The following is a 72,089-nucleotide window of genomic DNA, read 5'->3' on the forward strand; positions in this document are numbered from 1 at the left end:
TGGTGAGTGGTTGTATTCTCTTCACTTGTTATTTCCCTGATAATTATTATTTTTGGTGGTAGCAGTACTGGTTTTGTATTATGCCTGAGTTACTGGACTGTTCTAATTTCAACCCATGGGAGTTACATTCTTTCAGTTCTCCTCCCCATCCTTCTGGGTGCCGAGAGGAGGAAGGTGGGAGTGAGTGAACAGCTGCGTGGTTCTGGGTTGCCAACTGGGCTTAAACCACGACAGTTTGTTGCTAGTTACCAGGAAGTAGGAAATAAGTAATATTGTTTTACATGAGTGCAACTTCATTTCTTTTTTCACCCATTTAGTCATTCTTATTAAGGTCATAAATATTTCTTTCAGAATTTCAATTCCAGGGACTGAAATAGCCATATTTTAGTTACTACTTCATCAAGTTTAAACTTGGAAATCATAGAATAAGTAATTCCAAGTACTCTTAAAAATAAGAAGAATAATTAAGCTCCAAAATCTGAGTTTTGCTATTACATGTTTTCTGTGTATATTCTGACAGCTCAATCATTGCCTTTCTCCATTTGACTTTGTGCTAAACAAAACATGTATCTACCTCATTCCATACTTCCTTGGCACTTCACTTGTGAGTTTAAAGAGATTCTGATATATCAAGAAGGTTCATTCTTTGGATATAATTTCACTCTCTGCTGGCCAAAAATCACAAGTTGTATAGCACCATCCTTCCAACTGAAATTCATAGAATCCCAGATTGTGTTGGGTTGGAAGGCACCTTAAAGCTCATCCAGTTCCAACCTCCTGCCACAGGCAGGGACACTTCACACTAGAGAACGTTGCTCCAAGCCCTGTACAACCTGGCCTTCAACATGGAATTAGGCATCTGCAATTCTCTAATGACATGGAAGTTGAGGAGTAAAAAAAGGAGTTTAAGAATCATTGTAAGGCAATGATAATCTTCAGAAAGGGAGATACAGTTTGTAAATTGAAAATCAGTAAAATTAAACATTTTCATAGCAACACAGAGAGGCTTGCAAAATTAAATTATTAGAGACTGTAATAGTAGATGATCCAGAAAGTACAGTGCAAAAAAAACTGTATAAGTGTGATCAATTGCAAAACAAAATCAGAATGAGACTTGGCATGAGACTTGAACTGGCTTTTCAGTAAGGAAAATGTGGATAAAAGCTGCTGACAGGAGAGAAAACTGATGAAGGAGCTGTGAGAATATGACAGTGTCCTGGTTTGAGCAGTAGCAGTCATTTTTCTCCTTGGTAGCTGGTGCAGTGCTGTGTTTTGACTTTCAGGCTGGGAACGGGTGCTGATAGCGAGCATCTTTTGAGTTACTGCTCAAATGTTTGGTTTGTCCAAGGCCTTTTCTGAGCTCATGCTCTGCCAGGGAGGAGGAAGGCCGGGAGGAAGCAGAGACAGGACACCTGACCCAGGCTAGCCAAAGAGGTATTCCATACCATAGCACGTGATGCCCAGGATGCAACTGGGGGAGACCTGGAAGGGCTGGAGCTCTGGGGGGTTGGAGGAGTATCGGTCGGTGCTCCGTCGGGCACGGTGGAGTGAGTTATGGGTTGGTGGCTGGTGAGATGTATTCTCTTCACTTGTTATTGGCTTTATCATTATTATTTGTAGTAGTAATGGCAGTAGTGATTTGTGTTGTGCCTTAGCTATTAAACTGTGCTTATCTCAATCCGTGGGGGCTACATTCTTTGGATTCTCCTTCCTAACTCTCTGGGGGAGCGAAGGGGGGGAGTTTATGAGCGAGCTGTGTGTGGACTTGATTTAAACCACGACAGACAGAAAGCTATCTAAGACTACAGAGAAAAAGATTGTGACAGAAGATGATATTTTTCACTCAGTGCCATTGAAGCATCTGTTGCTCCTGGTTTTGTTCTTGTTTAAACTTTTGGCATTAGGGCATGTTGTTGCATCCTGTTCTAGAGCAGTAAAAAGAAGGCTAATGTGTAATTCCTTAGTTAAAGGACTGGAGTTAAAAAATACTAGGTATTAAGTCATTCTTTTTGCATGTTATTGGTAATTCATGCCTCAGATTCCTCATCTGAATGAAAGACCATGAGGGTGTTTCTGTAAGAGACTGAGTTGAGTTTTGAAATGTTCAGAGATACTTAAAGTCAGAGTCTTTCTATATCTTAATTAGTAGTATAATGATTAAAATCATATATAACCTTTGAGATGTTTCACCATTGTGTATTTTTTCAATGTAATTAATTTTTACAGAGGAGGATCGGGGGAAAATCCATCTTTTATTGGATAAACTTCATTAAAGACATGCACATAGTCCATCAATAATGAGATTCTCCATCTCGGTGAGCTTCCTTGTCTATTCATTTTTCTTTCCCACCTGCACTCACAATGGTGGCTGTTTGTTCCCATTATATTCAACAATGCAGCATTTGTAAACTGGCCCTCATTCATTTAATTCCTGTTTGAAAGGCCTGACAGAAAACCCTGTGAAAAGCCTTTCAATGCAAATGCCAGTTTAATGACTTTGTTCATTCAACAGAGGGGACTCTGAGATAACTTGACTTCTCCCTGCAAATACAAGAAAATGTTTTCATGAAGCCTTAGACGTGTCATGCTTTTTAAGAAGACACTCAGTTTGCAAACAGAATCTGGTGGCTTTAATTTTGAGTTAGCTAAAATTCCAGGAGTTTTCTGCAGTGTCAACCTCCCACACCTCTCCCTTCAGGCAAGGAAGAGAGAGAGAGGGTGAAAGCTATCATTGCTTTGCAGCCTCAGAAATGCATCTGCTTTGGAAAGCTTTGATTTGCTTCATTTCCTCAGCAGAGCAGCAGTTCTCCTTAAGGTTAAAGACTTGTTTGATTGGTTTCAAACATGTTTAAATATCATATTAATGGGAAATTACTAGTGTAGTTACTCTTGTTAAAGCCAAAGGACAAACACGTTTAGTCTGTTTCACCAGCTTGCATTGTGGGTTGTTCTTTGGATACATACTCTTTTTATATTGATTCTCTTTAGAAATTATTTGTTTACTGGATTTTCTCAGAGAAAGGTAAAATCAAAGTTAGGATAATAAAATAATGGGGATCTCTAGGCATCTTTGTGTATTTGGAAATTAGCAGTGGTTGTAGCATTGCTTTGTAAAAGAAATTAGTGAGTTGGTTTTCTATTTGAGAAGCCCATGTTAGAGTTATTGGAAAGCTGTGAGGAACTGACCAAGGATAGAACCAACAGAGCTTATGCAGACCATAATAAAGTTTTAGCAAAATTAATTTTGACAGAGAAATTAAGAGAGTTAATTCCTTTTCAGGGGTTGTCTATCAACGACTTTGAATGTAGCAGAGGGATGACTTTTATGTGATAAACTTCTATGAAGTGAGAATATAAACGTTTAATCTTAAATCTGATGAGTTTCTGTTGCACAAGCAGTTCCACTATAATACCCCAGCTGCCACATCTGCTTGCACATTAGCCTTCCGCAAACAGTTTGAAAATATTTTGAAGGGTATTCTGGTTTAATAATATGTTTAACAAGAGATACTTTGCTGATGCTTTGGATTTGATGGATGCTCACGCATCAATTAATGGAATATGCCATAGAAGTAAAATGTTCCCATATTTCCAAATAAAAATACCTTAAGATTTTACTATTTCTGGTGTATGAATCTAGAATTAAGCTAACTTTCTATGAGAAGCTAGTGAGTTTATTTATCTTTACTAGTGTACAAGCGCTAAATCATAACTTCTGTGTGGTCCTGCAAAAGCTGCCAGACCCAACGTTTCCTTGTTCTTGCTGACCAATATTGGACAAAAGCAACTGGCAGTATCTCCTCTGGCTAAGTGCTTGGAAATCATATTGGGAAAGTAGGATTAAAACTGTGTATTCTAGAAAGGAGGAGAAATTGGAAGAAAAAGAAACTACTCTTGTGTCTCAAGTTCCAAGTAACTGTTTGACAACTCATTTCCTATTGATAGCTCTTGAAATCACAAACCCCACTATATTTTAGGTGGCATTCAACTAGGAATATATCATAGCATCATAATACATTGTTGCCGTGGAATGGACTTAGTCAGAGATCAATATGATCAGACAAAAAGCCATTTATTGCAAAGCATTAACTCTTTATATACTATTGCTTACATACACGTACAGCAATTTGGCATATCATGATTGGATACTTGTCTTGAAGACTCTTAGTGCCTAATATATAATTGGTTAAACACAGGTGTGAGAACTTGACCTTGAACACTTGCCAACAGTCCACAGTGCTCATAACTCAGTGAATTACAGCTTCTTCTTATCTTGCTTGCTTAAGCTTTCTTGGGATTCCCACGACCTTGCTGTATCCCTCGGCATTATTCAGAGCTCATGTACCAAATATCAATTTTTCTGTGAGAACACTGTCTCCACACATTGTAATTAGGTAATCAGGCTTTTCATCCTCGTAGTGCTTAGCAAATATGTGCCGGTTACAAAATCCTCATAATAAGCTGATGTTCAGTTTCATCCCTCTTTGACAGAACAGGAAGATTGAATCAAAAAGGTTAAACCATTAGCCTAAATCTCTAGAAAGAGTTGTGTTTGGAACCAGTAATAGTTTGTGCTTCTGTGACTAGGAAAAACCTCCTATCCAATGAGACTTCCTGTCTTTAAAAACTTGGTGTCTTGTAGATTTAAATATGAACCTCTTGAACAAACTATTCACTGTTCATAAAACCGTTTTAAAATGAGTACACAGTGACATCTCAGCTCAGTTACCCCAACCTTGTTAATTTTGTTCTGTGCTGTACTAATTTTATTAGGATAAATTGCAGAGCATGTACCACCATAAACACTCATGGATCATGTTGTGCTTTTGTGCATTGTATTTGATTGCCATTGACACACACATGCAAATGAAAAATGAAACAGTATATAGTCTCTGCTATAAGAAAATGTGGAGAAGAGGTATGTTAGGTGGCAACATCCATATGATTAATAGTAGAAGCATTTTGCAAAATATAGTACATATAATAGAAAAAATACTAATATCAAAGTGACAGAGTGTGTTAATTGCTCTTTGAATCTAAACTGAATCACTCCAATGTGAACATATCTTCTGTTTGTGGGTGGTTTGAATTTTTTTGTGTTGTATGTGCTGAAGTTTATCTTTTAAAATCACTCACAATGTTTAATTGGTTTTCCACTGGACCAAAGGAGGCCTCTTGGGACTTTTATTAACAAGTGATCTGATTATTTAATGGGGTTTTTGTCTAGTTTAATTTGCACTGCCGAACTACCTTGAGTAATATACAAAAATCAGGATCTTTTTACAACTGGAATTGTGCTGCTGTGTGTGGGAGGAGAAATAGCTGCCTCAAATATCCCATTGACTGAACAGATCAATTTGTACTGACTTGTCCAAAGCAGGAAAGCAGTCTACAGTGATAGGGCCATAAATACTGACTCTAAGGCTTATAGCTTTAACTTGGTGTTGGAATTTAATCTCTTATTCTGTGCAGACCACAGAGATTGCTCTAGTGGAAAAGGATGACTCCCATGACTGAGCTACTGCTGATGTGAAATGTAATGGATCTGCACCCCTGAAGTCAGTCTGACCTTCCCTAAAGCACATCTCATGTGATTGGGATAGGCAGCAAGCTGCTACCAGGGCAAGTATAATTTTTGTCATTTTGCTGCCTCCTCATTGCTGACTCTAATGCAAGGCAGGTTTGAGTTGGATAGTTCATGGTTTATCCAGGACTGTGTGGCTGTATGTATCATTGCATTTGTGAGAAGGAAATATGTGTTAAAATGAAAGCTGAACTGGAAGACTGCGTTTTTTTCCTTCTTTGGTACAAATGAGAAACACCTGGAGTAGGCATCACTGTCCTTGAGGCTGGGGTTTTTTTTTGTCTTTGGCACAACATCTGCTCCTAAGAACAAAACAAACCCGGATATTAATCTAAATAAGATGATGGCAAAGCTATAAGATTTACTTTTTTTTTAATTAATTTTATTTTTTAGTTCCTCTCTTGTGAATATTTAGCTCTGAAAAGCCTAATGGAAAAGCCCTCTTCAGATCTCACACCTTTCTTTGTAATACAGACTAAAATGTGGTAGTATAAGAGACCTTACCTTTAATAAATTTATAACCCGTTGCACTTTTGCCTTTAATTCTAAAAGGCTTCCTTGCTACAGAATTGTTTCAATTATAAGATTTGTTGATCTCATGAGCCACCAGCAAAAGGCTTGGAACAGTAATCGCAACAAGGAAGCAGTCTGAAAATCACATAAAATGAATGAAACAGAATAAAGAACAGTCTGTTGAGTGATGAAACTGAGTGGAGGGGAACATGCATGTTAGATATCTCAATAGATCAGAAAGGGAAGGGGGGAAATTTTGTTACCTAATGAGGCAACAGAAGCAAATCATCAATAAAAACATAATCCTGCCATTTGTTATATGCAGTTGCTTTAGCAATGTCTTAAACTACAGAATGAAAATGAATGTTGGAGTGTAACTTCATTTCTGAAAGATGTCTGAGTGGCCATTACCTGCTGTCTTAATGATGAAAGGTACCATAAGGAAGCCAGAAAGCTGCTTCTGAGTTTTCCTTTCCCAAATCTTGATTTCTGCCAGAAATTTCTTTACAGCAAGCTAATCTTATGTTTAATACCTCATGAGATTGCTATACATTTTATTGCATAAGGCTTTAAGAAATCGTTTGCACTACAGTAGAAAAATTTGAGCTTTTATATGTTTTCCAATGAGAGTGATAATGTTTGATAAGGTGCCAAAAATTATTTAGGGTGTTTGGATATGCTGGACACAAGATTTCTTCTCACATGATTTAGTTTCCAGATATTAGTGTGGCTGACTCTTGAGCCATACAATGAGTCTGAGCATATTTAATCAAATCTACCTACCCAGAACTGGTTCTTTGTTTTGGGGTAGGTGATTCAATGTCCTTGGGTCAATCTTGGGTTTGATTCCTGCTCCAACAGGGTTGATGGGAAATTCATCAAAGCTATATAATAACTTCAAGGAAAATGTATAGAATGCTTTCTGATACCATGTTTTAGAATTGTTGTGATGCTTCAAGATTAGTGAAACTAACTGCGCCAGTCATGAATTTGAGTACTGGGTATGAATACCGGTCCTTAGTTGGGAGGTAGAACCAAATTGGATCTTGAAAATTTGGATCTCTGGAGTCCAGACAAATGAAAATTTTCAGAAAAAGTTAAGTTTAGGTGAACCAATCTGATTTCTGTTTAACGCCATCAATTCCAAATTAGCACAAAACCACTGAATTCATAGAATGGTTTGGGTTGAAGGGGACCTTTAAGCTCATCCAGTTCCAACCCCCAGCCACGGGCAGGGACACCTTTGATTAGATCTTCATTGGAAAGCTCTGTAAGATTTTTATGATGACTTCTCCCTCTCCAACATTAAATGCCTTCTAACAGCATTTTTTGAAGTCAGATCTTTATCCTGTTTATCACAGCTTAATGGTGGCTTTTAAGATACACAACCAGACTTCTTCACATTGTCCATCATTATTCAACAGAGGATTATATATATATATATATATATATATATATATCTGTCTTACCACATATGAATTTGTAACTTCGTAGGATATGATCCTGTGAAGTGTGAAGCAGCTGTTAAGATTAGTAATGGTAATTGCATTTCCTGTGGGAGAAGAGATCACTAAGTGTAAGTTATTTTGGGATGAATGCTGAAGTGGTTTTCTCCTTTCATATTTCTGGAAAAGTCATGCAGTTCATTTCCAAGATTTAAATGAACCATTCTTTATTTTAATCTTACTGACACATGAAGTGTATAATTTTCAAAACTTGTCAGTAGGACTGATCCTACATCATGTGATCATGTGATCCTTTCCTCACTAAGGAAAGCTGCATGATCTGTTTTCAGATCTGATGTGTTTATAATTTGTCTGCATCTTTGTAGAGAGGGGTGAGACAAATGAAACTAGTGAATCAGAGAGGACACTGTGCAATGATAACAGAAATTTATTACCCAATTTTTACTTCAGGCCTGATGTCTTAGAGGAGGAGGCAGTCCATATCCCCTTCAGTCAGTTCTTTAATGCTCTGCAACACCGGATTTTTAAGTTTTAGCAATTTGTGGAGTCCTTTTGGTTTATTCTCAAGACAGTGTATTAAAACCATTAGAATACTGCCCCTCAGGCTGTAAATTGCAGTATTTCCAGAAGTATTTTTATTTTGGATCTGTCTGGTACAGTTCATCTTCATATAGGACTTTCTAGACTGTAGTCCAGTAAAGACCAAATGATGTGTCTAGCTCAGTAATTGTATCATTAGAATGAATGTGAATACCCCATCCCTGGCAGTGTTCAAGGCCAGGTTGGATGGGGCTTGGAGAAACCTGGTCTAGTGAAAGGTGTCCCTGCCTGTAATAGGGGGTTGGAACTGAATGAACTTTAAGGTCTCTTCCAGCACAAATCATTCTAGGATTCTATGAATTCAAACTCTTATCCTCATTCTCCCTTCCCCGTATTAGTCTAGCTTTGATTCCATTTTCTTTTTCTCCACTTTTGCTCTACTGCAGGGACTCATTGTGTCTTGCCTAGTGCACCCTGAACCTTAAAACTTGATGCCAAATTGATTTATCCTGCATTTCTAAAAGCTTGGTTTTGACGGTTAGTCAATAGAAGGAAGGCTAAAGAAAAAAATTAACAATTGAGAACAGTTTTGCATGAGCATTATTGTCTTTGCAAATCACCTTGCCATTGTGTCTTTGCTCTTTCTGTTCCTGTCTTGTTCTCTTTTCTTAATGATGCTCTGTTGTGTAATGTCAGATCAAGATATGTGATAATGTATCTTTGCTTTTATTAGCTTCTTGGAACATTTTGCCTCATTATGAAAGTGCTGATGAATAGCTTATATTAAAAATGTTGGGAGATCCCATAGCTGTAGGAAAGTTACTCTGATAATGTTGAGACTGAAATTAAAATATAATAAAGAAAACATTTTGAAGATAATGTTGCATGTAAAAAGCAAACAGGGTCAGCATTCAGCATTTCCCCATGCTGTGAAATGGCAATGTGAAGATACACAGCTAAAGTACTGCATGAGAAAGCCTTTGATTTAGGTCAGATTGTGTCTTTTATGTTGATCTAGTGAATGAAAACCACTGAAAGAAGTAAAGTCAACCATGACCTTAACCATTAATGGATCAGAAGCAAAGATATTGAATAGAATTTAACTGTTTAATTGACTCAAGTAGAACATTATATTTACCTTGGATATTACTTTATTGAACAGTATATGCTATGTCCAGCTAGCATATTCAAGAACAGTGTTTTTATATGCCGTCTGTTTCAATGTTACCCTTTGTTGCTTGCACAGACTGAAAAACATGTTTGATGTTTTCAAATTACTGTATCACATTGAAGATTTTAGAAAACCTATTCACAAAGTTCTTGTACTTTCTCTGATTTCTCCTGAAGACAAACAGTTTCATGGTGAGAAGACGCAGATCTTCAGCAGTTGGACTGGGACTCCTATATGTTACTACCAGTAGCCATTTAGAGGGCTTTTTTGTTGTTTTTTTTTTTTTTCTGGTTGGTTGTTTGGTTTTGGTTTTTGTTTTTTTTTTTTTTTTTTTTACTGTCCCCATTTGTAGCTTTCTATTATTGTGGATTTAGCAGGGGGTGTTTACTAGTATGCAGGCAAATAGCTCCTCTGGCAAATAAGCTATGCTGACTTTTATGACCTAAATCTGCAGAATTGAGTCTGGTTTTGTTTAGCTGTGGGTGTTTCTTATGTGTTTTGTACTATCACATCTGAGAGCTAATGATCAGTAATGGGGAAAAATATACTGTTGTTAATTTAGGCCCAAGGAGAGTTCAAAGAAGCTCACCTTATTTTCATGAAAAGAGACATCTTTTAAAATCTTAAAAATTACCAGAATTAGATGAGTTAGAACATCAGCATTTTTTTTCCAAGGTAAGCAGCCTGTGTAGTTGCTGTAAGATTAGCTCATTGCTCCCCTTTGTCTCTAGTCATTGTAATCTAAATGACTTTTGAAGATCCCTTCCAACCCAAACTATTCTATGATTCTATTCTATGATTCTGTCTGCTTTATGAGCTTATAATAATATAATAAAATTCAGTGGCAGATTGGGTAAGTTCATGGAAGATAGTTAAAAGAAGGCTACTCAATATATTGTTATCACATTCATTTTAGGAGTTGTTTCAGGTGAAAATAGTTGGAAGTTGAGAGGGTATTGGCTAGGAATATGACCTATGCATTCACTGAACTTGTTGGGATTTTTTTCCCTTGGGTAAGTGTGCAACCACTGCTGGAGGTTGCTACTTTCAGTAGACTAAAGCCTTGTTGACTTTGTATGCTACCATTGTAGTCAATTATCTGAGATAAGGAAGAGTAGTTGCTCAAGATAGTAAAGTTAGCAAAAATGTCTGAAATTATGAAATCTGTGAAATTCTGACTGTTAAGACTAAGTGAATAAATTTAATGAGATCTTACATTTGTAAATGTCTTGATACCTTTCACTGTCTGAACTCATTAACTGGAATATTCATGTTACACTTGAGATCATAGAATCACAGACTGTTTTGGGTTGGAAGGGACCTTAAAGCTCTAGTTCCCAGCCACAGGCAGGGACACCTTCCACTAGACCAGGTTGCTTCAAGCCCTACCCAACCTGGCGTTGAACACTGCCAGTGATGGGGCAACCATGGCTTCTCTGAGCAACCTGTGCCACTGCCTCAGCACCCTCACAGGGAAGAACTTCTGCCTAAGCTCCTACAAACTAAGAGCATTTGGAGCAGACATTTTTGGGTGTCTTGAAAATTCAAACTTCTGGGCCGGGCAGGAGTTATTTAAGAATGGGAAATTCTGTGGAGGTAGGTTTCAGGACTGCTCAGACAGTGGGACACTATTGAAAATCCCTGCAATATCAAAAGTCATTAAATATGACTAGAGGAATGACTGACATTGCAGGGCCTTTTGTCTTGCTTAAGACTTTGGAATTTATGTTCTTATTTCTATGCCAGTAGTGAAAGGAGAAATAAAGGCTTAATGACAAATTTAATTCCGATGAAGCAAAAGTAGGCAATCGTAGCATTGTGAATTCAGGAAGACCAAACTTGGGTTTCATGTAATAGTCAAGAACTGAATATATATGCTTTCAAGGGTTTCTTCAATGGGCTTTAGTCTTTGGCCCAATTTGTTACGCTTACTTTATAGATACATATATGTATATATATATGTGCGTGTGTGTATGCATGTGTGTAGAACAAAGAAAAAAACAAGTGATCCTACCATTTATTCAAGAGATGGTAAAGTATAAATCAACATCCATACTTCATTAGAGGGATGTCTTATGATGATGAGCTCCTATGTGTTCCTTGCAATAGGCGATCAATCACTCCTATTAAAACCTTTTCTGGCTAATGTCTTATGGAACTTTTCACTCTCAATATGTTCCTATTCCTTCACTGGCCAAGGATTCATCAGTAGGATTGGGGCAGGAGACCCATTTTCTACTTTTTTTTTGATGCACAGGAATTGCTATGGCTTTAGAGAATCTTTTCCCTTTACAGAAAATGCAACTTTTCTGAGCATATTCAAATTTCACATTCAAATGGCACAATCTGAGAGGAGTGTGAACATACCTCTAGGTTGGCTTTTATGTATCAGCCAGCACAAGGCACATGCAATGGCTTTTCAGCACAAGTTTAAGTTCATGTCACAGCTGGTTAGGAAACACCTAGAATTTCAGAGAAACAGAGCTCTTTTTCCTTGTGGCCTGTGATAGAGCAGTAAGTTTTGTATCTATAATTAGAATCACTAACAATATAAAGCAGATAGGGAGGTTCTGTACGAAGTTCCTTTCATGGGAGGAATAAAAGGTGACACACAGTGTCGATACAAGTATAAGCAGTACCTGCTGTAGACAGATATCTTTTGTCTTGTGGGTAGAATATCCTGAAACTCAGCTGCTTAGAGAAAAGCAAATAGAGAAGACCAAGGAAGTTGTGTAGTCTTCCTTTCTTCAGACATTTAGACTTCATTAGGTCATGTTCCTGTGTAACCTGCTCTAGGTGGCCATGCCTTGGCAGGGGGTTGGACTAGATGATCTCCAGAGGTGCCTTCCAACCCTAATGATTCTGCGATTCATGGTGGTATAAAATGCAAAGTAGTGCACTTAAAAAAGGCCATTTTCTCAGCTTTCAGCTTGCAACAGCTCTTTTAAACTTCAAGCAGTAACAAGCAACATAACATTCCCAAGGTATCTAATGGGTACTGTAGTTGGCTCCAGACTTCGTGTAGGTTGCAATTCTGTAGCTTGGCTTTACTTCTAGTCTTGATGGTTTTACCCATTACCTTGGACCATATGTCTGTTTACCGAATAGAAACATAGAGCTGTTTGGAGGATATGGTTCATATTACAGTTGTGTAATTTTTACCAAGGGTGAAGGTGGGGAGTAATGGAGCTCTGCCACCCACAGCACTAATTAAATTTATCCATGTGAAACAAAAACCTCCTCATAAGCTACTTAAGGCTAATGGACTGCTATTTTTTTCTATTTGTTTTGGTTTCAGTAGAGTGATGGGTGATGAATGCTCCTAATGTTTTGAGGGTGCTTGGTGTAGAATAAGCTGACACAAATCTTACTCAAAGACCCTTCTCTGCTAGAACAAACCTCTGAAAAGCCTATTTTTACACTGAAGCTTGGAGGAAATTGTTTAATACCCTTAATGCAAGAATTAGCTGTGAGATATCTAGTGTATCTGAATGTCAGTCATATCATCTGAATTGATCTTATGTTGAAATTCCTTATGGGAAAATGTTTTATCAGATATCAGGAAGTGGGATAGGGGTAATGCCAGCCCTGGGGCATCAGGCACCTTGATGGGACAAGTCAAGATCATGCTGGGATGTTGCCCATAGGTGTGGGTCAAGATCATGCTTTGTGAGGGAAACTGGAATCAGATGCAGGGCTGTGTGAAGGTGATGAGACATCATCCCTCTTGCTGTTTTGATTTGTGGAGTTTGAATGCAACGGTTGGTATCATCTCCAACCCTGGTCCTGCAATCAGATATAAATGACTGTTTTCTGTCTCTTCCATTTCACAGAAATAAACACTTGTTTATCCTTTCAAATTGCTATTGTTAGTGGTCTTTGCAATTTAATGGACAGCACTGATCCTTTGCTCTATCTGCCAGGTAATTGAGCACATATCACTGCTATTTACTGACAAAAGTGCCTGGTTTGAATGACTGGACTAGGAGATTTGTTCTTAGTCAATGTGTTGCTTATGCCAAAAGGAAGAAAACACTACATGATGTCAACCATGTGTAAATTCTCAATTTCAATAAGAAAGGAAAAAGTCCTTGTTTTCATAGATAGATAGAACTGTTCATAATTTCATAGACCCATTTTTACACTCTTGCTATGTCAGCATGAACTTCATGTGTATGCTCCTACCTTTAGCCATTAAATATGTTCTTAATGCTATTGTTGAATTTTAGACTATAATTTCATGCATTAATATTGGTAATTGGACATAAAAACAAACAACTTTTATCTCAACGTAGCATTTTGTAATATATAGATAATTTGAAATGAAGAATTGTATGGGCTGAGCCTATCAATCTAGACATAGAGAAAGCACTCCTCTTACAGAGACAGGCTGAGAGGGCTGGGCTTGTCCAGCCTGGAGAAAAGAAAACTCCAGGGGGACCTTAGAGCAGCTTTGAGGGCCTAATGGGACTAGAAGAAACCTGGAAAGGGGCTTTGGACAAGGGCCTGTAGAGGAAGAACAAGGGGGAATGGATTTAACCTGAAAGAGGGGAGACTGAAATGAGACCCTCTTAGGCAGAAGTTCTTCCCTGTGAGGGTGCTGAGGTGCTGGCACAGGTTGCCCAGAGAAGCTGTGGCTGCTCCATCCTGGCAGTGTTCAAGGCCAGGTTGGATGGGGCTTGGAGCAATCTGGTCTGGTGGAAGGTGTCCCTGTCCATGGCAGGGGATTGGAACTGGATGAGTTTTAAGGTTCTTTCCAACCCAAAGCAGTCTATGATATAACCAAGACAGCTTACATTCAAAACTATTCCATTACCAGTAGCAAGACACTTTTTACTTTTTTCCTCCTGTTTAAGGCATACTTTTGCTGAGAGAAGTCAAAGGCAAAATTAGCATCTGTAAATTGAGAACACTGGCATTAAATCAAGCTAGCAGAATACAAAGAAAGATTTTATTTTGAAAATCTAACAAAAAGCATTTTTCTATGATTACTGCAGCTGAGAAGCAGCAGCTGCACTGACTTACTGTATGAATTTAAAGAATTGCACTTAACTGCTCTCAGCGTGTTCTCATAAAACCAAAAGCACTCAGTGAATGTTGACTTTGTCCTGTACTTATAAAGTGCTTTGTTAATTCTGATAGATCTATATTTGTTGCATCAAGACCTGTGGAATGGAGCAATGACTTGGAGCAATTGCCCTTTATTCATGTTTTCAAGATTAATGGATACTCCTAAATTATTATTAGAGCTGCGAATTAAAGAGTCTATAGTAATGAGCTTTTATTATATGAAAGAGCTATTGAAGTGCTAGAGGTAAATAGGACTACCAAGGAAATGTCTGAATGTCATTGTACAAACAGATGACAGTGATTACTGTTCTTGTCTTTCTATAACTCAGTTCAGCTCCATAAGGAATAAGCCTGGAGTCTGCCTGCTCAGGAATTTTCAAGAACAGTAAACCTATCTTATAGTATATCAGTCTCGATTAAAAGGTAATGATAGTTACTACAAATCACCGTTACAGACTGGGATGCAATACCTTTGAATGGGCACCTAAGAATAGGTGAAAAGAGTACAGAAAGGAGAGGTTTACCATTTTCTGGGACAAATAATTAAAATATAACTGTCTCATTTGATGACTTTTTCCAAGGAGCTTAGATCCAAGATATTGGGAAGATGTGACCTGTGAGGCTATTTACTTGTGATGATGCTTAAACTAACCCTAACCCTCTGAAACCCTTCTGAAAGTTTTCTTTGCTGCTGCCTGCAAGTGTGCAGAGACCTGGAGCACTTAAGCTGAACTCCAGACTCTTTTCCTAAGGCCTTTTTCTTTTCCCTTTGAACTGAATGCTTCCAAATACTGCTGTGTGAAATGTGAGTTAATAGACATACCTGGAATTAGGTGCTACTGATTTCAAGTATAAAGCTACTCATACTAAGACCTTGTTTGCTTTTATGCCTGAATTGTATTTGAATTTCAGTCTACTCATGATAGCTTTTTTGATTTTGTGTACATGCAACAGGTATCATTGCTTTTATTCATTTTATGAACGCTGAGATCAAAGAAATGTCAGCTGTCTTCCAGAGATCAAATGCTCAGACCTTGTTAATCACACTTTAAATGAGAAAATGAATGGTGAGAAATGTCATGCTTTAAACTCAAGGACTTCAGCATTTAGCTGCTGAAGAGTTTAAATGGTTTTCCTACTATAATATCTTTTTTCTTCATATTTTCTTACTGCAGTCTTTTATTTGGATGCCTAATAGAAAAGTTTTGTAAAGCTGTCTTATACTGAGGATGGTATTCATTGATGTCCTCTGGAGGGTAACCAGTGACAGCAGCTTGTATGGGCATATCCATGTGGCCTTTAAAATGTTTGTGTATTCTGTTGTAACCTCCTCCCTGTTCATATCAGTCTTGTTCAGATACATTTTACCATCATGAAAAGGGCAAGATATATAAAATGTCTGCAGATTTGTATTGGCTAATGTGAACAGTAAATAAGTAGAATTATTAGATTTATTGATGGGAAAGCTGGTAAGTCTCTACTAGCCAACAGTCCTCAGTAATGTGAAGAATTCAGCCTATATTTTTTCTTGAAACGGGCCAATCTTCTATGTATCTCTATATATTCTTAGCTTTTTATGTTAGTGTTTTTACTATTAAATCTTCAAGCTGATAAGGATCTCTGTATCAAATAGTACATTGTCGCTGTACTAATTACACCAAAACAGCTTTGGTATTCCTAGGTGGAGCTACAAATGCATACTTTGATGGTTAGAAGCCATTAGTAAAATGTGAACATCATTCTGAAAAAAACAGTTAAAAATTGAATGCCTTAACAAAGGATAAACAGTTTGAATAAAGTAATTCAAGTGATATTTCATGAAGATCAGATGTGTTTCTATTATTAAAAATATCACTTGTAAATTGCAAAGGACTAAAATTATAAAATCATAGAATAGTTAGGGTTGGAAAAGAACCCTAGTTCTACTCCCCTGCCATGGGCTGGGACGCCACACACTAAGACATGTCACCCAAGACTCCATCCATCCTGACCTTGAGCACTGCCAGGATAGGGCAGCCACATCCTCTTTTGCCCCTTTGGGGGCAAACACACAAACATGTAGTGCTTTCTTCCTTTAGGCATAAGCAACACATTGACTAAGAACAAATCTCCTAGTCCAATCATTCAATCATTTTGCCCTCTTTGGGCAGTTCCTCACTGCCCTCACAGTAAACCTCACCATGTTCACAGTAAATAAAATTATGGTTTCATTGATGTAATTTACAGTATTTAAGGCTGTTTTTATTTCTTCTGAAAACTGTATCTAGGAATTAACATTTGACTTCAGCTAGTCACTGATAGCAAAAGGCACTGATTTTCATTTTTTTTTCATATCATTATGGTTGCTAAGGTAAAGCTTATGAGTATTTATGAAGCATTTCTGCAAAATAAATTGTTTAGGCTTAATGGTCTAAGTTCTGAACACTAAATGACAAGTAAAATGCTTCTGTCTATTAGATCTGATTGCTTAGAGCAAAGTTCTGGGCTATTAACTGTGTGTAATGAGTCACTGAACCCAATGAAATCGGCTGTCTTAGGTCAACACAGAGGTTAGGTCATTCTTATAACAACAAATATTTCATGGTGTCCATTAAAATTAGAACATTTTTAGTGTAGTATTCTCTCCTTCATTTCTTTGTTGATGAGCAGGATAATGTTTGTCGTAATATTCCATGGAATTTTGTGCTTTAGGTTTTCTTTGCAAATTCTGCTTTAGACTGACATCTTAGTGTGAGGAGAAAAAATTATGTTTATGAAAATGGGATGGGAGAGTTTAGTTTCATGTATGTTGTGCAGCAGAAATAAGGGTTTTGCTTTTTTTAAACTATTTTTTTTCTCTCTGGTATCAGTAAATCAAGTATTAAAAATGGAGAGTAGTTCAAAAACACTCAATTTATTAATTTTAAGTGAATTTTCCTGTAAACAGGAAGTATATATTAAGCAGACCTACCCTAAATGCTTCTATACTTTGTCATAACAAGTCACTTGTATACAGTACTTACATCTGGGAATAATGTGTTTATAATTTCATATTTATATCTTAATATCATTGCTTGTATGTATAAGCTATATTATTTACTGTATTATTTTCTCAAAGCCAACCTGACCTTGAACACTGCCAGGGATGGGGCAGCCACAGCTTCTCTGGGAAACCTGTGCCAGGGCTTCACCACCCTCACAGGGAGGAACTTTTTCCTAATGTCTAATCTAAATCTCCCCTCTATCAGGTTGAAGTATCATGTAGTATGAAGAGAAACATCTCTGACATCAGTGCTAACTCCCACTCAGGTAGTTGTAAACTAATATTAAATTTCCTCTCTGCTTCCCTTTAGCCTGACAAAACAGTTCAGCTCAGGTTTACACTCAAGGCATAATAAACTCTCATGATAGTGTTTATCAACAGCAAAGCATCCTTTTGACAGAATAGATATTTTGTCTGTAAGTTTTCAAAATACCCATTCTGTCATTACGATGGTTTGTGTTTGATTAGGATATGGTAATGTAATACCAAATATTTAGAGGGTTATGGGAGTATTGCGAGCTATTTTAAATGTTTTAAATTACCATAGTTTGCTACTAACAGGCATATCTAATGAATTTGCAGATAAACAGCATCTAAATGGTTTTTTGGTGTTCTTTTGAAAACCTTCCTTATAAATGTCATAAAGATTTTCACAAATTGTCTCCAGTGCACTGGCATATTTGTTATGCAGAGTCAGCAGCTGTCAGTTTGCTTTCTTCCAACACTCCCTTTTCACTGGTTGGGCATGAGATATCCTGGGAGATAAAATATTCTTTACAAAAAAATATCTCTTGTCACTTTCGTGTTTGCTATGAGATAATGCAGTGAAAAATTGCAACATACAGTTCTTGAGCCTATGCTTCGGGTATTAATGGGAAAGCCATGTTTCATTTGACCTCTATATGAATATAACACTTGGTTCATGAAAAATGCCAGTGAAAGGAAGAAGAAGTATGTCAGGAGGAGCTGAGAATATACAGCAAATAAGCTCACAAGAGCTTAGATTGTGTCTGTAATGAATATGTTTACAAGCTCAGTTGCAGTGATTAAGAATTTTCTGTTCTAGTCAAACTGTTTAGTACGCATTAAGCAGTGGCATAACAACAACTGGCTGACCTTGGTGCCTCCCACTTCCTGTGCTCTCATAAGCCACTATGTATCATTAGCAAACAGTTTAAAAAGTGTCCCTAAAGATTAGTACTGTATGTTTAGATAATGGGATCAAAAGCAGTCAGAGCAGAAAACTAGTGATGGGGTGCACATGGTGGCAATGTTCCAGAGGGAATGGTGGAAGTTCTGCAAAATCACAATGTGTTTTTGCTGTGCATGTTGTCCAAAATTTCTTTGCACTATCTGTTACGTCTGAGTGAATACATAGAGCAAAATCTTTGCAGGGATACATGGCAAGTGTTAAAATAGTCCATGAATTATCCTGATAAACTTGACATTTCTCTTCCTACTGTGCATCTTTTACAGAACTCCATTTGAAATGAATTACTACTGTTGTACAAAAATGCAGTTCACTATAGGCTTAGTAGTAGAGTTAGCACTAAAACCAGTCTGTGCTTTTTGATTCACTCCAACATTTATTGTATTATCCATTCTAATGTTTTTCTAGTAGGGTATCACTAAGGTAACTTTCTGCACTTTGATGAGATTTTTAGTTATTAGATAGCTGTTAGAACAAAATTTTACATGTACTATTTAATCTATTGCATTTGTGATAAAAATGATGTTTAGGCTGTTTTATGTGCTTAGAGTGATTCGGAAAAAATTAAAACCCATGGCTTTAGAATTTCAAGATTGACAACACAACTAGAGATAATTGCTTGGCATTTAAACATCATTAATCAAGTTTTCCTTGTGCAAGATAGGGATGTTTTTTAATGACACTACTGAGGTACTCAATTTGAACTACTCTCCACTTATTTACTTCCAAATAAATATTCATTTGTGTGCATTAGATAAAAGACCTACTTTAGAAATGTATTTTCCTGGAGAAAAAAATAGGATGCCCAAAAACTTAGGCAGCACTTCACTAATTTGAATGTTTGCATGTTATTCAGTTTACTCTTTTGCCTCCTATTCCAATCACACCTATTTTGACTAAAATGCATATTTCAGAAAGGATCCAGCTTTGATTTCAGCATACTTATGTATCAGATGCTGCAAAGGATTCTTGTTGTATTGAATTAAAATGTTAAATTATTATTGAATAAAGGTGTTGAATTGCTTATTAGTTTTTTCTGTCTGAAAGCTTCAGTAGATTATTTGGTATGTTCTGTCTCCATATATGTTAGATATAATGCAATAGACTTTCTTTCCTCCTCCTTCTCCTCACCACTGAGAAAAAGTGAAAGCAATTATGGGTGCTGTAGACCTGGATCATAACATTGATATTTAATTGAATTGAATCAGCTGGGTCAGTTTACTGATCTGTTCCCTCTAATCTCTTATGATGCTTTAAAGAAATACATGTATGGGCTAGACTTTCTGAGAAGTCTACACTGAAAACTACATGTGCTGGTTTAACCTTTGGGTGAACTACTTTCTCATGTTATAGGAGAAACAGCATAAAGGTAGGATGTCCAGCAAAGGACACTAAGTCCTGGGACATTAAACACAAGGAAACTCCATATAATCCAGTATCAGGCTTACACAGGTGGTGTCGCTTGGGAATGGTAAACTCTTCATTTTGATCCAAATATCCTTGTACCTGTATTTCTGGTCTTTTTCTTAATTGTTATAGGATCCAGATGGATTTGGGTTGGAAGGAACCTTAATACTTATTTCCAATCCCTGACCCCATTAGAAAATGGCAGTTACTCTACGGTTTCCCGTGAGTCTTCTCTTCTCCAGGCTGAACAAGCCCAGCTCTCTCAGCCTGTCTCCAGAGCAGAGCTGCTCCAGCACTTGCAGCATCTCTGTGGCCACCTCTGTACTCTCTCCAAGAGCTCCACATCCCTTTTGTGTTGTTGCCCCAGAGCTGGACACAGGATTGCAGTGGGGGTCTCCCCAGAGTGCAGGAGAAGGGTAGAATCCCCTCCCTCGATCTTCTGGCCACACTCCTTTTGATATAGCCCAGCATATGAATGCATTTGGAGCAATTGTTTAGGTGTGGAAATGTGGCCACACCACGTGTTTGCCATGTAAAGTCTTGGTAAAATCAGGATTAATTTCACACAGGAGAAGTACTTTGTTAACATGTTAGAGGCTGCAGACTTATGGAAATATAATATGGTTGTAATTGGTAGTGGCAGCTTTTATACAATTTTGCTGGTGGGGATCCATAGATGGGTCTCTGGGATTGCTGCAGGGCCCTGTTTGGTGCTTATATCTGTCTTATCCACACCGTGAAATAAAAGATAGCAAGAGTTGAAGGCATAAAAGCTTTGGTGAAAGTAGACTCACATGTCCCTACTGTAAGAACCATCCTGGTTATCCATGGTTCATGATCAACTGTCTCATGAAAAAGTTTTAACAAAACTGAGCTCCCTACATACAAGAAAATGTCATTCAAATGGGAAGAAACAATGTCAGTTTGTGCTTTCTTGGCACACAAGCTTCATTTTTTTTCTCAGTGCTCAGGTTTAAAACACTTGAAAGTTTTTTTTAATAAGGCCATGACAGAATATGTTTAATATTTATTCACCATAATAATAAAGTTATTGCCCATCTGTACTCCATCATTAGATGCATGTAGTGACAACTTCACAGAGTATTCATGGGGAGTTATTGTTAGAGGTCATTTTCCAAACCTGTAAACTCCAAATGAATAAATAGATGAGGGGAGAACTCGACTAAAAAAGTTTTATCTCCAAAACAGTCTCTGAATTCTATACAAATGATGAAAGTGGTGAACGGTGTTTCTTTTGTTTTATATGTGACTCATAGTTACTTATACTTCTTTACACCTGTCCAAGGTAGACATCAGACACTTCTAGTTCTTATACACTGGCTCTTACAGACACTGTTTATTTGTGAGGTGTGATTTTAAAATAATCTGTTTGCTGCTTGCTTACACTAGGCATCGAGTCCTCCTTCATGCTAACCTTATTTAGTATAGTCTGCTCTTTTATTACTTGATGCAGCAAAGTTAAATCTCTCTGCTTGTCTTTCAGCAAAAGTAAAATTAATTAAATGAATTGAACACTTCTGTTTCTGAATAAGTTGTCTCTATATGTTGCAAGGGTTAAAGTGCTCTCGTGTGGCTGAATCTAGAAACATCTTTTCTCTAATGAGGAGCTGCTTACTTTCTCATAGGGGTTATCAACATTTTAGTGGGGTAGGGTATTAATTTCCCTTACCAATACCTGTATTTGTATGTCTGTCTGAATTTGTTTGACTCTTAGTTCTTATGACAGCATCTCTAAAATGCAGTATTTGGTTTATGTGACTCACTACCTTTGAATAATTAATTACTTCATTGTTTATGTATATTCTTGTAGTAATTTAAAAAGATTTTTTTTTCCTAACATTGACTAATTCATTATCTTGGTTGTATTGATGGAGTGAAAAATTAGTGAAGTTATTCTATGGATGAGGTTTTACCTACTCAGTTAATGAAGAGAAAGAGGAAGATGGTGTAATTCACGGTGCCTCAGTTCCTAGATGGGAAGCAAATATACAGAGCAGTTGATATATGGGGACTTTAAAATGTAGGTACTTGGTTGTATCTAGTATGCATACAGGTAACTCCATGTGATGTTTGTGGAGTAAAATGTTCTCCATGAGGGTTGTGCATGATGTCTTCTGTGGGCTGCTCCGAATACAATGATTAGTGTATGTCAACCTTCGGAATAGGAGCTTCTTGTGAAGCCAATGTGGATAACTTCATGTAACTTTTGGATCAGCATGGCTGTGGGTGGTAGGAGCAAGGATATAGACTGAAAAAAGATCTATAGAAAACCTGTCAGCTGAGGTAATATAGACAAGTCCTGTAACATTTAAAAGAACTTACTGAACGGTGAAGACTGACATTTGCATCATAAAATTAGGCTCTGTTTAATGCATTTTAAGCTTGCTTTGTCTTTTGGTTTTATAAAATAGAAGCAACAAATGATTTCAGAATTTAAAACAGATTGGCTCCAATTTTTAACTGCATCAGGTTTAATTTAGAAGATATATTAATTCTAACTTTTTAATGGTTGAAAGCAGTAGAAGGTTTTCATGATTAGCTGGAGTTTCATGGTGGGTATGGACAGCACCAAGTTTGGCCTTCAAATGCAAGTAATTTGAATTGTGCATTTCCTACAAAGCAGTTCTGGGATGCCGAATAGAGTGTCTCTGCCTTTCCACCTCTTTTTCTTCTCTAAAACTAAGTTAGGAAAGCTAAGGCCCAATTGGAGCTAAACTTGGCAAGGGATAATAAAGATAACACGAAGGGATTTTATACGTATGTAGTGGCTAAAAAACATACTAAGGACAATGTAGCCCCCCCCCCCAGAAACTTTCAGGAGAACTGGCTACACAGGAATTGGAGAAGGCTGAGGTTCTGAATGGCTTCTTTGCCTCCGGCTTCACTAGCAAAGGCTCTGACCGCAGCACCCGAGTCTTGGAAGGCGGATGCAGGGACTGTGAAAACCTAGACCTTGTGCCCACTGTACGAGAGGATCTGGTTCGAGACCATCTTAAGAACATGAATGTACACAAGTCCATGGGACCTGTTGAAATCCATCCGTGGGTCCTGAAGGAGCTGGCGAATGAACTTGCAAAGCCACTGTCCATCATATTTGAAAAATCATGGCAGTCAGGTGGAGTTCCTGATGACTGGAAAAAAGGAAAATATAACCCCCATTTTCAATAAGGGGAAAATGGATGACCCGGGGAACTACAGACCAGTCAGTCTCACCTCTGTGCCTGGCAAAATCTGGGAGCAGATTCTTTTGGAAGGTATGCTAGGGCACATGAAAAACAACAAGGTGCTTGGTGACAGCAAGGGAAAATCCTGCCTGACCAATTTGGTGGCCTTCTATGACGGGGCTACAGAAGTGATGGATGGGGTGGAGCAGTTGACGTCATCTACCTGGATTTGTGCAAAGCGTTCGACACTGTCCCACATCACATCCTTGTCCGTAAATTGGAGAGACATCAATTTGATAGGTGGACCACTCGGTGGATAAAGAACAGGCTGGATGGTCGCACTCAAAGAGTTGTGCTCAATGGCTCTATGTCCAGCTGGAGACCAGTAACGAGTGGTGTCCCTCAGGGATCAGTGTTGGGACCGGTCTTGTTTAATATTTTTGTCGCTGACATGGACAATAGAATTGAGTGTGCCCTCAGCAAGTTTGCCGATGACACCAAGCTGTGTGGTTCTGTTGATAGGCTAGAGGGAAGGAATGCCATCCAGAGGGACCTTGACAGGCTTGTGAGGTGGGCTGATGCCAACCCCATGAAGTTTAAGCATGCGAAGTGCAAGGTCCTACACCTGGGTTGGAGGAATCCCAGGCACAGTTACAGGTTGGGCAAAAAGAAAATTCATGGTAGTCCTGCAGAGAAGGACTTGGGGGTGTTAGTCAATGAGAAAATGAACATGAGCCAGCTTCAGTGTGTGCTTACAGCCCAGAAAGCCAACCGTATCCTGGGCTGCATCAACAGGAGCGTGACCAGCAGGTCAAAGGAGGTGACCCTTCCCCTCTACTCTGCTCTCGTGAAACCTCACTTGGAGTATTGTGTGCAGTTCTGGTGTCCTCAACATAGAAAGGACATGGTACTGTTGGAACAAGTGCAGAGGAGGGCCACGAGGATGATCAGGGGACTGGAGCACCTCCCAGGTGCTGACAGGCTGAGAAAGTTGGGGCTGTTCAGCCTGGAGAAGAGAAGGCTGCATGGAGACCTCTTAGCAGCCTTCCAGTATCTGTAGGGGGCCTACAGGGATGCTGGGGAGGGACTATTCATTAGGGACTGTAGCGATAAGACAAGGGGCAATGGGTTGAAACTGAAACAGCAGAGGTTTAGACTGGATATAAGGAAGAAATTCTTTACTGTTAGGGTGGTGAGGTACTGGAATGGGTTGCCCATGGAGGGAGGTTGTGAATGCTCCATCCGTGGCAGTGTTCAAGACCAGGTTGGATGAAGCCTTGGTTGATATGGTTTAGTGTGAGGTGTCCCTTCCCATGGCAGGGGGGTTGGAACTAGATGATCTTGAGGTCCTTTCCAATCCTAACTATTCTATGATTCTATGATTCTATGACTTTTCCTCCCACCATTTCAAAGTAGTGGTTTACACTGTTGCTACGAAATTACAGACTAGCTAGGAGACGAGAACAATACCATGTTTCACTGCTGTATTCTCCTCTCCCACTAGCTCATCCACCTCAACAGACTTTTCACTCCTGCAGTTATGCTCCCTAATATTCTACTATGATCCAGATCCTTTTCTCATGGAAACCTGAGGAGGTTTATTTTTTTTCAATTGGGCAAAAGTTTTTTCTAAACTACATTATCCAATGATTCCTGGAGTGATTTTTCTATGGTGTCCCTGTTTCACTGATTTAGCGTCTCTCACGTGATGAGAAAACAAAGTTGAATGCTCAAAGTAGCTGATACTTTAGTTGATTGAGTTCTATGTATGCAGTCAACAGTTATGTACAACTTACTTCATGGCAATGTCTGCTTCCATGATCCTTCTTCTAGTCCCTAAACCCCATTTTACTCTCCAACCTGGATCTGTTCTGTTCAGCTTGGCATCAAACAGTGACAGCTTCTCTGGGCAACCTGTGCCAGCAACTCACCACCCTCATAGGGAGGAATTTCTGCCTAAGTGAATAAAAGCCACATTTCAGTTACTTATTTGTATCTAATTGTTTTCACACAAGTTAGAGCAAGACCATTAATTAGCAAAGATTTTAATGAAAGCAAGATAACACATCAATTTAAGTAACTCAGTATTACTCAGTAGTATTTACTCAATATATTGTCTTATATGATTGTTGTGGTTTAAACTAAATCTGCACAGTTCCCCCTTTGTTTCTCCTCCCCCCCCGGAGGGATGGGAAGGAGAGCCAGAGGAATACAACTCCCATGGATTGAGGTAAAATCAGTTCAGCAATCAAGGTATAACAGAAATCACTAACGGTACCAATAATAAATCAATGTTAGAGGAGACAAACAGGGAGAGAGAATACGATACCACCAGCTGCCACGAGGCCAGCCTGGAAGAGAGAGAGCTCCCCCTTCCCCTCCTGGCCAGCTTCCAGTTGCCTCCCCGAGCCCAGCCCGGACTGTTAACCCCTTCCCTTCCGGCCAGCTTCCAGTCCCTCCCTGAGCAGGACGTGCTGTGGTATGGAATACCTCCCCGACTAGCCCAGGCCAGGTGCCCTATCTCTCCCTCCTCCCTGGCAGAGCATGAGATACTGCTGAACCCATGACATTATCCACCCCTTATTCCATACCATTCACGTACATTTTTCACATCTGGACCGGTCCGGACTGGTCCAAGGGCCACTGCCTGAACTATCTCGCATTTAATTTGCTCGAAGGCTTGTTGTTGCTCAGGACCCCATTTGAAATCATTCTTTTTCCAGGTCACATGATAGAGAGGGCTTATGATTGAATTGTAATTTGGAATGTGCATTCTCCAGAACCCCACAGCACCCAAGAAAGCTTGTGTTTTTTCTTATCAGTTGGTGAAGACATTGCTTTTATCTTATTGATTCCTTCTGTAGGGATATGTCTACGTCCATCTTGCCATTTTATTCCCAAAAATTGAATTTCCCGTGCAGGTCCCTTGACTTTACTCCATTTTATGGCAAAACCAGCTTTCAGGAGGATTTGGATTATTTCCCTCCCTTTCTCAAAAACTTCTTCTGCTGTATCACCCCACACAATAATGTCATTGATGTATTGCAAGTGTTCTGGAGCTTGGCCCTGTTCCAGTGCAGTCTGGATCAGTCCGTGGCAGATGGTGGGGCTGTGTTTCCACCCCTGGGGCAGTCGGTTCCAAGTGAACTGGACACCCCTCCAAGCAAGAGCGTACTGTGGCCTGCACTCTGCTGACAAAGGAATGGAGAAAAATGCATTGGCAATATCAATCGTGGCATACCATTCGGCTACCTTTGACTCTAATTCATACTGCAGCTCTAACATGTCCGGCACGGCAGCACTCAATGGTGGTGTGACTTCATTCAGGCCACGATAGTCTACTGTTAGTCTCCACTCTCCGTTAGACTTTCGCACTGGCCCTATGGGGCTATTAAAGGGTGAGCGGGTCCTGCTGATCACTCCCTGCCTCTCCAGTCTACGGATCAGATTATGGATGGGAATCAGGGAGTCTCGATTGGTGCGATATTGCCGCCAGTGCACTGTTGAGGTCGCAATTGGCACTAGTTGTTCTTCGACTTTCAGCAACCCCACAACAGAAGGATCCTCTGAAAGACCAGGCAAGGTGGACAGCTGCTCAATTTCCTCAGTCTTCAAAGCAGCAATACCAAAAGCCCACCGGTACCCTTTTGGGTCTTTGAAGTACCCTCTCCTGAGGTAGTCCATGCCGAGGATGCATGGAGCCTCTGGACCAGTCACAATGGGGTGCTTCTGCCATTTCTTCCCAGTCAGGCTAATTTCAGCCTCTAGTACAGTCAACTCTTGGGACCCTCCTGTCACTCCAGAAATATCGATGGGTTCCACCCCTTGACAGTTCGATGGCATCAGGGTACACTGTGCACCGGTGTCAACTAGAGCCTTATACTTCTGTGGGGCTGATGTGCCAGGCCATTTGATCCACACAGTCCAGTAAATACGATTGTCCCCTACCTCCACCTGGCTGGAGGCAGGGCCCCTCTAATAGTCATCGTCATCACAATCTTGGACACCTAAGTCGTGTTGAAAGGGATTATTCTTCTTTATCACAGGAGCTGGAGTAAAATCAGCTCTGCCGCTCCATCTGGGAACCTGTTCACCAGAGACTGAAGCTGCAGCTCTCATGGGGCGATCAGTCTTGGCCCTTGCTCCTCTCTTCAATTCACCCACAAGTTCCTCCAAGGCTGAAGTAGGTTTTCCATCCCACTTTGTCATGTCTTCTCCATGATCCCGCAGGTAAAACCATAGGGTGGCCCGTGGTGTGTATCTTATATATTTTCTCTCTCGAGCAAAAGGATGCCTTTTGTTAAGAGCTGAAACGCGTGTTGGCACACGTGAGGAGCTAGATAAATCAGACAGATCATCCCTCAACTGTTTGAGATCCTGAGACAGTTTTTCCACAGCTGAGATGATGGAAAGGGTAAGATTGTCTTCGAATTCTTGGAGTTTATGAACCATTTCATCCACTGTTAGTGGTGCTATGTCATTCCAGGTTACCGTTGCCAATGGATGGGCATATGACGACGGTGCGTTCCGTGTAAGTTTTCGCCACATGGGTCGTGTGCATTCGACTTCATCTGGGTCTCTGGGTACATTCCCATTATTCGGCTTGGTGTGGTAGATCATCTCTACGATAGCTGATTCCCTCAGGGACCGGATGCCTTTGTCTATAGTAGTCCACTTGACCAAACGACTCATAACATCATCCTTGTATGGGAACCTTTCTTTCACAGCTGCCAAAAGCCGCCTCCAAAGACTGAGGCACTTTTTCTCTCTTACAATTGCTTTGTCAATTCCCCCTTCTCTAGCAAGTGATCCCAGCTGCTTGGCTTCTGTACCTGCTAGTTCGTGACCATCGGCCCCATTATCCCAACATCGGAGCAGCCATGTGATGATGTGCTCCCCTGGTTGACGGGTGAAATCTTTTCGCATATTCCGCATCTCAGTTGAGGTCCGAGATCGAGAAGTCACGTCTTCTTCTTCGTCATGTGATGATGACCCCTGATCAGATACTAGACCAGGTAGTGGATGCAAAGTTTCTTCATCCTGCCTCTTCCTTCTTGCCTCCTTTCTGGTTTTTCTCTTGTGTACAGGAGCAACTGATATTGGTACCAATTGGTCCTCTAGTTCAGCTGCAGTGATTATCACTGTAGCTTGAGTAGCAACTGTACTTGTTGCTGGGGTAGCTGCACTGTCGTAGCCGAGGGTTGAATAGCTGCTGTACTTGTTACTGGGGTAGCTGCACTGTCTGTCACAGCTGAAGTTTGGGTAGCAACTGTACTTGCTGCTGGGGATGGTGTAGCTGCTGTACTTGGAGTTCGAACAGCTGCGCTGACTTCTGTGTTGCTCTCAGATCCAGGGACATTTTTTTCTTTTTGAAGGGGTTGGATAGTGTCGAACAAGGCCCTATAGGCATAGGCCAAGCCCCAGCACGTTGCCGTAATTTGTCTATCTCTGGTGTTGCCAGGATGACAACACACCTCATTTAGGTGTTTTACTAATTCTTCCGGATTCTTCACTTGTTCGGAAGTAAAATTCCAAAGTACTGGAGGGGCCCACTGACCTAGATGCTTGCCCATACTATCCCACACACCCTGCCACTCATGGCTGTCCAGCCTCTGGGAAAATCTCCTGGTCCTCCTATGTTGTCGTTTAACCCCAATACAGGACCAGACCTGACTCCGCTTAACTCTTGAAATCAGATGAAATAACTGTGGGCAAAACACACTCTCTATGTGTGCTACTATGGTGATCCCCATCACAATCAGCATACAAGTCTCAACAGTATTAAAAGGCCATTCAAAAACTTCAAAACCCTCAAATGATGTTGTAGACCATCTGGAGAGAACACTGGGAGGATAGAAGAATATCTCCATCACAGGTTGACCACCCGAGAAGGAGAAAAAAGATGTGAAATTCCTAAGCACTTCTATTATATACCTCCCAAAATATAAAGTTGGTGACCATACCGGGAGCATAAACCAGATCAGTTTCATGATCAATGCTTCTGTTGTATTACAAGTCATTAACATAAAGTACAATGAGACCAGAACCTTAGCCCAAACCCCATACTTAATAAACACTAACACAGCTAATATATATGAAAAGTAATTGGTAAAGTCCTGAAACGGTGAGATCAAGAGAAAAAACTGTGAGAGCCAATAAAACAGCATTGTGACAATTGACTATAAATCCTGCCAGATTTGTTGTTATTTCGTGGGTTTGGGCCCCACGTTGGGCGCCAAAAACTGTCATGGTTTAAACTAAATCTGCACAGTTCCCCCTTTGGTTCCCCTCCCCCCCCTCACCTTTCCACTCCCGGAGGGATGGGGAGGAGAGCCAGAGGAATACAACTCCCACAGATTGAGGTAAAATCAGTCCAGCAATTAAGTATAACAGAAATCACCACCGCCACTAATAACAAATCGATGCTAGAGGAGACAAACGGGGAGAGAGAATACGATACCACCCGCCGAAATGAGCCCAGCCCAGAAGAGAGAGAGCTCCCCCCTCCCCTCCTGGCCAGCTTACAGTTCCCTCCCCGAGCCTAGCCCGGAGTGTTAACCCCTTCCCTTCTGGCCAGCTTTCAGTCCCCTCCCCGAGCAGGACGTGCTGTGGTATGGAATACCTCCCCGACTAGCCCAGACCTGGTGCCCTATCTCTCCCTCCTCCCTGGCAGAGCATGAGCTACTGCTGAACACATGACAATGATTTTGAGTTATTTTATCATATTTAATCTGTTCTGTCTTTTACCTCTCAACTTCCTATGCTATTTCTTCAAATTGCTTAACAGCTGTTATATGCAAAGCAGGCATAGTTGCATATTAGTTCCTTTTCTTTTGCCATGCATCTTTTGAGATTTAAAATTAGTCTGAGGTTGCATTGTCATCTTCTGCCAATGAAATCTATACATGAATGTTTCTGCTATTTCTAAAATTACAATTAGTGATGCTGCCTTAACTTTTTGAATGCAAAATCTTTCTCCTCTCTGCTTTTTCTTATCACATGGACTGTTCAGGAATGTCTGAAGAGCATAGGCTTAACCAGTTGCAATTGACAATGATGCAGAGCTCTGATCCAACTAGAGGGTTTTATACCATGTTTAAATAACTCCTCAGAGAAATTTTCTATTACTAAAGTTGATTTTTTACATCACTCTGTATTAGCAATTTTGTTCATAGTGTTAACAAGCAAATAGGAGCCTCAAAGCTGAGAGAATATTTAGGAAACTCTAGCAAAATCATTGAAAACATGTGGGACAGAATAAAATGATCAAAATGACATATTTCCTAGTTAAAACCAGTATTTTTGGCTGTACCCATAAGTGATCAGAATTTTCTCTTTGGCCTCAAGGTTGGGAAAAAACGTGTAGAACAGATTAGCAAAATCTTCTAATGATCATGCTGGCTAATTTATAGTTATTGCCAAATGCATGTGATACAGCTTTGAATGTTCTTAAATTTGCTTCATTAGGGGTTGCTCAAGTTTTTAGAGGCATACCTTGACACTAGGTTTTTCTGCTGTCCCCATCAGTATACTCTCTTGTCCTATTCTGTTCTTGAGTTGGTTCATTACAGTTCAGTAGTTGTGGTTTGGTGTTTACCTTATTTGGGAATTGTGTAAAATTTAATTAGCTTGAGTTAAAGTTGAGTTAGTTGAGTTAGCTGTTAAAGCACCTTGTATTTAATGTGTGTGAATATATGGAGATATGTGAGGGTTGTAGTGCTCATACACATTTAATTTTAATGATTATAAATATAAAGCTTTCGGTTACCAGAGTATAAACCACCGTAACAGGGTTTTCATAGGATGAGCTACCTCCAAGACTGCAAGAGCAGAAGTAGCCTACACCCATATAATCAGTGATGTATTTTTAGTAGGCGAATGGTAATTGCAGTGCTTGGATGGGTTTAGGGCACTAGGGAAGGCATCTTAAACTCCATGAACTCTTTAATACATAGGAAGTGATTGAATTCTGTTTTATACCTACACAAAAGGATAAATTTTCCAGTGAAATTACTTTCTTTTCTTTGGTAGAGAGCACTGTGTTCCTCATCTTTGGCATTGCTTCCTGCAATTTCATTTAACCTTCCATCTGCCTTGCATAGTGGTTTACCAAGTTGTGCTTTGCCCAGTTTGTGTACTTTAGCAAGACCAATACCTGAGACAGTATTGGCTACTTTTTTCTTACCTCTTTGAATGGAGATTTTCCTGCCAAACTGCCTTAGGGCAAAAGCAGCTTTTCACATCCATTTGCTATACGTATTTCGAAAATGTACCTTCTTTCTAGTGACTCTTCATCAGTCTTTTTTCTTTCTTGATTTTTTTTTCTCCCAGCAGCTTCCTTTCCTCCCAGTAGGTGCCAACTTGGCACAGCCCAGGCTTCCTCTGAACTTGATGCTGGGGCTGTTTCCAAGGCTGGTGAACAGGGAGCTCTTATGTGAGCAAGTGCAGCTGGAATTTTTCTTTTTCTCCTCCTCTCCCCCCTGCTTTCCCCTAGCTTGCTCTGCAGCAGCAGTGCTCTCACAGCCCAGTGAGCTAGGAAGGGAGAGCTCTTTGTCTCCTGCCAGAAGCACAGCATGGATAGGTGCTTGGTTCAGTGAGGATAATACACATTGCACAGGTCTGTAGCTGCACAAAGCAGCCGTGCATCTCTTGTAGCTGAAATGCCATGCAGAACTGCCACCAGCCTCCTCTCCTTACTTGGATTTCCTTCTGCAGGAGCTTAAAAATGAAATCCACTGTCTCTCATGAACATTGTAAGAACACTGGGACAACTGAGATAATTAATCTATGCAAGAATTAATAACAACAATGATCTGGGAACTGTTTACTGCTTTAGTGTTCAAACGTAATGAAATGGCACAACTGCCTGTTGGAATTTTACTGGCCTGTTATTATATCTGAAAAAATGGCACTCTCAAGTTTATCTTATTAAGGAAATAAGCTGTTCAAGAACAAGAAAGTTACAAAAGGGTATATTGTCACTTGTCACAAACTGGCTCTGTTTTAAAGCAAAGTTTTTTTGTGCCTTAATCATTATGAATAAAAATATCTTCACAGTAGATCTGCAAATGCTTATTAGGAAAGTGCTATTATTAGCTTTAATATAAGCACTGATATTAACATGGATTTAGCATTAGCATTTAATATTAGCATTAATAGAAGCTTTAGTATTGAATTTTAGTGATGATAGAACAGAAGTTACAGGGATATAAAAGTTTTATAACAAATGGTTGGTAGAGAAATAATAGACAAGTATTCAGAAACTGCTGGTGCTCTTTTACAAAGAGACTGGAGAATGTCTCGAAAGGCAATTCTTAAACAACGTGTTTCTTGGACTCTCTGACCTTTGTTTTTTTCTTTCACATGTAGTAACTAGGGGAGAAATACTGAGGAGAAAAATAAATTAGTTTCTCAGATTACACCTCCCTCACTGCCACCCTTCACTGCTGATCTCTTTAATCTTCTGATTTTCTCCTCTGCAGCCAATTAAGAAGGAAGGCTTCTCTTGTAGAGAATTTACAATGACATGATTTAGTTTCCATGCTGTCTGAGCTGTTTAGAAACATGTGGAAAGTTAAGGGCCTGCATCACACTCAGTAGTATTGAACTGTGTGGTGTTTCAAATAAGTTGTATAGTTTAAAGCAGGAAGGGATTAATTTGCCTTCTACTTTGTTCTAGGCTACTACACTTTGTCCAGATAATCCTAATCAAGGCCAGGTCAGATGAGGCTTGGAGCAACATGGTGGAAGTTGTCCCTGCTTGTGGCAGGGGTTTGGAAATGAAAGCTCTTTAAGGTCCCTTCCAACCCAAATCAGTCTGTGATTCTATGATCGTACAGTGACGTTTCCGCTAGACTTTATACCAGAGGTGCTACCTGGTTAAAATCATGTGCTCTGTTGAAGTAGTTGTAACAAATAAATCTGTTTTTACAACTCTTCTGGAATTTTCTGAGAGGTGGAAAATACTGCACTCCATCATAGTATAATAGAATAGTTAGGGTTGCAAAGGACCTTAAGATCATGAAGTTCCAATCCCCCTGCCATTGGCAGTGACACTTGTCATGGTTTAAGCTCAGCTGGCAACCCAGAACCACGCTGCTGCTCACTCATACCCTATTCCCTTCTTCCCACCAGTCCCAAAGGGATGATGAGGAGAATCGAAAGAATGTAAATCCCACAGGTTGAGATAAGAACAGTCCAGTAACTAAGGTATAACACAAACCACTGCTGCTACCACCAATAATGATAATAGTAAGAGAAATAACAAGGGAAGAGAATACAACCACTCACCATGCACCAACTGATACCCAGCCCAACCCGAGCAGTAATCTAGCCCTTCTGGGTAACTGCCCCCAGTTCATATACTGGGCATGACGTGCTGTGGTATGGAATACCCTTTCGGTTAGTTTGGGTCAGGTGTCCTCTCTCTGCTTCCTCCCAGCTTCCCCTCCTCCCTGGCAGAGCATGAGAATCAGAAAGTCCTTGCTCAGAGTAAACATTACTTAGCAATACCTGAAATCACTGGTGCTATAAGTACTGTTCCCAGGCTGAAAGTCAAAACCACAGCACTGCACCAGCTACAAAGACTGAGAAAATTTACTTCTACTGATGAACCCAGGACAACACCCCACACTAAGCAATGTCACCCAGGGCTCTGCCTAACCTGGCTTTGAATACCAGCAGGGATGGAGCATTCACAACTTCCTTGGGCAATCCATTCCAGTGTCTTACCACCCTCACAGTAAAGAACTTTGTCCTTATATCCAATCTAAGATTTCCCTGTTTAAGTTTTAACCCATTACCTCTTGTCCTATCACTACAATCCCTAATGAAGAGTCCCTCACCGGCATCCCTATAGCCCCGCTTCAGATACTGGAAGGCTGCTCTGAGGTGTCCACGCAGCCTTCCCTTTTCCAGGGCCCAACTTTCTCATCCTGTCTTCATACGGGAGGTGTTCCAGTCCCAGATCATCCTGGCAGCCTCTGGACTTGTTCCAACAGTTCCATGTCTTTTTTATGTCACTTCTGGCAAAGAAAGTATAGGTGCCACTGACCTTAATAGTGGGTATCACTTACTTGAAATAGTAACAGGTTTTTCCAGTCCTTTAAAAAACTGTCAGGAGGACTGCCTAAATCAATTCCTAATGGACAGAACATACCAACATGTGAAAATTATAGCTTATTTGATTGTGCATTTTGGATGAAGCACTCTACAGACAAATATGAAAAACTTCAGGCCCAATGACCCTTGTTCTCATGGGGGACGTCAACCACCCTGATATCTGTTGGAGGGACAGTACTCCCTGGCACAAGCAATCGAGGAAGTTTCTCGATTGTGTGGAAGACAACTTCCTTCTGCAAGCAATAGAGGAGCCGACAAGGAGAGGTGCCATGCTTGACCTCGTGCTCACCAACAGGGAAGGGCTCATTGGAAATGTGACTCTCCAGGGGAGCCTTGGATGCAGCGATCATGAGATGGTTGAATTCGAGGTCCTAAAGACAGTGAGAAGAGCGTGCAGTAAGCTCACCGCCCTGGACTTCAAGAGAGCAGACTTTGACCTCTTCAGGAACCTGCTTAGCAAGGTTCAATGGGATATAGCCCTAGAGTTGTGGTAAACGGCCCAGTTTCTGGCTGAAGACCAGTAACGAGTGGTGTCCCTCAGGGATCGGTGTTGGGACAGGTCTTGTTTAACAACTTTGTCACTGCCTGAGGAGTATAAAGAAGGACTACAGAGCTCTGGGAGAGGTGGTCAGGGGCTCTGGAGCTCACTGTTTACAACAATTCTCTAAGACACAGGGGAGGACCTTCCAAAGGCAAGGAGGATTGGACAGGTTAATAAATGGTTAAAAGGGTGGTGTCGTAGTCAAGGGTTTGGGTGTCTTGGACATGAGGCCCACATTTGTAGGCCAGGCCTACTGGGGGCTGGTGGAACTGCTCTGATAAAGAAAGGGAAGAGTGGCTTTGCTGGGAGGCTTGCCAGACTTGCCAAGGATGTTTTAAAGTAGTTATGTTGGGGGAGGGGAGCATCATTCCATCCCAACACACCCAGTCAGTTACCAGCACCTATAACAAATACTCTGAGCAATGTAGTAATATTCTAGCCACTCCAGCCACTGAGCTGGCTTCATTTGGAGCTCGGATCAGATGCCTCTATACAAATGCCCGTAGCATGGGGAATAAACAAGAGGAATTGGAGATGTGGGCACATCTACGAGGCTATGATATAATAGGCATCACAGAAACATGGTGGGATGGCTCCTTTGACTGGAGTGTTGGAATGGAAGGTTACAGGCTTTTTAGAAAAGACAGGCCCAGTAAGAGGGGAGGGGGAGTTGCCCTTTATGTTAGGGAAAGGCTGGAGAATATGGAACTCTGTCTGGGGACAAGGGATCAGATAACAGAAAGTTTGTGGATCAGGGTTGAGGGGAAATCGGTGATGGGAGACATTACTGTGGGGATCTGTTACAGACCGCCTGATCAAGAGGAACCTATGGATGAAGCACTCTACAGACAAATAGGAAAAGCTTCATGCTCGATGGCCCTTGTTCTCATGGGGGACGTCAACCACCCTGATATCTGTTGGAGGGACAGTACTCCCTGGCACAAGCAATTGAGGAAGTTTCTCGATTGTGTGGAAGACAACTTCCTTCTGTAAGCAATAGAGGAGCCCACAAGGAGAGGTGCCACACTTGACCTCGTGCTCACCAACAGGGAAGGGCTCGTTGGAAATGTGACACTCCAAGGGAGCCTTGGATACAGCGATCATGAGATGGTTGAATTCGAGATCCTAAAGACAGTGAGAAGAGCGTGCAGTAAGCTCAGTGCCCTGGACTTCAAGAGAGCAGACTTTCGGCTCTTCAGGAACCTGATTAGCAAGTTTCCATGGGATATAGCCCTAGAAGGCAAGGGGGCCCAAGACTCTTGGCTAATATTCAAGGATCACCTGCTACAAGCTCAGGAGTGTTGCATCCTGACTAAAAGGAGGGCAGCAAGAGGGCCAGGAGACCTTCTTGGATGCATAAGGAGTTACTGAGAAATATTCACAGGAAAAAAGAGGCTTATAAAAGGTGGAAGCAAGGACAGGTGGCCTGGGATGAATACAGGGATGTTGTCCGGAAAGTTAGCGACCAGGTTAGGAAAGCTAAGGCCCAGTTAGAGCTAAACTGGACTAGGGATATTAAAGATAACAGGAAGGGATTTTATAGGTATGTAGCGGCTAAAAAACAAACTAAGGACAATGTTGGCCCCTCCGGAAACTTTCGGGAGAACTGGCTACACAGGAATTGGAGAAGGCTGAGGTTCTGAATGGCTTCTTTGCCTCCGGCTTCACTGGCAAAGGCTCTGACTGCACCACCCAAGTCTTGGAAGACAGACTCAGGGACTGTGAAAATGAAGACCTTAGGCCCACTGTAGGAGAGGATTTGGTTTGAAACCATCTTAAGAATCTGAACGTACACAAGTCCATGGGACCTGATGAAATCCATCCGCGGGTCCTGAGGGAACTGGTGAATGAACTTGTAAAGCCACTGGCCATCATATTTGAAAAATCATGGCAGCCAGGTGAAGTTCCCGATGACTGGAAAAAGGCAAATATAACCCCATTTTCAAGAAGGGGAAAATGGATGACCCGGGGAACTACAGACCAGTCAGTCTCACCTCTGTGGCTGGCAAAATCTGGGAGCAGATTCTCTTGGAAGGCATCCTAGGCCACATGAAAAGCAACAAGGTGCTTGGTGACAGCCAGCCTGGCTTTACTAGGGGGAAATCCTGCCTGACCAATTTGGTGGCCTTCTATGACAGGGCTACAAAAGTGATGTACAGGGGTAGAGCAGTTGACGTCATCTACCTGGATTTGTGCAAAGCGTTCGACACTGTCCCACATCACATCCTTGTCCGTAAATTGGAGAGACATCAATTTGATAGGTAGAGCACTCGGTGGATAAGGAACTGGCTGGATGGTCGCACTCAAAGAGTTGTGCTCAATGGTTCAGTGTCGGCTGGAGATCAGTAATGAGTGGTGTCCATCAGGGATCGATGTTGGAACCGGTCTTGTTTAATATCTTTGTTGCTGACATGGACAATGGAATTGAGTGTGTCCTCAGCAAGTTTGCCGATGACACTAAGCTGTGTGGTTCTGTTGGTATGCTAGAGGGAATGAATGCCATCCAGAGGGACCTTGACAGGCTTGTGAGGTGGGCTGATGCCAGCCTCATGAAGTTTAACAATGCCAAGTGCAAGGTCCTACACCTGGGTGGGAGCAATCCCAGGCACAGCTACAGGTTGGGCAAAGAAGAGAGATTCAGAGCTGCCATGCGGAGAAGGACTTGGGGGTGTTGATCGATGAGAAAATGAACATGAGCCAGCTTCACTGTGCACTTACAGCCCAGAAAGCCAACTGTATTCTGGGCTGCATCAAAAGAAGCGTGACCAGCAGGTCAAAGGAGGTGATCCTTCCCCTCTACTCTGCTCTCGTGAAACCTCACTTGGAGTATTGTGTGCAGTTCTGGTGTCCTCAACATAGAAAGGACATGGTACTGTTGGAACAAGTCCAGAGGAGGGCCACGAGGATGATCAGGGGACTGGAGCACCTCCCAGGTGCTGACAGGCTGAGAAAGTTGTGTCTGTTCAGCCTGGAGAAGAGAAGGCTGCATGGAGACCTCTTAGCAGCCTTCCAGTATCTGTAGGGGGCCTACAGGGATGCTGGGGAGGGACTATTCATTAGGGACTGTAGCGATAAGACAAGGGGCAATGGGTTGAAACTTAAACAGCAGAGGTTTAGACTGGATATAAGGAAGAAATTCTTTACTGATAGGGTGGTGAGGTACTGGAATGGGTTGCCCATGGAGGGAGGTTGTGAATGCTCCATCCGTGGCAGTGTTCAAGACCAGGTTGGATGAAGCCTTGGTTGATATGGTTTAGTGTGAGGTGTCCCTTCCCATGGCAGGGGGGTTGGAACTATATGATCTTGAGGTCCTTTCCAATCCTATTCTATGATTCTATGATTCTATGACATGGACAGTGGGATTGAGTGCGCCCTCAGCAAGTTTGCCGAAGACACCAAGCTGTGTGGTTCGGCTGATACACTGGAGGGAAGGAATGCCATCCAGAGGGACCTTGACATGCTTGTGAGGTGGGCTGATGCCAACCTCATGAAGTTTAACCATGACAAGTGCAAGGTCCTACACCTGGGTTGGAGGAATCCTAAGCACAACTACAGGTTGGACAGAGAAGAGATTCAGAGCAGCCCTGCAGAGAAGGACTTGGGGGTGTTGGTTGACGAGAAAATGAACATGAGCCAGCAGTGTGTGCTTACAGCCCAGAAAGCCAATCGTATTCTGGGCTGTGTCAAAAGAAGCGTGACCAGCAGGTCGAAGGAGGTGATCCTTCCCCTCTACTCTGCTCTCGTGAAACCTCACTTGGAGTATTGTGTGCAGTTCTGGTGCCATCAGCATAAAAGGGACATGGAACTGTTGGAACAAGTCCAGAGGAGGGCCATGAGGATGATCAGGGGACTGGAACACCTCCCGTATGAAGACAGGCTGAGAATGTTGGGGCCTGGAGAAGGCTGCGTGGAGACCTCATAGCAGCCTTCCAGTATTTGAAGGGGGACTACAGGGATGCTGGTGAGGGACTCTTCATTAGGGACTGTAGTGATAGGACAAGGGGTAATGGGTTAAAACTTAGGGGAATTTTAGATTGTATATAAGGAAGAAATTCTTTACTGTTAGGGTGGTGAGGCACTGGAATGGGTTGCCCAGGGAAGTTATGAATGCTCCATCCCTGGTGGTTTTCAAGGCCAGGTTGGGTGAAGCCTTGCGTGGCATGCTTTATTGTGAGGTGTCCCTGCCCATGGCAGGAGTGTTGGAACTAGCTGATCTTAAGGTCCTTTCCAACCCTAACTATTCTAGGATTCTATGAGTGTTCTTGCTATGTTTTCTTTTTCTCTTTTGTTTCTCTACTTTTCCTCCTGAAATTCATTACCACCATGACAGCAAATGGTTTCAATAAAAGGACAGTTCACTCTGATTTAATTTTCTCGAAGGTTGTGTTGTGTTTTCCAATCCCACAAAACAATATAAATAAGAAAAAAATACATAAAATGTATTCACAAGATATTGAGTCCTTACTGTAAGAGTCAGCCTTGTTTCCCAGAAAGAATCTAAGCTACTCTTTTTATAGACGTTGTGTAAGTTTATAGTATCGTTGTAGTTGCTATTATTATCTTTTTATTAGATATTTTGTGCCTTAGGGACAGGAATATGAGGTGGCAGTTGCTACGGAAACTAGTTTGAAAAATGTTATCGAGAATCAGTGAATCTACTTGCATGACAGCTGTCACTGTGGACATAAATTAGACCTGTCATAATTGGTTATGTGCTCTCTTTGGTGTGGTGGTGGTGTTAATCTGACATTAATTCTGTTATTTACAGCAACAGTAAGGCTCCTAATGGAATCAATATTTTCATTAATTTCTTTTTGTTATATATCCTGATGCTGAGCCTAGTTTGTTTTCCCAAGATGCTAATACAGAAAAAAAAAAAGCTTCTTTGTTTATTTTTAATTCCACAAATACTGGCAGTTTATATTGCACAGATATGAAGTAGTAAACTTGTATGACAGAACACAGGGTTTTTCTAGTGTGACAGAACTCTGCATCCTTATGGGTTGGTCCTTGCGGGTGACAATTCAGCCTTACAGTGATTCAATATCTATAGCTGTTCTGCCCCCTTAGCCTTATACCCCAATCTGCTCTTCCTGTAGCTCCCCTATGCATAAAATCGAGAATCCATTTTAATCAGCTGGTGTCGGCTCAGCCAATTGATGCCTTTGGGGAACCGAATGCAGGCTCTTAATTCTGCATTTTTCAGCAAGACATTTCAACAAGTACACAGTTTTCTTCTCAGAGAAGGGGTAATTATTCTTACTTTATGTCCTTGTGTGATCTGAAACTTTTTATTCATATGCTACTTATTTTTTTCCTTTCCAAATGCTCTCCTCAGGGCCATTTTTTAGTACTGAGCTCATCTCATGTAATCTATAGGTGATAAGTTTCCCTTACATCTACTCATTCCTCGAAGAATTCCTTTGCTCAGTAATTTTTCACCTTCAGGAGCTAGAGATGTATGTATTTCTATCTAACTGTTCGGTATATTTTCAGTCTTATGTCGTTCTTTTTTCATTTCATTCATTTTTCATCATCTGTATCTTTCTGATTAGGAGAATCAGTATAATGATTGTCATAAATTTTCACTGGGAGGGGAGAAACTAATCCTGAACTACCCTCTAGTTAGAAAGCTCTTGTTACAAAATACTGTAGGGCTTTCTAATCAAGCTGGTAAAGGCAGCAACTGCCTTGCTCTTTTATAAAGTGATAAAAGGAGATAATTATCCTGGAAAGTTGAGGCCAGCCAAATTTAAATTAGAAATTAGTACATTTTAACTTGATTAACTGCTAGAATAAACTGTCATGGAAGGTGTATTTTCTCATCTTTTGATGTCATTTATACCACCTTTAGAAAATACGCCTTAGCCAAATGCAAGTTAAACTTTCATTAAAGGCAAATTAGTGAGCTCAATGTAAAAGTAAATGAGTGACAGACAGGAAGTCACACTGGGTTGAATGCTCACTTCACCTTCAACTTTCATAAATCAACAATGCAGTTTTCCTTCATTGCCCTCCCATTTTGGTTTTTTTTTTTATAATTCACAAGATGAAGCTGACCAAAAGTATTATTTTGTTATGTTTTTTGTTGCTAGCTTATGGATTATAAAATCTTTTATACTATTTGCAAAAATTCATAATAAATGAGAGAAAAGTACCTGAATGTAGAACTGATGCTGTGACTTGTATTTCTATACCAACTCCTTCAGTGCAAACCTGTAGGTTGTGAACAGACAGCTCTTTGGCTTTACTGCCATGCTACCACTTCATTAGACCTGTATATGCTAGACTGTTACCTGTTCTTGTCGTCCTAGTTATGATTATATTCCTATAAGCAGGATTTGGTCTCACATATGATTTCTTTCCAGATGTGGATACCTGCTTGTTTGAGGCAACCAGATCTGGCAAAGTAATTTAATTTTAAATGAGATTCTTAAAATATTTTGTTGTTTAGTAAGGAACTAGATGAGGTTAACTGAACCTGAACAGCTCTATCTCTGTTTCCTATTCTCTCTACTAGTGCAGCGATCTTGTTTTGGGTTTACTTGCTGTACAAATACATGTGCAAGTCTTCCTCCCCTATTACATTTATTTTCTATGCTGATAAGGCTGCAGGAGGAAAACATTCTTATTAGTAAAGAGTGGAAATTTAATGATAGGATAAACTCATTGTTGACATTTGCATTTTAAACCTTCATGTCTGATGACTTCTTTGTATGAGCAGGTTCAGTTTTATTCTTGTTCAAGATTAATCTTGTCATGATTGTTCAAATGTCATTTCTCTACACCTGTGTATGTATGATATTAGTCAATACGGTTTTAGACTGAATCGTGATCTCCAGACACTCATTTCATTTATGCTTTTCTTAATTGTAAAATTGCTATGAATTATTCAGACTCAGGGAGTTTCTTTGCTATGCATAGTTTTGGACATTCAGTTCTTGGACCATGTTATGTTAAATGTTTCTGGAGTTGCATACTAGAGTCAGAAATCTGTGTCTGATTGCAGTGTGTTTCTGATACCTGCTTCAGTGTGATGTATGGAATTAGGAAGATTAGCAAGTAAGTAAAATGAGAGATCTGTTCACCATATTGTCCCTGCCCATGGCAGGGAGGTTGGAACTAAATGATCTTAAGGTCCTTTCCAACCCTAACTACTCTATGATTCTATATTGTATATTGCACAATAATTTGATTTGGTTTTTATGTCCATAGTTTTTTTGAAGAACAGTATAATCCAATAAAGGAACATTGCTAATTTGAGGGATAATAGAAACACCAAATAAAGGTTTTCTGTTGTAATTTTAAGACAAACTTAGGCAGTTGCTTTCATTTGATCTTTGCAGAGCAGCCTGAGACCTTCATGGATTCTTTTAGTACAAATTTATTTATATACATGCAGAGAGGGACATACAAATGCAATCTTTAGCTAATACCTTTTCTTGAATACTGTATATGTATTGAGGACCATCACATTTAGGAATATATCTGTAAAGATAAAAGTCTGTTGTTTTGTTCAGAATGTTTTCTCAAAATGATTGCAAAGGACAAGCAATATTTATCCTTGACTTTTATTCAAATTGTTGGGCTCAGGCTTTTTGTAATATGTTTAACCAGTGATCAGTCGTTCTTGGTATGCTTTGTGATATGTCTCAAAATCATCCACATTTTCATCTGGAGCATGAGGCTAGAAAACCCCCAAGTACAACCTTTCATCTATCCTTTGCTTCCTATTACCAATATTTTTAGGAACAGCATTTACTCCTATTGTAATCATGGGCTTAAAGCATTGTAGAAACTTCCTATGTAATTCTATTTATGTAGTGATTTATGATGAATTCTGGAGGGCTTATAAATCCAAATGTCACTTTCTGTGAGTCCTGTGTAAGTTTTTGAGAATCTTAACCATCTCTCTGTGCACCACTTCACTGTCAGTTTAAACGGGGGGGAAAAAAAAAAAAAACAAAAAAAAACAAGAGGAAATAGAAAACCCCTCACACTTGATGATTTGTCCTTGGTTACTATAGTGATGAATCCTATATGAAAACCCACACAGTTCTGACTGGAATCCAGACATGCAGATACCAATCAGAAAAGACAGCAGAAAGAGAATAAATTCAACAGTATAATACTGAATTGTGGTGTGAATCAAATCCATTTCAATGAAATTATTTTCTGAGCTTTTATCTGGAGCTTATTATTTCAGACACTGTTGTTAAATTGTTCTTCCAGACTGATTTTAAGCACAGAAACCATGGGATCTTGGTGGGCCATTGTGCAGGAAGCCTAAAATTAAACTGAAAGTCCAGATCTGGCTGGCATTCCCAGGTTGTGTGACACTTTCAATATGTAGTCTTTCCTTGTGTGTTTCTCTTATCCTAGTGCAGGAACCATAACAATTAAATGTTTTCATAGAAGACTCTCTTTGTGTCTTCAAAATTCACAAGATCACAGAATGGTTTGGGTTGGAAGGGCCCATAAAGATCATTTTTGTTCCAAACCCCCTGCCAACACTTTCCACTAGACCGGATTGCTCAAAGCCCCACCCAACCTGGCAATTCCAAAACATTTTTCTTCTTAAGTCTTCAATTTAATTTCTTTCCAGTAAAATCAGTTCACCTTCTCTCAAAGTAGCTTCTGTACAGGCTGAGAGGTTGAGGTTTGCTTGTAGATCCTGTAGCTGCCAAGTCCCCACTTGTAGGCCTGGGGTCCTTGCTCTGGGGATTGCTGTAAATTAGCTCCAGAGAATTTTGTCTCTGAGGCAGTAACAAGAACTAGATGAGTTCTTTTGCTTCTCTTCTGAGGGTATCCTGTCCAAATGATTTTAGCTCCTAGTAAGTTGAATTGGTAATTACTCTCCAATTTTCGTTGTCATTCCTGTTGATCTTTTATGAATGCTGTTTTTTTTTTTTAATAGGGTTGGCTAATGAATTTAAAAATCCTAAATTTAATTTTGGAATTAAAGAATAATAAATTTTAAAATTTAAATTCTAAGAATTTTCCACTTGAGTGTTAAGCAGCTAGTTAGTCTAGTAGTCATATTTCATAGAAATATAAGGATTTTGTTGAATTTATTATTAAAAATATACCGTAAGAGTTGTATTGGTTTGCTTCCCACCTGGTAAGTGGCAGGGTCAGAAGGTGCAGGCAACCTTGGCTTCTGGACTGATTCAGACTCTAAGGGTGTGATACCCCAGTGATTTCGGCATCTTGTCTATGAACTCTGAGGTTTTCATCTCTTGATAGCTCTGAGGTCATCCCAGTTATGGGTTTAAAATGTATAATAATACCTATTTCCAATAGATAATAAAACCAAAGAGGATAATATATCTTGAAAATTCAGATTAAACTTCTCAGAAGCTAAAGCTTCTCAAACGTAGCTCATATACAAGCTTCTTCTGTCTTGCATGTGCAAGACATTTGACGCTGTCCCACATCACATCTTTGTCTCTAAATTGAAGAGGCATGGATTTGATGGACAGACCACTCAGTGTATAGGAACTGGCTGGATGGTCACTCTCAAAGACTAGCAGTCAAAAGCTGTATGTCAAAGTGGAGATCAATGACACCTCAGGGGTTGATACTGGGCCCAGTACTGTTTAATATCTTTGTCAGCAACATGGACAGTTAGAGTGAGAGACCTGAGCTTGTTTAGCCTGGAGAAGAGAAGGCTCTGCAGAGACTTTACAATAGCTTCCAGTGCTTAAAAGGGCTACAAGAAACCTGGAGGGGGCTTTGGACAAAGGCCTGTAGGGACAGGACAAGGGGGAATGGCTTTAACCTGACAGAGGGGAGATTGAGATGAGCTCTTAGGCAAAGTTCTTCCCTCTGAGGGTGGTGAGGCCCTGGCACAGGTTGCCCAGAGAAGCTGTGGCCATCCTATCCCTGACAGTGTTCAAAGCCAGGTTGGATGGGGCTTGGAGCAACCTTGTCTAGTCGAAGGTGTCCCTGCCTGTGGGAACTGGGTGAGCTTTAAGGTTGCTTCCAACCCAAACCATTCCATGATATTCACACTCACTCTAATTCTCTACTTTGTCACTGTTACATCTGAACCTTTTTTAAGAAGGTTTTACACTTGTGTATCTTCTCACAGCATATGCTGCATAAAGTTATGACATCTCCTGCTCTGAGCTGGTGACTACAGTGAAAGAGAGTCAATTCACCTTTTTGAGTATTTTAAGTTATATCTGTTATTTCAAGTCAGAAAAATAATCTCATTCAAGATGATAATAAATTAAGCTAATTATTGAAATCTGTTAAAGAGTTCTATATTACATGGATCAGAAAGCTGCCTTTAAAATTTTTATATCTCATTGTTAAAATGACTTCTATTAAGTTTTTTTTTTCTTTAGTATTGTCTCAGTGCCTTACCTAAGTAATTAAATGCTTAAAATAAATGGTAAAGCAATTTCACTGTCATTATCTATAAATACAGAAATGCCATTTTGGCTTTTAATAGTGCAAAGCTTGGTTTTTACTGATAAGAGCTCTGGTACAGATCATGCAGAACTTTAATAGATGACTTACACAATGTCATATCCAAATGATTCAGACCTGTAATTGCTGTGTGGTAACATGTATTTTTACAAAGACACCCAGGGATATCAGTGATATTCAGTGATAACCCCTTCATTTTGAATCTGGTGTTACTGTGGCTGTGATAATTTAATCTTCCTTTGTCATTGTGGTGATAGTGTCCTTCTCCATGGTCTGGAAAAGTCACTTATAAATGAGATCAGCACTTTCTACCTACTGAAGCTCTAAGAGTGGTTACAGTGAAATTTTATTGAAATAACAAGTTTCCCTCAAAAAAATACCCCTCATCAATAACACCTACCTCCCTGTTCCACCCTGCCCAAGCCAGAGGGGAGAAAGCAAAGACAGCAACCTTCCTTCTGTTTATGGTCACTCAGCTAGGTCTTAGCTCGGACCATATCTAAGTGTTGTCCTATCTTGTCAGACTAATGGCATACCTATCTATTTTGTCCTGGGGGCAACTATATGGCCAAGGTTGGATGGGACTTTAAGCAAGCTGGTCTAATGGAAGGTATCCCTGCCCATGGCAAAGAGAGTTGGAACTCGGTGAGCTTTTAGGTCCCTTCCAACCTGGCCTTGAGCACTGCCAGGGATGTGTCAGCCACAGGTTCTCTGGGCAACCTGTGCCTCACCACCCTCATGGTGGTTGCTGTCCTGTGTTTAACTGGCTGAGTTGTGAAGCTAGTAAGTTCTGGCCAATGTCTGGATGAGAAGCAGGAGAAACTGATGGAGTCTTCAAAAAGAATATTATGAGTCCAGGTAGGTTGGAGGGAAGTCTGTCTGTCTGTTTGAAGAACATGAGTTTTGTAGTTGCTGTGTGAGAGCGCAAAGGTAGTAGGTAGTCCATTAAGCTATTGTACTTAAGCTAAGTTCCTCTACTTCAAAGCTTCACTTAAATAAGATGAAGAGTGCCTTCTTACAGCTCATGTCTTGCTTAGGGACTTGTGAAAAATAGACTTATTTTTCTTATTTATTTTCCTCTTCAGACAACTCTTCATGTGACACCAGTTAAGTATTTTGGTGATGGTGACTCATTTAATAAAGAGGTAAATGTCCAGATGGTAAAACATTTGGCAGTAACTTCAAGTAAAAGGAATTTATTTGAATAGATATCTCTTTGCCAGATCAGTAGTTTGATAAAATTATAATTTAAAAATAGACAATTAAGGAAATTGAATGAATTTATTACAGAATTAACCAGCTCAAATAATGAACTAAAAATAGGCTTAAATAGTGGTAATGGTCAATTTCTGGAAGATTATTGTTTCATTAATTTTCTCATTTCAGAATTTCTGTCTTACCAGAATTAAAATGTTCTCTGTGAGACTTTACCTACAGATACGTATTTGTACTGTACAGTGTGCAGATCTTGATTTTAAAGTGTTGGAGCAAAAATGAGAAAGTTTTGGTTCTGTTCTGAACTTCCCTTCCCTCTATTGGAGGTAAAGAGTATTCGGGAAGAATCACTCACGTTTTCTTTTTTGGTTAGTGTTTTTTTGGGGGGTCGGACATCAGTCTTTGGCCACGGTTCAGAGAAAGGACATGGGGTATATGAAGCTGTTTCCATATTCATAGTATGCGACATGAAACAAAAGATTTTCATTGCTGCTATGCACTCCTGGCTTATGTGCCTCTCTTCCCTCATTTCCTGTTGAATATTTTCATAAATAGTATGTATACTATCAAAGCAAATACTGCTTTTGCAGAGTATTTCACACTGGGGGTTTTGATATTTGTTTGAGCCTCAAGGAATGTTTTCAACATCCATAACAGCAAAATTATTCCTTCCTAGTAATTACAGGGTTTTGCGATTTTTCAAGAAGAGGAGAAGAATAAATTTAAAATCATTGGAATATGACAAGAAGAAGACCTTTGGAGTCATGAAGATCAATTCTTGCTTGTATATAAGAAGGTTGTTTGAAAATAATTTTATTGTATGTATCAAACTGGAAAAAAAAAGAAAAAAAAAGAGGGGCATTCAGTACTCCTGCTGGAAATCTGTTCTAAAATTTCATTTATCTCTTAATTAAAGAGCTTATTTTAATATCTGTCTTCTTTCCAATTTATAGAATTTCTTAGTGATTATATCTTGCATGCCTAACCCTTCTTCAGAAAGACAGCCAACCTTGCATTAAAGACTTTTTGTAAAGGATTTGTTAATTCCCCAGGCATCTATCTGAATTGCACTTACTGCTACTGTCAATTTGCATTGTTTCTTTTTCATTGGGTTTTTAAGTTTTGAATTTTACTGACTGCTTCTTCTAGCTACTGAGGGTATTTTTATGAATTGTTATACTGAAAAGGCTCTGTAATATTGAATGCTTTGTACATTGTTAGACCATGACCAAATTGACTGTCCTTCTGCTTTTCTTTTTATTAAGTCTTTCTTGAAGATTGTAGATGGCTGGGAGTCCTTGAAAGAGGTGCCCTGAAAAGTGCCTCTTTCATTCCTTAAGCAAAGAAGCAACATTAACTCCAGAATCTCTGACAGTGTTCAAGACCAGGTTGGACAGGGCTTGGAACAACCTGGTCTAGTGTAAGGTGTCCCTGCCTGTGCAGGAGGTTGGAACTGGACAAGGTTTAAGGTCTTTTCCAACCCAAACCATTTCATCATTATATAATGCAACCTGACTGAGGAGGAATAGGGTTCATCTGAAGCTGTTACTACTGCACAGGAGAGTCACAAATTAGGATGAATAAGGCTGCTGCATGCAATCCTAAAGCTTAGCAGATATTTTAAAGGGATTTTCAATTCTGGTGTTCTAAGCAAACAAAAAAAAAATCAACCTCAAAATTAAAAAAACACTTCACTTGGTTTATTTTGTGGATTTAGTGTTTAGGGAGGCTGGTGTAGACTAATTAAGTAAATGGCAAACTTCTGTCTTTTAAGGAATACTTCTAGTTTATTTTTCTCTTTGTACTTTGTAAGGATATTTGGATATACTAACAAGGAGCCTTGAACCTCAAGGACATAACTGCAATCTAAGAATGTATTTCCCCAAATTTGAAAATGTGCACTTTGAAATTGTTTTTTATATGAAGTCCTGGTCTTTTTTACAGTGTGATATTATGAGATCCTTTCCTCACCTGGAAAATTAAGGGAATTAATGAGTCTTGCTTTAGTGCTGCTGTAAATTTTGTTGTTGCTGATTTCTTTTAGTTTTATTTTATTTTATTTGAAGGAAACAGAAATGATGTGTTTGCAATAGCCTTCTGCTTGTCCATATGTGTGATAGGAGTAATATTACTTCTATTACACATGCAGTGGGTTGACCCTAACCTGATGCGAAGTCCCACCAAAGAGCTCTATCACTGCCCTCCTCAAGTGGACAAGTAAGAGAAAATACAATTAAAGGCTCATGGGTCAAGATAAAGGCAGGGAAAGATCACTCATGGGCAAAACAGACTCAACACAAGGAAATTCATGTACTTTATTACCAAACAAATCAGTTTAGGAAAATGAGAAATAAAACCAACTCTTAAAACAGCTTCATCCCACTCCTTTCTTCTTTCTGGGCTCAGCTTCACTTCCCGTTTCCTCCACCTCCTCCTTTCCCTGCCCGTGCAAGGGGGACAGGGAACGGGGGTTGTAGTCAGTTCATTTTGTGTTGTCTTTACTGCTCCTTCTTCATGGTAATATGCCTCACAGTCTTCCTCTGCTCCAGCATGCATCTGTTCCGTGGGGTGCATCCTTCAGGAGCAGACTGCTGTAGCATGGATCCTCCACAGGGTCACCAGTCATGCCAACAAACCAACTCCAGACTGGGCTCTGCTCTCCAGGGGACCACTGTTCCTACCAACAAATCAGCTCCAGTCTGGGCTCCGCTCTCCAGGGTACCACTGTTCCTACCAGGAGCTTGTTCCAGTGTGGGCTTCCCATGGGGTCACAGCTTCCTTTCGACACACCCTGATCTGGTGTGTCATCTGTTGGAAGACCCATGGTGTCTCCATGGGCTGCAGGAGGGTATCTGCTCCACCATGGATCTCCACAGGCTGCAGAGGCACATCCGGCTTCACCATGATCTTCACCACGGGCTGCAGGGGAACCTCTGCTTTGGCACCTGGAGCAATTCCTTCCTTCTTCTGCACTGACCTTTGGGTCTGAAGGGCTATTTCTCTCTCAGATTCTCAGTCTCTGTGGTTGCAGTTTCTGCTGCTAAGGGTTTTTTCCTCCCCTTTTAAAATAAGTTATCCAAAGGTGCTACCACTGATGGGCTTGGCTTTGGCCAGTGGTGGGTGTGTCTTGGAGCCAGCTGGCATTAGTTCAGTTGGACATGGGGGAAGTTTCTAGAAACTTCTCACAGAAGCCATACCTGTAGCTCCCCTCCTACCAACACCTTGCCTTTTAAACACAATACAACAGGCAACACAATCATTTCTGCATGTCAAATATAATGTCTGCAATTTCAGGGTAAGGAACCTCTTTACCTTCTAATCATTTGTAGGCATACTGAATTTATACTAATTTTGGAGATGAGTACTATATTAATTCTATAAATTGTTTTTCTATGAGAGGATTAAAAATTAATATCAAAATACCAGTTAGGAAACAAAACAGTTATTAAGCCATAAAAGGCAATATTATTGGTATTCTTTAAAAGGTTACAGTCTTGAAAGAAAGTGTGTGTGTATAATCCGGCCATTATTAATAATATCTCTAACAGCTATTAGAATAGAGGTAACACATATAAACCCCATCTATATAAATTATACTTTACATATATACATAATAATTAGCATGCTGTATTTCAGGCTGCATGTCAGGATATCCTGAATTAGTGAGACAATTAATGCATGGGATTAGTTGTCTAAATATTTCCATAGATCTTATTTCAAGGTTGGAAGCAAGCAGTATTTAGAAAGTCTTATGTACTCTCAAACCACAACATGAAGAGTGTATTACAGCCTCATTAAGATCATTTACTTGAGCAATTCATGTTCCTGAGAGTGTGATCAGAAAAAGAATGAAGAAAAAGTTACAAATAGTAACTGCAGATACTAGTATTTTAGAAAGGCTCCTGTTACGTCTCAGTTAGTTCTGTCTACAAGTTAAGAAAACAAGTTAATTGGCTGATTTTGACTATATTTAGTCTTTTACTAATCTAGTGCATCCAAGATGTTTCAGGTAAAGCTAGAACAAACTTAAAACCAAGTGTGTATCTCAGAAACAGCAACCTTCTGCAAAGGCACTGAAGGGGTTAAAGATGCTGCTGCCACTAGGTGTCATGCTGGGATCATATCTTGAAGCATGAGAGATTATCAAAGGTGCTGAATGAAGGAACCAGATGTCCTTTATGTGTTTTTACATCTAAAAAGTCTAATTTTGCAGGCTTTAATTGCCATTTGCCAGAACAGTGTATCAGGAACATTCGCAAGAGGCCAGAACTGTACATGTGCATGTCGCTGGGTAAGAAGGGATCATGCCACGCAACCTCAAGCGACAGTGGCTGAATGTTTCTGCTTTCATTTCAGATGATAGAGCCCTATCACAGAGATCCTCAAGTCACACGGACCTGCTTAGGAAAACTTATTTAAATTGCTTCGTGTGGGTGTGTTTGGCAACAGGGGGGGAAAGCATACACTACTTTTAGTCCTTCTCCAATATTTCTGTTTTATAAAGCTCAAACAACCCAAATAAAAAAAAAGCAAAGCCAACCAAAAAACCAAAACCCAACCAAAAAACCTTAGCCCAAACATAATGCAGCTTTTTATACAGAACAACCCTTAGAAGAAAAGTTCCCTTTCATAAGCACTGAACACAATGTCAAATAATTGACTTTATATTTATTGGTATTAGTTTCATAATATGAAAATCATCATAGGATTGTGAATATGAAATTAATGTGAGGGCAGTTATTTTCATTATTAAGTCTCCTGCATTCACTTACAGAAGTTGTCACGTTTCTTAACAGTTTGTTAACAGGGGGATCTTACCAATGTATGTAAATACTTGATGGGAAGAAGCTGATTCAGAATCTTGTAGGTGGTACCCAGTGAAAGGACAAGAGGAAATGGGTAAAAATTTGAAATGCTGGGATTTCTCATTTTCCATAAGAAAAATCTTCTAACTGTGAGGTGATTGATTCCTCAACACATTGCCCAGTAAGTCTGTAGAATCTCCTTGGAGATACTAGAAACCACTTGGGTGTGGCTTGGGACAACCTGCTCTATTTGCTGCTGTTTGAGCAGGTGGTTTGTATTTAGATGACCTCCAGAAGTGATTTCCAACCTCAACTCCTCTGTGGTTCCAGGTGTTTTCATTCTTCCCATTGATCCAGCATTGGGAATGCCTAACCCTTCTTCCCTCCCACAAAAACACAACAACCTCCCCAGAAACAAAAAATCAATACATAATGCTAAGAATTGTGATCATAGGCTTTAATTGTCAAGCAGCAATGAACTTCTGACAGGAATGTTTTTACAACAGGAAAAAAGCTTTCTTTGCGCCATACTATATGCTTAACAGCTGATGAAGTAGATTTTATCTATTGAAATTATTATACCCATTGTTCTGTCCCAAGCTTGTACATAGCTGAAGTAACTCAGGTATTGTGAAAATTTCTCACTGTTCTGCAGGTCCTTAAGGCTAGTCCTCCACACACTAGAAGTTTCTGTGCTGGAAATGGAAGTATTACTTGGATGTATATACATACATCATCATCATCTGTACAAACTTTCTCAGACATACCATGTATCATAAAGAAAAACCTTATTCTGGCACATTTGAGTTGACAGGGGCAAAAGGGTATCTAGCCCACTTGGAGGATAGCACATTGTGCAGTACCTGTCCATCAGTGTGATGTTTGACCTCACAAACTCACAAACTACGTTAGTAGAGTTGTGCCCTTCATTGCACAAAATATGATTTTATATTAGTATTATCTGTTAAATAACTGCCTAGTCTTAGCCTCTCATCTAAATTCTCCATTTGTAAACATGAAGCAGATTACATTGGAAGTTTTCCCACAAAAAAAATAAGTGTATGTAGGCCGATGCATGTGGTAACATGCTGCGAGCTCACACAATAGCTTCTTTGGGGTTTCTGTTCTACAGATTTAAATTCTGTTATTTCAGGCCAGTGATGTGCTGAGATACCAAAAATTTAAAATCCACTTTCAAAGATTTTTTATTTATTTTATGTTTTGGCTCTTAGTCTGTATCCAGACCAAAATTGGTTGTCTTGGTGTATAATGACACTAAATGCTTTACTTAGAGGCTGCGTGTTTGTCGCAGTGTTTAGCGCAGCAAGACCCTAATCCATGTTCTTTGTGCCATGTCTAAATGGTAGGAGAGAAGTTTCACATTCCTTTAATTTGGTATTTTCATTTATAATATGTGTGAAGTTATAATGTACTTTTACATAGCATCATAGAATCACAGACTGGTTTGGGTTAGAAGGGACCGTAAGCTCGTCCACTTCCACCCCCCTTGTACAGAGGTGACAGCAATGCTGAATACTCATACAAGTTTCATAACAAGTGATCCTGTCATATCATAAGCCAGTGTTGCAAAGTACAACAACATGATAACTTTAGTCCTGTTCCCATAGGTAATAAACTCCACAACAGGGAACACAGACTGGAAGTAAGGTATTACATGTATTACATAGTGCAACTTTAAGAACAATTGCAAGAACTCTGAGTGGAAATACAGCAACATTGTGACCAGTGACTATTAAACTAATTGAATGAGTGATTATAACAGGTTTGTTTTAACATGGTCAGGTCAAATCTGTTGTTATCTTAATCCTTTGTGCCCCACACTGGTTGCCAAAAAGGACTGTCGTGGTTTAAACCCAGCCAGTAAGTTAAGTACCACACAGCCCAGTGGGATGGTGGGAAGAACTGGAGAAAGTTAAAACCTGTGGGCTATGATAAGAACAGTTTAGTAATTGAAATAAAATAAAATTATAAATATTTAATATACATAGGAAAAAAAAAGGAATAAAAATCCAGGAACCCAAATGATGCACAATACAATTGCTCACCACACACTGGCAGGTGCTCAGCCCCACCCGAGTAGTGATTTGTCTTTCTGGGTGACTTCCCTCAGTTTATAGAATAGGTGTGACATGCTGTGGTATGGAATACCCCTTTGGCTAGTCTGGGTCAGGTGTCCTGTCTCTGCTTCCTTCCAGCTCCTTGTGCTCCTCGTCACTGGCAGAGCATGAGACTGAAAAGTCCTTGATCAGGGTAAGCATTACTTAGCAACAACTAAAAAGATCAGTGTGTTATCAGCATTGTTCTCAGACTAAAGCTTAAACACAGCATTGCACCAGCTACTTAACTCTATGCCAACCAAACCCAGGACGGGCATGCTCTTTTATTTATATTTTATTTTTGGTTATAAGTCAACCTTTCAAACACAGTATGTGTGTGATTTTCTCATGGACCTTGGGAAGGATTCTTGGGTGACACGGCTTAGTGTGTGGTGTCCCTGCCCATGGCAGGGGAGCTGGAACTAGATAATCTTAAGGTCCTTTCCAACCCTAACTATTCTATGAGTCTATAATTACTCAATTGGAAGTTTCCGTGTTTCCAAGCTGTAGCACAGTGTTCTTCAAATTGTGAATTTCTGTCTACTCTGTCAAGTTGATTCATTTCCATGACATCCCACTTCCGAAATAACTCTTAGTTTAGTTATAAAATGGGGTGGCTATAAAGATCACAGGCATGATAATGACCTACCGCAAAATAAGTCTTGGTTGCGTAGTTTAAACCTGAAACAAAATAAACAATAAATTTTTCACTTGTGTATTTGGTTGATAGGCTGTAGGTCCTTGTGCAGTTAAAACTGCCAAGGTAAACATAATATGAAAAATTCTCTATTTGTGGAAATGACAGAAAAAGATGCAGTTCAGCAGAAAATTCAATACAACATATTTACTATAAAATGATTGAGACTGGTGAAATAGATAAGGTACATTCTTATGTACAACAGCCAACAAAACTGAGATAAAAATGAGAGAACAGATTTAGAGGAGGAGGTAGAAATTCTTTGGAAGATCAACAAAAAGAGGTTTGATGACACATGCTGCCTAAGGGCTTTTATGTCTAAGCGATGGGGGTGGGAATAATGTTTATAAAGCACAAGGTGAGTGGGTTGCCTGCACAGTACAGAAGAGCATTGTACAAGCTCCAGAGTGTTGCATCCCAACTAGAAAGAAGTGCAGCAGGAGGGCCAGGAGACCTCCTTAGATGGATAAGGAGCTGCTGAGAAAAATTCAAAGGAAAAAAGAGTCTTATAAAAGGTGGAAGCAAGGCCAGGCAGCCTGGGATGAATACAGGGGTGTTGTCCAGGAAGTTAGGGACCAGGTTAAGAAAGCTAAGGCCCAGTTGGAATTAAACTTGACTAGGGATGTTAAAGATAACACGAAGGAATCCTATAGGTATATTGCAAATAAAAGACAGATTAAGGACAACATGGGCCCTATACAGAAGCTATTGGTAGAACTGGCTACACAGGATTTGGAGAAGATTAAGATTTATTTGCCTTGATCTTCCCTGGCAAAGGCTCTGACCGCACCACCCAAGTCTTGGAAGGTGGACTCAGGCACTGTGAGAATGAAGACCTTAGGCCCACTGTAGGAGAGAATCTGGTTCAAGACCATCATAAAAAACTGAACGTACACAAGTCCATGGGACCTGATGAAATCCATCTGCAGGTCCTGAAGGAGCTGGCGAATGACGTTGGAAAGCCACTGTCCACCATATTTGAAAAATCATAGCAGTCAGGTGAAGTTCCCGATGACTGGAAAAAGGGAAATATAACCGCATTTTCAAGAAGGGGAAATTGGATGACACAGGGAATTTCAGATCAGTTAGTCTCACCTCCATGCCTGGCAAAATCTTGGAGCAGATTCTCCTGGAAGGCATGCTAAGGCACATGAAAAACAACAAGGTGCTTGGTGACAGCCAGCCTGGCTTTACTAGGGGAAAATCCTGCCTGACCAATTTGGTGGCCTTCTATGATGGGTCTACAGAACTGATGGACAGGGGTAGAGCAGTTGATGTCATCTACCTGGACCTGTGCAAAGCCTTCAACCCTGTCCCACATGACATCCTTGTCTCTAAATTTGAGAGACGTCAATTTGACAGGTGGAGCCCTCGGTGGATAAAGAACTGGTTGGATGGCTTCATGCAAAGACTTTTGATCAATGGCTCAGTGCCTGGCTGGAGACCAGTAAAAAATAGTGTCCCCCAGGGGTCAGTGTTGGGACCGGTCTTGTTTAATTTCTCTGTTGCTGACATGGACAATGGAATTGAGTGTGTCCTCAGCAAATTTGCTGATGACACTAAGCTGTGTGGCTTGATTGATATGCTAGAGGGAAGGAATGCCATCCAGAGGGACCTTGACAGGCTTGTGAGGTGGGCTGATGCCAGCCTCATGAAGTTTAACAATGCCAAGTGCAAGGTCCTACACCTGGGTGGGAGCAATCCCAGGCACAGCTACAGGTTGGGCAAAGAAGAGAGATTCAGAGCTGCCATGCGGAGAAGGACTTGGGGGTGTTGATCGATGAGAAAATGAACATGAGCCAGCTTCACTGTGCACTTACAGCCCAGAAAGCCAACTGTATTCTGGGCTGCATCAAAAGAAGCGTGACCAGCAGGTCAAAGGAGGTGATCCTTCCCCTCTACTCTGCTCTCGTGAAACCTCACTTGGAGTATTGTGTGCAGTTCTGGTGTCCTCAACATAGAAAGGACATGGTACTGTTGGAACAAGTGCAGAGGAGGGCCACGAGGATGATCAGGGGACTGGAGCACCTCCCATATGAAGACAGGCTGAGAAAGTTGTGTCTGTTCAGCCTGGAGATGAGAAGGTTGCGTGGAGATCTCATAGCAGCCTTCCAGTATTTGAAGGGGGACTATAGGGATGCTGGAGAGGAACTCTTCATTAGGGACTGTAGTGATAGGACAAGGGGCAAAGGGTTAAAACTTAGGGGAATTTTAGATTGGATATAAGGAAGAAATTCTTTATTGTAAGGGTGGTGAGGCACCGGAGTGGGTTGCCCAGGGAGGCTGTGAATTCTCCATCCCTGGCAGTGCTCAAGGACAGATTGGATGATGTTGACACAGGAGTCACAGACAACATGGAGACGATCAATATTATCAAGCGATTACCAAAGTTTATTCAGATACAGTGCTCCTTTTATACCCTTATTCCCTTATGTAACAGCCTTGGATACTGAGCTCTAATTGGTTAGTCTAGAGGTTACTACCATTTACAGAGCTAATATTTATAACTTGTTATAATTGCGATTAAATACCTTACTCAAAAAATACAGTGGGAAACTACAACCTTGGCAGAGATCATTCTCTGCACATTTTCAGTGAAAAATTACAGAGGCCTAACAAGACAATTGACCTTGCTTATGCCTGCCAAGAATCTTCTTACTTTACAGTAGCAAGGGTCAGGGTATCGGGATCGCTCACTACATGGCCTTGGTTCTTTAAGAATTCCCACAAATCCTCCTTCTTGTCTTTGAGCGATCCATATACCCTTTACAGCTTTTTCTGCTAGCAGTTCTCCTTTCAACTTAACTGCTCCTCCAAGTCTTGGATTTACCCCCAGGTTACAAACTGCCCCAGTACTTTTCTTTTTTCCACTCCTCGGCTCCAGTGTCCATCCCAGCCATTGCACTGGGGGGACAATGGGAGCCGAATTGGAGGGCATCTTCATCTGAACATGGGTACCAAATTGTTTTCAAAAGTAGCTCACCCTGCTTTAAGCGGCTACAAACGCTGGCCTGCTCGGCAGTAGCTATAAATGCCTGCCTGTTCAGCAGCAGCTACAGCTGCCTGCCTTTTCAGCAGCAGCAACCATAAATTCGTGCTTTTGCATTATCCCTTTCTTGCCCGAAATGTTAAACTGCTACTCTTTAAAACTTTTACATGAACCCGACAACAAAAAAATACACAGAACAATGTCTACCCTCATCACACACACACACGTATGGGATCCCACAAGCACACTTCCCACAACTACAGTATTTGAAACACAAAATCCAGATAATCATTACTCCCACTACACAGTCCCACATACAGAACGTGGCACAAGGACCCTGTGAAGACTATCAGGAAACCAGCTCCGAGAAGCATCATTGCAGTGTGTCATGACAGGCTCAGCCTTAGCAGGTGTCCCTGCAGAGGCTCTGCCTCCCTCACATTGCATGAGGCTTGGGCTTTTATACTGACCAAAATGCACACTTGTTCCAACGCAGGTGGCCAGCCTATGTTGGAAGAAGTTGCCAGCAATATCTTTATAGGTTTCCAAGGGTTGATAGAAATACGGACATACTTATATTTACCAGCTTCTAGTACATGATTATCACAGAGAGACTGTATCAAAGGAGTTGTATATGGGGTCCCAAGTACATGGTCTGACATATTCTGCCCAATACCCCTGATAAGAGCATACAAGAGATCTTCCCATCTTGGGTGGGAAGCACACACACCATCACACACACATCCATCCAGCACACACACCATGGGAAACTGTGCAATACATCTGCATCCCCCCTCATCTTGCTTCTCCCTTTGCAGCTGCCCATTTATCATGAGGATCTGGGGGATACAAATCAGGCTTCTTTTCCGGATGAATAGGCTCCAGGTCAAAAGGACTATCCAGGTCAGCATTGGAATTATCAGGTATCAGAATCTCAGGATCAGCAACAGTAAACTGATGGATGTGCACAGGCTCCTTGTTGGGGTCAATAGGACCTGAGTCAAAAGGATCGTCTTCATCCCCGTCCTCAGTCTTCGCTGCCGTGGTGGCAACAGGCGGAGGTTCGAGGAGAGGGGGTGCGCTGGTCTCCATGATCTGATTTTTTTACTTTAACATCTCTAAAACAGTTCTCCAAATGACTAACAAACTTTTCACAGTGTCATTGCCTTTCATGGCTGCATTCCACAGTTTAACTCCTGCCTCATTCCACAAAGAGATCTGAAGTCTGGTAGACTCATCAGTCTCTGGGTGACGTGTCTTTGACCATTTCAGCATTAACTTTAGGTCTGTCTCTTTAAAGGTTGCTCCCTTTACCTTAAGAAGGACTGAAAACATCCATAAATCAGAGGCTTCTTCCTTAGTAATTTTCTCCCAAGTCTCGACATTAAAAGCTTTGCCGACTCCCATAATTAACTCCTTACTCCAGAGCAACAATCTTTTTAGCATAGGCTTCATTTCGAGGCTTCTACCTCCGAGTATGTTCCCATTACTGATCTTGTCCCACAGCATCTGTCCTATATGTTCCCATTCAGAAACTTCAAACGCTGCCTGCACAGTGAGCAGAAGACCACGGTCTTGGGACCATTTTAACAGCCTTTGTAAGGCGGCACTATCATATTCTAGTCTTCTCTTAGAGAGAAAATGTTGGAGGAGCTCCATTACCACCTGTTCATCTTTGGATAGCAAGTGCCCCATCTCCTCCCCGGTCGCTCACCTGATCAGAGCGAGATCCCAACTTTGCAGCTAGCTGACTTCCGCAGCGCCAGGGCAGCATCAATTTCGGCCGGCTCCTACCCCCTTGTTCCTGATCGGACTTCAAACCCTCTGTGAAAGTTACCGATGTGAGGGTCCCTGTTCGGGCATCACTTGTTGACGCAGGAGTCGCGAACAACGCAGAGACAATCAATGTGATCAAGCTACTACCAAAGTTTATTCAGATACAGTGCTCCTTTTATACCCTTATTCCCTTATGTAACAGCCTTGGATACTGAGCTCTAATTGGTTAGTCTAGAGGTTACTACCATTTACAGAGCTAATATTTATAACTTGTTATAATTGCGATTAAATACCTTACTCAAAAAATACAGTGGGAAACTACAACCTTGGCAGAGATCATTCTCTGCACGTTTTCAGTGAAAAATTACAGAGGCCTAACAAGACAATTGACCTTGCTTATGCCTGCCAAGAATCTTCTTACTTTACAGTAACAAGGGTCAGGGTATCAGGATTGCTTTTCTGCTGCTGAATTCAGAACTCACTGAATGCAATTACTATCAGTGCTCCTTTCTTCTTCTGTGCCGTTAATACATTTTAAGTGTAGCCAGATCTGTTTGTTGTTCTTGGAAGAATGCAATGTGGTAGAATACAGAAGGCTTTTCCAAGATGCTCTTACAGTATCCAAGAGGTATATAAGCATGGATACTGATGCACAGTGATTATTCCTTTGTTTCATTCCTTTTATTCCTTTCTTCTCACTGCAGTCATTCTGAGACAATGATTATTTCACTTTCTGACATAATTAGTATTGTGATTAAATTAGGAGCAATATAAAATCACCTGGCTTTGTACAGTTCTTTGCAATTTAAGATTTGTTTACTTTGAAGCTTCTCTGTGACATTTATCACTGGACTATGATAGATCTTATTAAGAATAAGAGAATAAAGGATTCAGAATTTCTGAGCATCATAACTTCTGTTGTGTGCAACTAGAGCTGTGTATCCTTGTACCAAAGCTTTGAGAGTTTACGGATATAAAATCTACAAAACATTGTACATTCCGTCCACAACATAGCCGTATAATCAAAACTGTTACGTATGTCCTTACATTTCTTCCTACAAGGCATCCTTTCCTTGCATGAATTTGTACAAGTGTATGTTTATTTTTAAAAGATTGAGTTTAGGAATGGATTAGGAATCCATCTATGTTGTTCACACATAGGTAGACAAGTTTTCAATTACCACTAAATATTTTATTGCCTTTTTTAAAGTCCTTGAATTTTCAAAAGTCCTACTGAAATGGAACTGTGAAATATTCTGGCACCTGGAAAAAGATACTAATGATTTTCCAGTTTCTTTTTTTCCCTTCTCTGTTTACCCTCATGTCTGCCTTCTGTGGTTCGCATTATGATTTGATAACTCCAAAATTTGAATACATGCATGAAAAACAAGACAATGCCATTTTTTAAATGCAAAGTTACATGTATGTGGTGGAAGAGGTCTCCTGGTGTAATATTTTGTAAAGGACATGTTAAGCTGATACTTTCTAAGAGGAGTCATTTAGAAGTGTTCAAAGCCAGCTGGAGCAGGGTTTGGAGCAACCTGGTCTGGTGGAAGGTGTCCTTGCCCATGGCAGGGGGTTGGAACTGGATGAGCTTTAAGATCACTTCCAAACCAAACCATTGTTAAGCTAAGAAAGCCTTTTGCCTGACTCTGCGGAGTCTGAAATGGATTAACTTTTTCTAGGGCTGAAGCTAGAAGGAACAGAATGCTAAATGAACACAAGTAAAAATAGATACTGAAATGATGATGCTGAGACAGAATGATTAAGTGCCCAACAACTCCACAAGCACTGATAAGCAGAAAATAAGTCAGAATTTCTGTGCATTTTATAATTATAAAGTAACTAATGTTTTTGAAAATTGTGTTCTTGACTCTGTCATCACTGTAGTTGTCACAAAATGGACTTCCCAGAAGAATTTTTTGACCAGCCATCAGAACTGGGACCTGTAGTGGAGGCACTGTTTGTGCAGTCAGACACACTGATCTCATTGACTGAGCTGCTGCTTTCAGTCAGGGAAAGGTGAGGAGAAACCCTCAGGGTCACAAGACCTTGGTGGGATTATAATGAGTCTAAGCCATCCCTTAAATAGGGTAACAAATTTAAGTGTCTTTCCTTAGTCTTTGCTCATATTGTGCTTTTTACCTTCACCTACAGTCTTGTGATTTTTGCTTTGCTCTTTCTGTATCCTCTATGAATTTCACAAATAAATTAGAAATAAGGAACTGTTTTTCTCAAATAATAATGCCGATGTTCTTGATTAGTAAATGAAACTTCTTGAGGAAAAATACCCTACCGCAAGTAACAGTCCAGATCTGACCCTTGAATTTTGCCTGTTTTAGCAGGGAAACAAAGATAGTTTGATATTCTGAGGTGGGAAACACACTAGGCCACTAATTTAAATGTGTTGTGGGCTCTCTAAAGTGTAAATTCCAAGGAAGATTAGCAAAACATCGACTGTGGGAAGGAGATGGAAAATGCAGATTTCAAATTATGGTAAATGTTATTGATGTTTCATAAACTGGTAAAACCTCACTTAGAATTGCATTTTTAGCTACTCCCTCTTCAAATAGTGTTATATATGAACAGCTGTAAGGACAGGTTATCTGATTTGCTTTCCAACTTGCTTGTATAGCACTGGAGGGTTTAAAAGATGGATAACTTTCAATTATGTTTTTTTGTTAATAGCTATATGTTTTTTTCTACCTGTAAAGGTAACTTAGCAAAATAATTCTTTGGATCTCAATCTGAACTTCATTTTCTGAACTCAGCAGTAAGTGTGTGTCCAGTATGTGTCCTTAAGAATAAAGGAAATGCCAGAATCAAAAGTCTATAGCAGGATTTCAGGTACTTGACTATTACGGTCAGAAGCTGAAGCTACATCTGACAGGCAGTTCATATGGCTAGGTTAGTGTATTTATGAAGGCCAACAAGCAGGCAGAAAGAAATAATTTAACAGTGACACCTCTTATAGCTCAGTAAAATGAGGGCCAATGTAACCTGCAAAGAGCTTAAAAACAACAGAATTAATAAATTAAACCTGAACATTTCAATTATGCAGAGCCCAGTCTCTTGTTCTATTAGAGACAAATAATTATTTTTATCAGGTACAGGAAATCTTTCAATAATAATAATACCTTTAAAATATTAAACTTATATATCATTACATGAGGTATTTATTCTGTCTTCCTTACATGTCCAAAGGGGACAATTGCATAGCTGGAAATTAACTTCTATTAAATAGGGATTTGTGAATTCAGTGAACTGATAACACAGGAATAGTTAGGCTCAAACTCTGTTTCAAATCTAATGAAAGAATATAATTATTACATCATAACTTTAACTTCCTTTTTCTCTTTTGGATTTATTTATCTTGCACAGACTCAGAGTTATCAAATGCAACACCCTAAAAAATGGCAGATACTCATTCCAGGACTATTATTTTATTGAAATAATTTTTGCCAACAAAATCCTTTACTCTAGACTCTGAAATTACAGTAAAAATTGATTTGTTCTTACTATCAAGATTTTATAGTACAAATATCTGTGCTTGTGATGAAGTGCAAAGAAAGTACGTATTGCTATTTGTGTGTCCATTAGGTGTGATACAAGCACACAGCAGCCTGCTATCACTGATTTTTCTTTACACAAAATAAATTGGTAGATGTCAGAGTGGATTTTTCAAGAGGAATGTTAAGCTCTTTAATGAAGTGATGTAGGAAATGGTTCTAAGGAGTCCTCTACGAAAGGGGAAAAGACAGCATGGGAAAAATGATTGATTGGCACAGTTGGAAGGGTGATAAAGTTGGTCACCTGTAGTAGGGAGACAGCCTCTTTTTGCACATGAAACATCAGGCAGTAATAGGAAAGATGAGGAAGGATATTAAGCGTGTGACAGCATGTGCTACTGGTTAGGTGATAGCTGGCTTTGTACCTGCAGTTGTGTCTTTGTTGTGTCTGCTTCTGGCTTTGGAGATAGGTTTGGTAATATGAAGGACTGGCAGCAGAGACTTTGGATAATGGTTGGGAAAGAAAATGAATTAGAAACATTGCTTTAGGTGTGCTGAGCTTAACGTGGGTGTCATACTTCCACACCCTGAACAGAGAGGCCAATATTTCATTTTCAGAGAAGTCAAATTTGAAGTAGAGAGGTAGACAACAATTGTTTCCTATGGATAAAGCCTCTACAAAAATTCCAGTGAACACTGGAGAGGTGGCTGACAGCTTGCTGAAGGAATGAATAAAGCAATATAAAAAGAGAACTAGAAGGATGCAAAATTTTGGACCAAAAAGTCTAAAGTGACTAGCAGAATTAGCAGAATGTGGGTGGAAACCTCATTCTAAGCTTTGAGCAGGAACAGATTGTTCAGAATGAAAAAAGATTGTTCAGCTGAAAAATGCCCTTTATCTATGTCACACTGAGATGTTCTGTTCTTATCTGGAAAGAAACTGATGGCCCAGGCCAATGGTAAATGGAGAACTTGAGCTCACTGCTGAAATCACCAGTGGTGAATGTATTTGCATGTTATGACCTGGTCTAGAGCCCCTCATTCATCTCTTGGAAGTTATCAGAGAGTCTATAGTAATTGCAGTGTCTTTTATAAGTAGGATAAATCTTGAATAAGTCCTGTTAGAATGAAGCCTTGACTTTAAATCTGTTTAAAAAAATATGTATTCGAGGGGTAAAAATGTAAGCTATCCTACAGCCTGAAGCAAAAACCTTTTATCTCTCTTCTGTCATATCTAAATATCTGCTGCAGATCTTTGGCACTGGAAGAAACCCTGCAATTTAGAAAAAAAAGGTTTCTTAATTTTTCCTTCAGAGCCTTGTGAGAAAATTAAGGAATTTTTGGGGGTAATGGACCTTTTTGTTTTAGACTTTCAGAACATATCTACAACTGAAAAAAATGACAACAAAAATGATTGTTTAGTAGCTTTTGTAGAGCATTTTTGTAGAGGATTTTTGATCCTGAGCCTGCACAGATAACTAAAATTTTCTCAGTATTCATCAGGGAAGATTTGAGGAAGAGAGTTTGAAAACTTCTTCACAGTTTGTCTCCAAAAGGTAGAACTTTGAGGAAAATGTTAAGGCCCACCTGGCAGAGCTTCAGATGAAGATTTTGACCCTGTCATGGCTTCAGCCATGATTTCTTATGAAAAATTCATTCTCCATTCCTAGCACTTTTTCATTGTCAGAGAATGTATTTAAAGGAAAAAAAATATAAACTTTTTCAAAAAAATATAGTATAAAGCATAGTAGAAATTCTGTGAAAAAAGCACATTTTCTTAAATGTAAATTTATTCAAAACCACTTCAAGAAAAATCACACATTTTACCTGAAATATTCCTGAGTTTTTCTTCTATTGAAACACAAGGGTACGTCCACCAGAGCTCTTAGCCCTCTTTTTGAATAATTTCTTTTAGTTGAAGCACTGTCTTCTTGTTTTCAAAACTCTTTTGTCCTTCACACAGGAAGGCCTCAGGCCAGTTTTTCAACTTCCTGAGATATTCCTTTGTCTTTTAGGGATGGAGGAAATAGACTGTTTAAAGAATTGGATCAGACCTCCAGAAAGCTTATAGAAGTTGATGCTAAGGAAGACCATCTAAACTCTGTTTGGCAACTTCATTACTCTTAATTCATTCTGATTTTCATCAAGTTAGGCTGATACTTTAGTTTGTCAAATATTTGAGTCATTTGCTAAAACTATCACTTGTACCTGTTGAGAAGAATCTGCTTTCTATTTGCAAACATTGCTGTGGAGACGAATAACAGCATAAGATGTCATAAAATATATAAAACAAATAATATGGACTTATTCCAGTGCAAAATTGGATTAAACTTATCCATGGGAACAAGTAGAATGAGAAACTTCTGAGGCAATCCCTATAGAGACTTTCCAAAATCAGGTTTAAATATGATGAGGGAACCTACAGCTGTAGAGAGTGGATGGAAAAAGCAATATTTTTCAACCTATTGAATAAATTCTGAAATATTTTTTATGCCAAGTGTACTGTTAGTACTGAGGTATGTTGACAGCCATTGATAGATCAGAATTTGTAGATGCCTGTAGGGTCAATTGTTGTTATATTAGCATTTGTATGTCAGTCTATAATTCTGTGTGAAACGCAGTATTAAAGCTGACAGACTAAGTTAAATAATCTGGAAAAAAAAACCATAAAGTGACAATAGTCCAATAATCTTTCTCTCTCCCATTAAAGTGGACAGACTGTCAGTAAGTAAAGTTTCTACTTTGATTCTAATTATTGACAGAATCTGAGTGTTTGAATTCTGGTTTCAATAGTGGCCGTACTGTCTAGCTGCCTATGTGTAGCACTTAGAGATCTTGTCTATCGAGGTAGTAACTGGAGTCATAAGAACATTACAGAGACCCCTGTTTTGAGCACTGCTGGCCTCTAATAAGCAGAAGTGACTGTGTAATTTGTTTGAATTTACTTTATGAAAAGCTCCGGTAGCTCAGGTAAGATATTGCAGGTAATAAACACATGGAATTTCTGTGGGGGTTTCTTCTCCCAGAAATGAGGAAGACAAATATGACACATAGAAACTTAAATGGAGAAGCTGACCATTTTGTTTTCAAGTTGCCTCAATATCCTCACTTTGATGAAAATGATTTTGTAATTCTTTCAATCAAGCAAATTATATTTCCATTACATATTCATTAGTATATTATCATGACATCTTACATTAGAAGCCAGAAGATGGTTAAATATTTGCTGATTCAGGAAGATCCTTTTCCAATGGCTTCATAATCTGGCCTGAAGGGTATCCATGACATTGCAGAAAATTTATATTGGGTGAAATGTCAATGAAGTTCCTTGATAATAAGCATGATTATTAAAATGAGGGGGTGAGGGGGTTGTTTGAGTGGAAAGAATGGGACAATGTGAAAACCATCTTTAATTTAGAAGTAAAAGTTAAGCAAGCAAATGCTATAGTCTCTTCATCTTGATATCTGAGTAGGTAGAATAAGCATTTTGAAAAGTGATTTTACGTGAATGCTATCTTCCAGTTCAGTGTCTTTCTCATTGTTTTCACCTTGTTTTCACAAGTTAAGAGTAGGAAAAAATTACTATATGATGCCCTTGACATCATAACAAAATACTGTATTCAGAGAGAAAACTGCCTTCACCAGATTCTTCAATTTTTTATTTCAAGAAGGGTGCCCTTCAGCCTACTGCTGTTGCAGTCCCCTTTCAGTCACCAGTGGATTATATTGTGATTTCTTCTAACAACAAGAAAACTGCCTACTCCACTGACCACATGGTAATCTCTAGTCAATATAGGCAGTCCTGTTTGATTGCCTGATAGTTTTATAATCTCATCCTGGGAAGAAGTTCATATAATTAGCCTGAATGAACATGCTGTCAACTGATAGGCAACATAATGTTTGAGCTTTGTGAGAAGAAAGGATGATTGTGGTGTATCCTTGTCAAAAAACAAACAAACAAACAAACAAAACCAACAGTCAGCAAACCCTCATCTTTCCCTGGTGTATTGTGTAATACTAAAACCAGAAGCAAAAGTACGTACATACCTCTCTAAGAACTACAGATACTATGTTTGTCATTTTTCTAGCACAATTGCCAGTGCCAGCATTCCACCAGGATGAAAGCCACAGAAAGGTATTTTGGATAGACGCCAGTGTAAGGCATCCAGAACATACTTTGGAAGTTCACTCTTTACAACAGCACCTTTATTTCAGTAGAACTTCATGCTCTAAAGATACACATTGCAGGTGGCAATGGGTGCAGTGTGGACTTATAAAGAAAGATGGGGAAGAAAAACCTCCGTTATACTGAAGCCAAAAGACATTTCTGAAATTGAGAACAACTATTTTGCTTATTGAGAAAAGAATTTGTTGCTGAGTTGCCAGATATCCTGCTTATATGGATAAGAGCTTACATTAATTGCAAATTAATGCAGATGTTAATCACAGAATGCCAAGGGTTGGAAGGGACCTCGAAAGATCATCTAGTCCAACCCCCTTGCAAGAGCAGGGTAACCTAGAATACATCACACAGGAACTTGTCCAGGCGGACCTTGAATATCTCCAACGTAGGAGACTCCACAACCTCCCTGGGCAACCTGTTCCAGTGCTCTGTCACTCTCACAATAAAGAAGTTTTTCCTGATGTTAACGTGGAACCTCCTATGCTTCAGTTTACACCCATTGCCCCTTGTCCTATCACTGGATATCACTGAAAAAACCTAACTCCATCATCCTGACACCCACCCTTTACATATTTGTAAACACTAATGAGGTCAACCCTCAGTCTCCTCCAAGCTAAAGAGACCCAGCTCCCTCAGCCTCCCCTCGTAAGGGAGGTGTTCCACTCCCTTCATCATCTTTGTGGCTCTGCGCTGGACTCTTTCAAGTAATTCCCTGTCCTTCTTGAATTGAGGGGCCCAGAACTGGATGCAATATTCCAGATGCGGCCTCACCAAGGCAGAGTAGAGGGGGGGAGAACCTCTCTTGCCCTACTAACCACACCCTTTCTAATGCACCCTAGGATGCAATTTGCCTTTCTGGCCACAAGGGCACATTGCTGGCTCATGGTCATCCTCCTATCCACCAGGACCCCCAGGTCCCTTTCCCCTTCACTATTTTCCAGCAGGTCAACCCCCAACCTGTACTGGTACATGGGGTTGTTCTTCCCCACATGCAAGACTCTACACTTGCCCTTGTTGAATTTCATCAAGTTTCTCCCCGCCCAACTCTCTAGCCTGTCCAGGTCTCGCTGAATGGCAGCACAGCCTTCTGGTGCGTCAGCCACTCCTCCCAGTTTAGTGTCATCAGCGAACTTGCTGAGGGTACACTCAGTTCCCTCATCCAGGTCATTGATGAAAATATTAAACAGCACTGGTCCCAGCACTGACCCCTGAGGGACTCCACTAGTCACAGACCTCCAGCTAGATCCTGCCCCCATAGCTTTAAATGAAATACAGATAAAAGATTCAAATAGCAGAAATATGATGTGCTATTCTTTCATGTAGCTTTATACATTTATAATCCAACATTGCTCATGTTTTTTAAAACAATTAAAAAACGGCAATGGAGAAGCAACAAATATACATGGAAACACTGACTTTCTGAAAGGAAAAATCTTACTATTCTTTTGGATTTAGAAGTGCATTTGGAAATGTCATGCATTAGCTAGAAGGCTCGTTTTAAAAAGAAATCAAAATAAGAAAAATTTCCTCCTGGCCTGGGACAGATGGATCTCACTTGAGTGAGGTGTTCTTAGAAAGCTTGGACTGGAAAAGAATCATTAGGAAGCACTGATTCTGAGAAGGCTTAATTAGAACAACTATAGGGAAAATAACCTACACTTATTACGTATGTAAGAGGTGTGGAGAGTGAATGCTCATTCCAAAGGTTGTTCTTCTTGTCCATTATATTATATGCAAGTTGTTTATTTTTTAACTAAAATGAAAATAGTTACATAACAGTGTAACAGTTCATTTATTTGATTTATAAGTGGATCTGATTACAAGTTTGAGAGAGTGTAAGAAGGCAGCAGAAATAGGAGACGATTAAGGAAATCTTATAACCTAGATGTCATCTTTAGGACTAAAGGACATTTTCTCCTAAATGTGAAAAGAAAATGCCTGTGAGGTTATGAGCAGTTTCTCCACAATTCCTTCAATTCTGGGAAGCATGTCAGAATTTGAATGTATGTTTGATCAAGTTTCTTTCCCTGAAGAACTTCCTCTGCTTTTCTCCATTTTGATATATGAACTCTGACAATCACTTTTCAGTTTTATAGGTAAGTTAAAGCAAAGAAGCACTGAAAAAAAATGTGCTTTTGTCCTCTTTCTCAAAGAAAATTAGGGAGGTAACAGAAGTGTATTGTGAATAGTGGGGTTAAGTAGCAACACCATGTATTTGCTGCTTCACATTTTTGTAATTGAATCTGAAACATAGAAGGTGTTCAACCTTAAAACCACTCTTGAGTTTTCAAGCCTAACTACCCAAATAGAAAGCTGTGTAGCACTGTTAAAGGGAGTAACACACTCTGATCATTAAAGACTCATAGGCATTTGAATAGCAGTCTGACCATCATTATTTCTTCCAGCCAAGAAGTTATCAAGTTGGAAATGGATCATTGCTTCATTTTGCATCATTTCACAATGCATAGTGATAAATGCTTTTTAATAGTCAAAGATGTCAGGCTGTAATAATAAAGTGGAAATATAATGGATTAGGGCAATGAGCTTCTAGGCTAGGACTCCTAAGATAAAGGGAAAACAGAAACACTACTAAACAAGATGTGTCTTCATTCTCTCAGTGAAATAAAGCTGCCTGCATGCCCTTTTCCTTTTACCCATTAAAATTATAAATTCCCAGTCCTGGAATTCGCATTGAATTCCCTGACCAGTTATAATTCCAGATACTTTTATTTACGTCTAACATCTTTTCCAATATTTTAATTAGATTTCTTGACTGCCATTTAATTTCTGGAGGTAAATTTTGAAACATATTGAAATGAAGCATCTGGTGCTGTGTTGACCAGTTCAAGATTGAATTCTTTGCCTATGACTCCTTTATTTTAATTTCCTATAAGTAAATCAAAATATTAGTACTAGAATTACTCTTATGATAGTGTTATCTTTCTTCAGACCCTTTAGTCTAAAGAATACTTGACTCCAGAGTAATAGGACTGAATGCCACACAAATTTTCCCTAAGACTAGGCTATTTCTACATTTCCCTTTGTCAGTAACTTCTTTTCAAACTGTCTCTACAAAAATTGTCTCTACAAAAACCTCTGTTTTTGAATAAGTCCCACTCCTAAATTTCTTATTCAAAAGTCACCTGAAAAGCCAAATGACATCACTAAATGTGTAACACTACTTACTGCTTAGTCTTTTCCTGCTAGGATCATTGCCTACTGATGGCAGCCAGTTCCAGAAAAATGTTAATATCCTATATGCTCTCTAACTGCTGCAATTATGTTTCAGAACTCACATTAAGCATTAAGTCAGAATTAATATCTTATACTATTTCAGTACTCACAAACAGTGTCCTTTAAGTAAAGAGCCCCTTTTTTTCTGAAAAGAAAAATTTCTAATAGTTATACTTTTATTTATTACTTTCAAAAAAGCTACTTCTGTTACTTATGGAGCAAGAGTGGAAAAACAGAATACCAAAGAGTAGAGCAAATAGAATGCATCTATAGCTTGTTTTCTTGTTTTTAAACCTCTCCTAATAGTGCCTAGGGCAAAAGGACAATACCCCAGACTCAGCTAATAAGAGGAATAAATAAGAGGGCAGGTAAAATTCTGAAAAATACGTAGTAGTGATCATTAGAAATTGATGAGCAGATCATTGGTTTACCAGAGTGCTACTTGATTTGATGCCGTTGTATTTATCTTTCTAAAAAGTTAAAAGATGTTGATCATTTACTGTTTCTGTGAAATCAGTGAGAGCTGGAGATAGAAAACATCTAGGAAAATCCCTGCTGTTCTCAGGACTTTAAACTCTATATGGAAAAAAAAATTCCTTTTATTGTCCATTGGATAATAAAAATTTAGTAGTTACATTAATTTAATTTATTCACAAAATTTATTCACAATAATTTAATTTAGTCACATTATCTTGAAAATTCAGAGATGAATGACCTACAAAGTTCAAAACACAGAAATGTTCATTTAGCTTACTTGATGATTTTCCCTTTGGAATTGTACATGAATGAACAGATGGCAAGCAATCCAACCCACTGACTGTTAGTGGAGTACTGTCATTTCAGATCAAGATTGCAGTTCATTAGCACAAAAGAAATATCTGTTCTCTCTGTAATGGGACATCTTACTATCAGGCTTGATCAGAAAGATTCATTAAATAGGAAAAGTTGCAAAATGAATTTCTGTTAATACTAACTGTTGATACTGAAGAGTACAGCCTAATGGATATAGTAGAGGACTTGGGTTCTGTGTTGAATTTGCCAATAAATTACTTCATACAAGTGACTCAATCATTCATTCTTGATTCCTCCATCTGTGAAATGTGAAATTCTTCTCCAGGGTAGCATAAAATCTGATGAAAACTTTTATTACACTATTAGTTTCTGAGCCACAAAACACTTTCATGTTGATATGTGTTGTGTGCTGTGTACTAATCTGGGCAAAACAGACTGAGCAGAAGCGTTATAACCAAAACTTAGTTTCTTTTTCAACAGTGGACAAAGATAGTGCAATGACAGCAACAAATATCTCATTTGCTGGCATGTACAGGGTAAAAAGAGTAGTGACTCTGCATGGATAGAGGCAAGAGATGGAGTGCTTATTTCAGACCTGGTTCAGATGCTAGAGCACCCCTTCTCTGCAGACAGGCTGAGAGAGCTGGGCTTGTTCAGCCTGGAGAAGAGAAGGCTCCTTAAGGGGAGACCTTAGCAAAGCTCCTGGTGCCTGAAGAGGTTACAGGAAACCTGGAGAGGGGCTTTGAACAAGGGCCTGTAAGGACAGGCCAAGGGGAAATGGCTTTAACCTGATGCAGGGGAGATTGAGATGAGCTCTTTGGGAAGAAGTTACTTACTCTGAGGGTGGTGAGGCACACGCACAGGTTGCCCAGGGAAGCTGTGTCTACCCCATCCCTGGCAGTGTTCAAGGCCAGGTGGGACAGGCCTTGAAGCAACTTGATCTACTGGAAGGTGTCCCTGCTTTGTGGCAAGGGATTGGAACTGGATGAGCTTTAAGGTCCCTTCCAATTCAGACCACTCTGTGATTCTGCGCATTTGAGCAATATTGTGAAAGACAAAATGACCAAGTAAATAGTAAGCAGCAGAGAATAGGACGTCTGTTAAGTGGACTGTTTCTCAGTACAGCTCAGTTCCCATAGATGTTGGAATAATTGCAGGGCAGTTATGAATCATGATACGTAACTGCACTATGAGATGGAAGCAACATTATTATGGAAGTAGCAGAGGCTGGATTATAGAGGAGAAGGGATATTTTTCAGGTGAAATTTAGAAAAGTATTTTTTACTGAGGAAGTTGCTGTTGTTGGAGAATGAATGTGAAAGAAAGGTAAAACAAAGATTATTGCTACTTCATGCTGACTTTTTTTCTTGACTGATGTTTGGAGGCTTCATGTAAACTCTAATAGTGGTGGGGTGGTATATTTTTTCTGCAAACTTAATTCCATTAAGAACTTGAACAGAGGTTAAATTGAGGGGCCCCTTTGGCAAATATTTTATGTCCTTATG

The sequence above is a fragment of the Melopsittacus undulatus genome, chromosome 8 (assembly GCF_012275295.1).
Source record: "Melopsittacus undulatus isolate bMelUnd1 chromosome 8, bMelUnd1.mat.Z, whole genome shotgun sequence".
In the NCBI taxonomy this organism is placed as follows: domain Eukaryota; kingdom Metazoa; phylum Chordata; class Aves; order Psittaciformes; family Psittaculidae; genus Melopsittacus; species Melopsittacus undulatus.